A 72,089-nucleotide genomic window follows, 5' to 3' on the forward strand; every position below is an offset into this window, starting at 1 on the left:
AAAACTTCTAAAAATCATATAAATTAATCTATAACTCCAAATGAAATAATTTATATATGAAAAATGATCGGAAAAAATCCAATCTTTCCAGCTGCATTGGTTTCATGCATATTAGAACACTTTAACCTTGTTGTTTAGGTGAAACAAGTTAATGCACTAATATGACCTCTTATTTTGGGTTTGCATTTGAATCCTTGATTTAAATGAACTCAAACCAATCTGTTCTAAGTTGCATTAGCCAAACACACTCATTTTGCCATGTCATGATCATGCATCATATTGTGCATTGCATAGATTGTGTTCCCTCTCGTTTGCCGGTGATTGTCCCCTCTCAGTAGACGATGTTCGACGATGAGTTCGATAACACCGATGAAGAACTATACTATCTTCAGAAGTGCCAGGCAAGCAAAACCCCCTTGTTCATTCTGATACAATCCCACTTTCTCGCTCCTGCTCTATTTTACTGCATTAGGACAACAACGATACAACTGTTACTTGCTGCGCTAGTTGAACCCCTTTATCCTCTGCATGACCTGTCATTGCCACAGTAAATAGATGAAACCCACTAGTATGAGTAGATGTTGTTTGAGCCCTGATGTGCCTACTCATTCATGCTTGTTTGTCATTCCTGCTATTGCTTAGAGTTGTGTCAGGTCTGATTCATCAGGGATGAATTGGAGGTGTGTGAACATGTCCTACTGTTGAGAGCTAAGTGTGTGAACACGATTTGGTAAAGGTAGCGGTGAGAGGCCATGTAGGACTACATGGTGGGTTGTCTCATTGAAGCCGTCCTTAGGAACTGAGTTCTGTGTTTGTGATCCATGAACAGCTACTACCACACATTGGGATCCTTAATTGACTCTCTCGACTTATTAACCGACTCGATCTCTATCCATGAGTTGCAACTAGTTTCTGGTGTTTGTAGGTAGTGCTAGTAGTCTACCAAGTGGCACCCAGTATAGGTGGGCTTAGGACAGACTAGGCACAGTGGCCCGGTGTACCAAGTGGCACCCGGATGGTGGGCTTGGGAACCTTGCACACATCGTTTGGGGCCGTGAGCGACACCCCGGCCGGATCTCCTTGTGGATGGAACCCGAATAGGCGATAAACCTGGACTAGAGACTTGTGTGGTTAGTCAGGTCGTGGCCGACACCCTCGCCAGGCTTCCGCTTGAAGGTTGCCGAGATACATGACGTGTACATGGCGGTAAGTGGCGAGAGCGTGTGTGAAGAAGTACACCCCTGCAGGTTTAACATGATCTATTTGAATAGCCGTGTCCGCGGTAAAGGACTTCTGGGTTACTTGTACAGTTCATAGAAAAGTGAAAGTGGATACTCTAAAATACGCAAGATAAGCGTGAGTGCTATAGATGGCGTTCTCATAGGGATACGGGAGCAGATCCATAGTGGTGTATTGATATTGTGAATATGTGGACTCGTGTGTGCCACCTCAAAAGAGTTACTTGTAGTCGTAGTTCAGGATAGCCACCGAGTCAAAGCTGGCTTGCTGCAGTTAAACTCCACCACCCCCTTTGTTGATAATGATGCATATGTAGTTAGTTCTGATGTAAGTCTTGTTGGGTACATTTGTACTCACGTTTGCCTATTTTATGTTTTTGCAGAGAGACTTCAGTCTCACTAGTAGTTCCGTGTGGACTTCGACGTTTAGCTTGTTACCTCAGCTACGATCTTGTGCCCTCGGCAGGATCTTGTAGTTAGTCAGGCTTCTCAGCCTTTTTCATTTGTAGTTGTCTGTACTCAGACATGTTAAGCTTCCGCATGTGCTTTGACTTGTATGTTTTGAATGTTGAGTCGTCAGACCCATGTTTGTAATATCTCGCTCCTCGGAGCCTATTAAATAAAATACTTGAGTTGTAGAGTCATGTTGTGATGCCATGTTGTATTTGCACATATCGAGAATATTGTGTGTATGTTATTGAAATGATTGGTATGTGTGGGATCTTACTATCTAGTTGTTCATCCTTAGTAGCCTCTCTTACCGGGAAATGTCTCCTAGTGCTTCCGCTGAGCCATGGTAGCTTGCTACTGCTCCGGAACACTTAGGCTGGCCGGCATGTGTACTTCTTCGTTCCTGTGTCTGTCCCTTCGGAGAAATGTCACGCGATGAATACCGGAGTCCGGTTAGCCCGCTACAGCCCGGTTCACCGGAGTCCTGCTAGCCCAGTGCTATAGCCTGGATTCACTCACTGATGACCGACATGTTCGATGTTGGGTCATGGATGCCTGTCCCTGTAAGTTTGTGCCACTTTGGGTTTACGACTAGCCATGTCAGCCCGGGCTCCTTATCATATGGATGCTAGCGACACTATCATATACGTGTGCCAAAAGGCGCAAGCGGTTTCGGGCAAAGGTAAGGCGACACCCGTGGGGATACCATGCATGAGGCCGCAAAGTGATATGAGGTGTTACATGCTAGATCGATGTGGCATTGAGTCGAGGTCCTGACATCCATGCTGCTGGAGCTGCCTCGATGACGGTCGCGTGAACCGTACCAGAGCTGATTCACCCCCGTCGTTGTTCACGGTGCCGGAGCGGCTCCAACTTCGGATCCATCCAGAGTCCCGGCGCTGCTTCCCCGTAGCCGTCGACCGTCGCGACATCACTGTTTCCCTGCCGCTGGTCGCCACCGCAATCGCACCGGCCTCACCGACTCGGCAGCTGGACCTGCCTACTTCACCATGCCGCCAGATAGGTCGCACCCTCATCTCAAATCACTTTATTTAGGCGTCAGTTGTCTGAATTTTTATTCTGGGCCAATCGATTCCCAATGGGAAGCAGCACCCCTCGAGGCGGCGGAGCTCCTAGGCTGTCGGTTGGCTGGTGTCTAAAGTAAGGGTGCGGGGCCGCAAGTTTGTCGCGGAAGTAGTGCTTAGATGGCCATCTTAGAGTTGTGTGGGTTGAAGGTACTGTCGCTGCCGAATCTGGATGACGGGGAGTCTTTGTGGATTGGCCCGGGGGCGGCGCAACCACGGCAGTGCGGTGGGCGGGGAGCAGGGTTTTGGCCAGGGCCACGGACAGCGGAGGCAGGCTGCTCTGCTGTTGGTCGCTGGCTCTTCGGGGAAGATTCCGAATAGTGTCAGCCGGGAGGCACAAGACGGCCATCAAGCCATCCGGCGTAGATGGGACAGTACCAAAATAAAATAAAATCGTGTGACCCCAATTTAGTCTTCAGTCAACAGACGTGTGACCACTCTCGTACCTTGCTATTGATCTCTTGGTGTATTTCTTCAGATCAAAGAGATATGTCGTTCTTAACATTATGCGTTATCTGCATCTTTAGTCACACCGTCTTCCGACTCATCGTAGCTGCTCCAACAAGGGAAACATACACCAGAAGGGAGATATAGTCCCCACTCAACAGTTCCCTGCATCGAATGCGCATGCCCGACATGGACAACCACAACAATGGCAGGGCCATCGACAATTCAGCACATGATGCTCACTCCTATGGATGGCGGCCAGATAGGTTGTACCCTCATCTTACTTGTGTGCAACATTTATGGCTTTGTTATTCATCTAAGCATGGAAAATAGATTATCACATTTCACTGTATATTCATGCTGATCTCTTACGGGTCTTGTTCAGGAGTTAATGGTGTTCCATAGTTCAACCAAGATACTTGTTCTTTAGGTGACGTTGTTCCATAGTTATCATCCATCAGCCAATGCTATCTCACAGGCTGGTGATTATAGTATTATACCACTTCTAGTATTACCTATGTTGTTCTTTAATACCTTTGTGTGCCATCTAGTTAATCTCGAGTACAAATGATACATATTCTGTAGCTTTCATCTATGTCCTCCCTTTAGTTTTTGAAACCTGTTGCTGCTAGTTAACCCCAGTCCTACTATTTATGTCATCTCCTACAGGCACTCAATACATAAATCTAACTACTAGTTGTCTTCCATGCATGTTAGATATAATTGCACACACTGACATATCCACAAGAACCTCATGGAGCAATGTAAAGGCCAATAAACTTGATGTCAATGATACCCAATATGATGGAACATGTAAAGGCAGTTCTTCAGAAGACTTGCAGAAAGATGATGAATCCTCTTCACCCCACAAGGACCTTGCTCTAACTTGGCATGTGATATGGGTACAACATGCATATAATGTCCTGTAGTGTATCTACTCTGTTGCAATGCCATGTGCTTAGCATGCTGATCATGCATGTAAATATGGCATGCCTTCCTGTTTTTAGTACATATTCCATTCATGATAACATGTTTTCAAATTCAAGTACTGTCATTCTACTCTATCGCAATGCCATCTGCTTAATTTGGACATCATGCTTCTGAATATCTTATGCATTGTTATTCATCAGTATGTACTTCATCTGTCTACCATACCATGTTTTTTTACATTAAAGTGATGTTCTATTGCTCTGTTGCAATGCCATCTTAGTTTCCCAATCATACACGTGTATGTTGCCTTAGTTTTTTCTGTACGTATTCCGCTAGCATATAGTTTTACATTCAACTAGTGTTTTTTTACTATGTTGTCTTGTTGTATCCCTAGCTCTTACACCATACTCCCTCCGTCCGGATTACATGTTGCCGAAATGGATAAAAAAGGGTGTATCTAAAACTGAAATACGCCTAGACCCATCCATTTTTTCCGGATGGAGGGAATACATGTCAATATGTCATGCCTTTTTATTCTTCAGTACATATTCAATCTCTCTGTTGTAGCATGTTTTATAATTAAAGCATCATTCTTCTATACAAGGCATGCAAGAGGAAGACGACTATGTTAGAATCTGAAGGGTTACAAACAAGGCCTTTGCAAAAGGTCCAAACGCCAGGAGATAATAAACCAACTCCAATTTTTATAGATACTGCTCCAGCACAGAGAAACCCAACTCCTACTGACAATAAGCAGATTCCAGTGGCCAAAGAACTAGTCCACTCCAGTCCAGCAAAACTATATCAACTCCATTCTAAGAAGCGTGTGCGTATCCTTGCATCATGAAATTTTATAGCATGCTGATCATATTTTCTACATGTTTTTTACCCATCTCTCTTTTAGAAAATAAGCTTAACAGATAGAAGAATTTCTGCACTGGTATCGTCTATGAGGAAAGATTCTTGCTGGAATTCTCTATGCTCCAATGCAGATGTAAGTACCTGTAGTATATCACTATATTTTTAGATCAGCATGTATTTTGTTAATCGGCGTGAATCCAACCTTTATCTGATCTAAATTTAGTTGTAGAAAAATGTATGATTAAAGGCCACAATGTTGATTTTTGTAAGGAAAACTGCCTGGTAGTTTTGCATCCTGAGCTGCATTAGTGTACTATCTCATATCAGTGGGTTTGAATACTTTAGTTCTGCAGTGGGTTTTCAGTATTTTTTTACTGTGTTGTCGTGTCGTATCCCTAGCTCTTACATCATACTCCCTTCATCCGGATTACATGTCGCAAAAATGGATAAAACTGGATGTACCTAGAACTAAAATACGCCTAGACCCATCCATTTATTTCCGGATGGAGGGAATACATGTCAATATGTCATGCCTTTCTATTCTTCAGTACCTATTCCATCTCTGATGTAGCATGTTTTATAATTGAAGCACCATTCTTCTATATAAGGCATGCAAGGGGAAGACGGCTATGTTAGAATCTGAAGGGTTACAAACCAGATCTTTGCAAAAGATGCAAACGCCAGGAGATAATAAACCAACTCCATTTTTCATAGATACTGCTCCAGCACAGAGAAACCCAACTCCCATTGATAATAAGCAGATTCCAGTGGTCAAAGAACTAGTCCGCTCCAGTCCAGCAAAAGAATGTCAACTCCATTCTAAGAAGCATGTGCGTATCCTTGCATCATGAAATTTTATAGCATTCTGATCATATTTTCTACATGTTTCTTACTCATCTCTCTTTTAGAAAATAAGGTTAAACGATAGAAGACTTCCTCCATTGGGATTGTATTCGAGGAAAATATCTTGCAGGAATTCTCTGTGCTCCAATGCGGATGTAAGTACTTGTTGTATATCACTATATTTTTACATCAGCATGTATTTTGTTAATCGGCGTGAATCTAACCTTTATCTGATCTAAAATTAGTTGTAGCAAAATGTTAAAGGCGCCAATGTTGATTTTTGTAAGGAAAACTGCCTGGTAGTTTTGCATACTGAGCTGCATGAGTGTACTATCTCATATCATGCACATTACTGAATTGTAGTGCTGCTCTGGTTGCCCATTCATTCATTGTGTCAATATTGCTTTCATTTTACCTTACCTGGCTGATGATAGTTGTGCCATGTTGTGTTAATTTGGTGTAGGCTAGTTGCCCAAATGTTCGTTGTGTCAATGTTGCTTTCCTATTATCTGACTTGGCCAATGATAGCAATGCTAGAGTGTTAATTTGGTGCAAGCTGCTGAAGATAAGAAGACAAACTCTGAAAACAGCAAGGCAACCCCATTATTTTGTTCCAATAAATCTAGGCCAGGTAATATGGCAATAACTCATGATTAATCTGTTTGGTTCCCCTCCTAATTTATGTTATGATGCAGTGTTCGAGACACTTTCCACTATCAATAATACAAGCCTGCCAAAATCGTCATCTGAATCTGTTCAGTATCCTCTGTCTCGAATGCAACAACAAAAATGTATGCTTGTGAACCAATTAATGGCTGAAGCAATGATGGAAATGGTGGAGGAATTAGAGGTGCAGAGTCATGCGACACAACAACTGGTCAATGTTTTTAGAAATAGTGTAGCAAAGCAGCAAGAACTTGCCCACATGCTTATGGGCGTCATCCGTGCTGAGGTTGCAGATTGTGACATTGTAGATCGTTAGGTTCTGTTCATTTATTTGCACTGGCATCAATCTTTGATTGCCCAGTGGATGTAATTTCCTGTAATATATGCTAGATGTGCAACGTTTTTCCCTGTATATCGTATCTTTGCTTGATCGGTTTTGGTCTTGTGCATAATTGTTCATCGTAATGGGCTCAAATTATCTAATTTGGCCTAAAGACATGTACGAACTTTAGTGGGCCCATTAAGTTAATGGGACGTTACTAGGCCGAAAGTTAATGGTAGGCCCTCTTACTTCCCGGGTCGTTAACAGGCCAACATCAAAGCGGGCAACAGGTGGGCCCAATTGATTTCACGGGCCGTTAACAGGTCGTTACTAAGTTCGGGCTACATATGGCCCAACTATACTGTAGGCCTTTAGCAGGCCGAAAGAGACAGAGGGCTTGTACTGGACCATGAAGAGCATGGGCCGCTAAGAGGCCGAAAGTCAGGTCGTATTGTAAATGGCCCAACTGTGTTGTGGGCCTTTAGCAGGCCGAAAGAGAAACCGGGCTGGTATTGAACCATGAAGGGCATGGGCCGTTAAAATGCCAAAACTCAGGTCCGACTACAAATGGCCCAACTCATTTATGGTTCGTTAACAGGCCGAAAGGCACACAGGGCCGGGAATTGGCCCAACAATTAAATGGGTCACTAAAAGGCCAAAACTCAAGTCCGACTACAAATGGCCCAACTGATTTATGGGCCGTCAATAGGCTGAAAGAGGCACCGGGCCGGAAATTGGTCCAACACTTAAATGGGTCGCTAAAAGGCCGAAACTCAGGTCCGACTACAAATGGCCCATCTGATTTATGGGCCGTCAACAGGCTGAAAGACACACCGGGCCAGAAATTAGCCCAACATTTAAATGGGTCCCTAAAAGGCCGAAAGATGTACATCCTGAAAATTGGCTCATTTAATAGGCCGAAATCTCATCGGGCCAATATTGAGCTCAAATATATAGCGGGCTATTAACGGGCTCAAACTGACGATGGGCTGCAATGGTGTCAAATCTTTAACGGGCCGTTGATGGGCCGAATTGGCAAATCTCGTATTGCCCATGGGCTTAAATGGACCTGACACAAGTAGGCCTTATATGGGTCGACCTGCTAATTTTTACTGGGCCGGCCTTTTTCGTCGGAATAGGCCACTGGTGGGGTCGTGCCACGTGTTGACCTATCATAGGCGCCTCCTGTCCAATGAGTGGATGACATCTGTCCCAACGGTGAGGCAACACGTGTTTCCTCCGGCCAATGATGATTTTACATGTGAAAATTCCCCATTGGCCCGGGCTGTTAACGGGTTATCGGATCCAAAACCGGACCCGATAGTTTAACGGCGTTCCATTACGGTGGATGCCACGTGTCGGTCACCCTTGACGAAAGCACTTCTGTGACGCGCGATTTATCGTCATGGAAGTGGACACTTCCGTGATGATAATTTGGGTAATGTCATGGAACACTTCTGCGACAGCACAGGTATGACTATCTTGATTCTGTCATAAAATCGTCACGGATGTACATGCATGACAAAAAGCGCGACCTACTGTGACAAACACGTATCATCACGGAAGTGTATTTTTTTGTAGTGAATAGATCAATCAAAAAGGATAACTTTGAGGTGGTTTCGTACCCTACAATAATCTTTTCGTTTGTTCTCCGATATCAGTGATTTTGAAGTGACTCTTTGTTGCATATTGAGGGATAGTTATATGATCCAGTTATGTTATTATTGTTGAGAGAACTTGCACTAGTGAAAGTATGAACCCTACGCCTTGTTTCCTAGCATTGCAATACCGTTTACGCTCACTTTTATCATTAGTTATCTTACTGTTTTTATATTTTCAGATTACAAATACTCTTCGCCGAACTAGTGCACCTATACAATTTACCATTGTATTGGGTGTGTTGGGGACACAAGAGACTCTTTATTATTTGGTTGCAGGGTTGTTTGAGAGAGACAATCTTCATCCTACGCCTCCCACGGATTGATAAACTTTAGGTCATCCACTTGAGGGAAATTTGCTACTATCCTACAAACCTTTGCACTTGGAGACCCAACAACGTCTACAAAAAAAGATCGCGTAGTAGACATCAGTATTACGTATGCGGATTTTTAGAATGACCTTGTCATGTACCAAGACCTATTTACCTTCCGTGGGAAGGACATACCACAGGACGAGGAACATGAAGCCGGTGGTTTCGTATGTTTCTGCTATCATTTTGTAAACCTATGTCTCACATGCATAATCATTTCCACTAGTAAACCTAATAATGTATGGTGTCTCCGTCATTGAACCAAAATGTTTCGTCCATAATCCTTTTGTGAACCTATAATAATGTATGGTGTCTCGGTCACTAAACCCAATTTGTTCCACCTCTTTTCTTCTTTTGAGAAATTTGGAGGGTAATCATGTTGATGAAGTATATGTATGTTAGAATTGTACAATATTGTCCGCAAAAAAAATTGTGCAATATTGTGTACAAAAAGATATTATATGAAATGGCATAAATGCGATGAGCCAGACAATTAATGGCTCGCTCAATTGCGGCTATTCTGTATACTTCCAAATACATGAGGTATGAATATAGCACAATATCTAGAATTGACAAATACAAAACATACAAGATTTTTTCATTACCCACAATCTCTGTAGTGTTGTGCAAAGAAGGAGATTGTGAAATAGCATAAATACGACGACTGGAATAATAGCTTATATGAAACTGATTTGTCCGCAACGTACGTAATGAGTGAAATATGTGTACAACAGCGAAGGTGGTCCTAAATGTTATGCTTGGGACCCGGCGCCATCCTATTAGTGTGTGAATTCTTCTCAATCTTTTATCAGAGTGGTGGCAAGGCTCACTATGAAGACTATGGCGTAGCTCATTATTATCAGAACTATGGAAAAGCTTCATTGGGGCCAAGGAGGCCGATGCCCCCACCCTCCCGACCCACTTTTTTTAGTAACCTTCCCCCGCCCACTAAAGTCGTTTGTGCCTACTGGAGGAGGACCGATCCATCGCGTGCAACTCGGAAAATTGGTGAAGAAAGTTTATGCACAATGGGTAACGGTGGAACTCCGTGATCTTGACGCCTATTTCCACCAGGAAGAGGAGGAGGAGGAGTTCGAGGAACTTCAGTAGGCAGTCCATTGTGCAGGCGCAGCGTCTCTTGCTCGGGGCAGGGGGTGTTGATGTAGCACCTGGTGGTTGCTGCTGTGCCGGTGGCTCCTGCTCGCTGTGCGTGCCCGCCGGCTCGACAACGACGGATATTTGCTCCTGATCGCCGTGCGCGTCCGCCGGCTCGACGACGACAGAGATTTCCTCCTGCTCACCGTGCGTGCCGATTTCGTCCGCCGGCTCAGCCTTCTGCCCCGCAGCCTGGTCGCCATGCGCGCCGACTTGGAGTGGTTCCTCGGCGTTCTTCCCCTCGGCCTTGTCGACGACTTTTGGCACTCCGACAGCCAGGAGGGCCGCCGCGTTGCTGGTGTCAAGGCGTCGTTGACGCTTCCGCCGTCGAAGGGTGCAGCAGACGGTGCACACGTAGACAATCACCACTATCCCGGCGAGAAGCGTTGGTACGCCGATTTTGGCAGCATCCAGGATAGCGTTCTCGACCTTGTTCATCTTCTATGTTGCATTACAAAATGAGACGAAAGGAGACGACACCCTTGTTCATCTTCTCTATTGAAATGAGACGAAATTGAGGAGCAGGGATGAGGGTAAGCTGATTACAAACCGCGGTGCTCCTCTGCTACAGAAGGGCGGCTGCGCGGCGGGTGCGACGTCGGGTGGTTCTCTTCTGCAGAAGGGCGGCGGATGCGGCGGCGGGTGCGGCATCGGGTGCGTCTCTGCTGCTGTCCAAAGAAGGAGATTGTGAAATAGCGCTACACGACGAGTGGAATAATAGTTTATATGAAACTGATTTGACCGCAACATACCTAATGAGTGTGTTGACGCTTAAAAGTGGCACGATTATAAAGAGTAGCTTGAAGCTATGTCAAGATTAATTCAAACATATTATTGAAAGTCATCATGAGATGGCTCTCTTCGAGAAGATCAAGATGGATATGAAGATGGCCTAAAATAGAGCTCGGATGCAAAAGTTATGACAAGCTCAGAGATGCTCATGTTGACACCAGATTAAATAATGGCCTGAAACTCAATTAAGATGACCGCAAATGGAAACAGTTTCAACACAAAAGTTGTGCGTCTCATCAAAGCGGTTGATTTTGATATAAGAAACGTCTCAATCGGAGTTCTATGCAAAAGTTACAGCTGAAAACGCGCGGCTGCATCAGGATGGCCGGACACTCCGTGAATGACCATCCGGGTTTTGGATTTCTCCGAGGATGGCCGGACACTCCGGGGATGTCTGTCCGGGTTTTGGATTTTTCTGCCGCAGACTTTGGAAAACAGCCGAAAACTCCCTCAGGATGGCCTCTGATCAAAAAACGTTCAACATGAAAGTTGTTTGTCTCGTCGAAACCGTCAAGATTGCTTTTGGGCTCGTTTCCATCCGTGGTCGTTTACTACCTAAAATGTGGACTGCAAGGTTCAGTCAGTTTAAACCGAACAGTTTTGGAAAGTTCGGACAAAACCAATACGAATTTGACTAGGGTTTTGGACGTGAATCCAAGCCTTTCCTTGCACGGGGAGTCCAGCCGCCTCTTATATACGTAAGGGGTGACGGCCGATTGAACAACACACAATCGACCAATTCATCTACCACTTTTATCTTTTATATTTTCTCCTTAACCCTAGTTCTTCTTCTTCCTTGTTCTTCATTCGTTCTTCTTCATTGCAGGGCGGCGAACCTCGAGGCTCTAGGGGCGATCAGGTCGACCTAGGGCATCCCATAGCCGCCGAGCGACCAGACGGGGTCCTTCCCGGGCGTGTGGGGTTTCGGGTTCTCAAAAGCACCCGCCGGTTTACCTGCGTACCGCGCTTCCGGCCGGGTCTCCTTCGACATGATCTGCGATGCATCACCCTCGGTGTTGGAGGTACACGGTGACGTGTTCGTGTGCGAACACACTTTTTGGTGACTCCACCGGGGACGAAGCTTTGAACGGTCTCCGGCCTGTTCTTGCTACGAAGAGATCGTCATCTAGGGTTTGCAATCTACAAAGGTAATATGAATACACAATTCCCTACTGTAGATGCAAATAATTTATATGATGTTACTAGTTCATTCAATGAGTATACTCTATCGGCCAGCCCTAGTTTTTTCAATAATGCATCTAATTACGTGCAAGGGCCGATTCAAAGTAATTTGCATGCTTTAAGTTCTTATGATACTAGTAACCTACATCATATGTATCTCAACTCTCATGCATCGGCAACCCCACAAATTGTTATGCCGATGAACAACATGGTGAGTTCAGTTAATCAATTTGAAACACCTCATGTTAAAATTTCCAATAGCATACAAGAAAGTGTTTCACCTTTTTATTCATCAGCAACTAATTTGCAATATGTGAATCCAACCTTGCCGATGGATGGGAGAATTGGCCATGCTACTACTAGCTATTCGGCCAGTTACTCTCAACCATCATATGCTACACATCATGTTAGTAAATTTTCAGCACTGTATGCAACTGTAGATGTTCATAATTCGGCCCTGCATCTTCATGGTCATAGCCGAATAAGTGAAAAATTTACAGGAACACATGTGCCGTCATCAAATAATGTAGCATATAATGCATACTCTATGCAGTTCAAGAATTTCGGCAACGCTCATGAATCATTGCCGAAAGAATCTGAAAGTATTGCGGAGCAATCCCTTCCAGAAGCGATTGTGGCTGCATTGAAAAAGAGCTGGGCACAAAACAAGAAAATTAATGCTCTTTGCGTTGAACAATATGAAAAGGGGTTGTTTCCTGATTATGCTGCAATAAAGGCTAGAGTTTTGCAGGAAGATGAAACTTCATCAATTGGTAGTATTGATGGGAGAGCATATGGTTATACAGAAGTGCATACGCCTCCACCTAGTACCGCAGCATATTATACACCCCCTACACAATTGCAAAATTTCGGTAACACTAACACTTCATTGCCGAAAGATCCTAAAAGCATTGGGGGGCAAACTAATCTAGGGCGGGCTGAAATTGAGAGGGGAATTAAAGCTTTGTGCGATAGGATGCAAGTACTTCGCCAAGAGAGAATTGATAGGGAATTAGCTCAAAGAAAAGAAGCTTTGCCAATTGATATAACTGATGAAAAGAATGATGATTCGGAAACTAAAAGTGCTTCGGTTGAAAAGGCCGAATCAAGTAGTATATATTTTGAGTCCATCAAATCCAAAGAGGCAAGCATTATTGAGAAAAGGCATGGCAAGCATAGCAAAACAACCATGCTTGATTTTTCCGAAGTCAATGGAACCTACTTCCTGCCCTATGAGTTCCATGCCATAGAAATTGACAAGCCTCGAGGACAAGAGCAAGTAGCCGAACAAAGTTTGGCTGATAAGGATCTTCAAGGTAATGATGCACGGAATAAAGAAAAAGATGATGAAAAGGCGTTGGAGAGTCATCCAAAGTTGAAGCTACATATTGTTCAAGTCACACCACCATCATGCTCTCCTGACGTATTTGAAGAGGTATGCATAGCGAGTAATTTACCTATTTTCAGATTTGGTCGCAACTTCATTATTGATGCATCTATAATAAATATTCTCATAAGTAATTTTGAAAGACCAATGAAGAAGGGTAATTTACTTGTTAGCAATAAAATTGTTATTGAGCATATCGGTCAACCCATTGCGCCATTTTTAAAGACCGATAGAGACTTATTGTTGCAGCCAAGGCTTTCCCTATTGCTTTATCTAAAGTTCATATCTAATTGAGTAGCTTTCCTTATTTATTACTTGGCTTACATTTGGTCTCCATTGAGACATATATGTGCTAACTATTTTCATTTCAGAAATTTAAAGCCAAGGTTAAATTGTTTTGAGAAAACCGATGCTATTATGATATCTTTTAGAAAGACATCGGATATAGAGTGCAAAACACATTGCATAGCCGAATAAGGAGATTCCAAATCTGAACCATTCGTTTGCTTACCTCCAAAGCCGTTCTCACGGCAAGACCGGCTAAACAATAAGAAGTATACCTTCAATTCAAACATGTGTGATCAAATATTTGATTTGTTGCTAAAAAATAATTACATTAGAATTCTTGATCACCATGTTAAGCCATCAATTCAAGGACGAATGTATTACAGGTTGCATCATTCGTTCAAACATAATTTTGAGGATTGCAATATGTTTCATCAAATAGTTAAATCGTCCATTAATAAAGGACGATTGAAATTTGTTGAGACACCAAGAGATGACCAGTCTATTCCGATTGGTCTTGATGGCAAAAAGTTTTTGCATCGGCTGCTTCAAGCCGATTCATTTAAAGAGAAGGTAAAAACTGCAGGTGATGGGATCAAGCTTTCAAGTAAAGAAGTTGTTGAAGAGCATAATGAACATAATTTTGAGGGCGAAAATTCCATCGAAGCTACAATGGAGACGCCAAGGACTGGGGGCAGCAAGCAAATCCAATGATCGATGAAAGCAAACCAAAAGAAAACAAAGGCCGAAATAAGCGCAAGTGTAAGAGATCAAAAATCACCTTCGCTGAACTATTGGATAAATATCAAAAGAAGAGTGAAGAGAAGAATGTTTATCGGCCAAATCATGCAAAGAAACCAAGATCACCCCCAAGGCCCAAATATGAGGATCGGTATTGGCAAAGTGATAATTTTAATGCAAGATATTCATATCCTTATTTTGGGTCGCCAATGCCAATGCCGTGGATGCCTCCCTATGCTCATGTTGATTCATATCCATTATGGGACATGTATGATACAAGGGCACATTCTCCATCTTATTTTAGACCATCTCACCAATATTATGCAGCTTTGAGAAGATCAACATTTGAACAGTCGCATATTAAAGACCGTTTCAATCATAAGGAATCGGTCCAGAGCTCAAGGAAGAAGAAAGAGGTGGTAAAGCAAGTTTACCGTGTGAAAAGAGATGGTCGTAGGTGTGCTACTTCAGATTTGATCTCAAATAAGAAAGAGCCAACTAAAGTGTTGACATTGGCTACAAAAGGCAAAGAAGTGAAACAATCAATTGATAAAAATCAGAGTGCCAAATCTGAAGAAAAGAAGTTGAGGGTGCGCAAGACCCAAAAAGAGTTGCCATTGGTTGAAACAAAATCACAATCGAGGTGCCCACTCGGCTTATCATATTGGCAAAAGAAGGAATTACAAAATCTTAGTGCACAAGAGCTGAGAAAGAAGAACATGGCATGGGTTCCCAAGAAGATCAATCAAAACAAAAATGATGTGCATGTCTCTATTGCAACATTTACAATAAAAGTGAAGAGGGAAAAGAATGAAAGCAACAAACAATTAAGCCGAAGGTGCGCATCACAACATCAAAATCTTCGGTTAGCACATCATCCATTTTCTTCAACCATGTCGTTGATGCCTTTGCCATGAAATTCATCCCTAGATATGATCAATTACCCTCCATGGATTCATTTTGGTCCATGGATGCAACATAATTTTCTATATCATGAGAGGGTATTACCAAATCACTATACATTTGGTTAGTTTCATTTTTGTTGCTAATACAAAGGGGCCGAAATATTTTATTGCTATTTTATTTGTTTATTTCGGCTATACATGCTTTAGTGGATGAATTCTACATGGACCTCATGGTAATGGCCGATACTTAACTATCATCCTAAGAAACTATCTGATCATGGCCGGTGTGGAATTCTAACATCGTCCTTAGTTCAATTGGAGACCGAGACAAGGTACATATTAAGTGATATTAGCCTTGTCTCTCTAGTACTATGGAGATTATATTTTGATGGTTCAATTCGTAGCAATTGCCAAAGTGTCAATGTTGTTCATATATCTCCATATAGTGTTATTTGTGAAGCCTCATGCCACTTAAAATATTTTTGCACAATAATCAAAGCCGAATATAAAATTTTATTCGGTTTGGAGCTTTTGGTTGCTATAGGTTGAGGCTTACAGTGATTCGTTATAAGTAGTGCAACAAATATCCAAGTGTTATGTTTTGACGAATCACTTATAGTTTATCTTGGGATATGTCTAGATGCAAAATTTACCTTGGGTTGCTTTAATATCCTTCATATATCTAGACATGATAATTTGAAAGAGTTGGCACAGCAAGCATCCGGCTACTATGTTAATCATGATGTATTGCATTTCTCTCAATAGCCGATGCTTCGTCTTGTTAACATAGGTAAGGCCGAACCGAAGTCCACAGCTTCGGCCACTAATGAAATTTTTATGCAGGCAGAAGTAAGGATTGGAGAAAGTTTATTGTTGATTATCTACAAAATCTAGCAAAAGGGTGAACAATATGGTTCGAAGGATGACATTGAGATACATGTTTATGTAACTTTATCATCGGATTGTTAATGAAGTTGAGAAGGTTTCGCCCAAGTTTGCATCAAGCATTCAAAAATGATAATGGCCGATATATAATTATCGCTCTAAGCATATAAATGACCGATGGAGTGTTGACATCGTCCTTAGAACCAACACGGTACAAATTATTTTTCGGCATGCTAGTTTTGCCGAAAAACAGGGGGGCATGTGTTGACGCTCAAAAGTGGCACGATTATAAAGAGTAGCTTGAAGCTATGTCAAGATTAATTCAAACATATATTGAAAGTCACCATGAGATGGCTCTCTTCGAGAAGATTAAGATGGATATGAAGATGGCCTAAAATAGAGCTCGGATGCAAAAGTTATGACAAGCTTAGACATGCTCATGTTGACACCAGATTAAAGAATGGCCTGAAACTCAATTAATATGACCGCAAATGGAAACAGTTTCAACATGAAAGTTGTGCGTCTCGTCGAAGCGGTTGATTTTGATATAAGAAACGTCTCAATCGGAGTTCGTATGCAAAAGTTACAGCCGAAAACGCGCGGCTGCATCAGGATGGCCGGACACTCCGGGAATGACCATCCGGGTTTTGGATTTCTCCGAGGATGGCCGGACACTCCGAGGATGTTTTGTCCGGGTTTTGGATTTTTCTGCCGCAGACTTCGAAAAACAGCCGAAAACTCCCTCAAGATGGCCACTGGTCAAAAAACGTTCTAACATGAAAGTTGTTTGTCTCGTCGAAACCGTCAAGATTGCTTTTGGGCTCGTTTCCATCCGTGGTCGTTTACTACCTCAAACATGGCCCGCAAGGTTCAGCCAATTTAAACCGAACAGTTTTGGAAAGTTCGGACAAAACCAATCCGAATTTGACTAGGGTTTTGGACGTGAATCCAAGCCTTTCCTTGCACGGGAAGTCCAGACGCCTCTTATATACGTAAGGGGTGACGGCCGATTGAACAACACACAATCGATCAATTCATCTACCACTTTTATCTTTTATCTTTTCTCCTTAACCCTAGTTCTTCTTCTTCCTCGTTCTTCGTTCGTTCTTCTTCATTGCAAGGCGGCGAACCTCGAGGCCTTAGGGGCGATCAGGTCGACCTATGACAGCCCATAGCCGCCGCGCGCCCAGACGGGGTCCCTCCCGGGCGTGTGGGGTTTCGGGTCCTCAAAAGCACCCGCCGGATTGCCTGCGTACCGCGCTTCCGGCCGGATCTCCTTCGACGTGGGTTGCGGTGCATCACCCTCGGCGTTGGAGATACATGGTGACGTGTTCGTGTGCGAACAGAGTGAAATATGTGTACAACAGCGAAGGTGGTCCTAAAGGTTATGCTTGGGACCCGACGTCATCCCATTAGTGTGTGAATTCTTCTCAATCTTTTATCAGAGTGGTGGCGAGGCTCATTATGAAGACTATGACGTAGCTCATTATTATCATAACTATGGAAAAACTTCATTGGGGCCAAGGGGGCCGATGCCCCCCCCCCCTCCCCGCCCACTTTTTTTAGTAACCTTCCCCCGCCCACTAAAGTCGTTTTTGCCTACCAGAGGAGGACCGATCCACCCCGTGCAACTCAGACAATTGGCGAAGAAAGTATATGCACAATGTGTAACGGTTGGGTTTGCCCAAGAAAGAAGGCTCACGCAGACAAAAATTATGTGGAAACTTGTATGTGTTCATTATGGAACCATGAAATTTTGTTTTGAAAAAATATACTCCCTCCGTCCTATAATGTAAGAGCAGTTTTTACACTAACTAGTGTCAAAAATGCTACTATTATATTATGGAACGGAGGGAGTAATTTGTAAGGTGTACAAAAAAACAAAATTCTGGCAAAAAAAGCGGCCCATTTAAAAATACATATTTGTCTTTTCTTTGTACGCCACGCGTGGAAGTAAAATGTTGTGACATTTTGCACGTATGCAGTATACATCTGTTTGTGTTTCTACAAAAGGAAATTCAAATATTTTTGATTTCTAGAAAATGTTTTTTAAAGGGCCCCATGCAATATTAGTACATACATCAACTTTCAACTTTCATACTCTTGCTTTAATTTTTTTTTATGGTGTGATATTCCATAGACACACAAAATATATGTAGCTTGATCCAAATAGTGAAGTCAAATGAATATGATAATGTGACAGAATATATGTAGTCCTCCTTTGGTTTGGAGGAATTTTATAGGATAGTATTCCTATAGGAAAAATTCCTATAGAGCATTTTGGTTTGTAGGAATAGAATCCTATTTCTATAAAGGAATTAATCCTATCTTTCATGTTTCGAAGGAAAATAAAGCCTGCTTTGGTTCATAAGATAAGAATATCATAGGAATAGAAAATCGTGAGAACTGAGACGACATGTATCTCAGTTCCTATGGGGGAAAATATGTCGTCTGATTCATAAGAATGAATTTTTTTTTCCACTGAGTCTAGGCTGATGTTTTTTATACCTTTGAAATGTGGTGGACTGATTCCTATCCTACGTAGGAATAGGAATCCATTCCTACAAACCAAAGGGCTCCGTAACAAATGTTTTTCATGAAGCTAATGATCTGTGTGCACGCAGCATTTTATTGGCTAGTCAGCGAGGCCAACAATGCAGAGAAAATAGTTGCAAATTAAGACACAAATACTTGATAGTGTGCTTTCTTTCCAGGCATGTACGAGTCATAGCTATGTTTATGTAATATCAATGCAGATATATCGTATAGTACCATTTTCCCCCTTTCAGCACTATGTAATTTAGAGGACACAATATGACAAATCAACAATGATAGGAGGCCTGGTAGGGGATAAAATGGTGAATCTTGAGCCCTGAGTCATGCTTAAGCCCTGCATCTTGAGAGAGGGGCCTGCGTTCAAGGGATTGGGAGTGCGAGGATAACTGTTACGAAACCAGACAGAATCTAAGTGTACTTGTACATTTCATCTGCCGAATAACAAACTACTCCAAACTACTCCCTCCGTTCCTAAATATAGGTCTTTGAAGAGATTCCACTATGAACCACATACGGATGTATGTAGATTCACTCATTTTGCTACATATGTAGTTCATAGTAAAATCTCTACAAAGACTTATATTTAGAAACGGAGGAAGTATGTTTCTTTTCATAGGTCATGCATGATTCCATAATACTCCCAATAGGGGTGGCAGTCAGCGCATACCCCCTCTGTAGTGATCTAAACACCCTTATATTTCTTTACACAGGGATTACATGAGAAATTACACTCCAAAGTGTTTGTCCAAATTAGTGCATACATGAGGAACTACAATAAATAAATAATGTGCAAAGCAATTTGCGCAATAACGCATTTTTCTTCATAGTTACCTGTGTGTCAGCCTACAAATAAAGTGCATATGTCAGATGCATAAACTAAACAAATCGGGGATCTAATACAGTAGATATGAAAAAAAAAATTGGGAGGGAACATACATCCAGATTACTAAATAAAGTGCTACTGTGATTTCTTCATCCCCATCTACAACATATCTCGCATAATTCCTGATTACAACATGTACCTCTATTTGCACAAAACTTGTCATACATCCCCAAAATTTGGATGTTCCAAAATTCGTTTCTCTTGATGGGCTGCTCACGCAAAACTTGTCATACATCCCCAGCTAACAACACAAACAAACTCGACACATAGCTCGACGCAACATGAATCATGTGAACAGGCAAGAACTCAACATGAAAGGATTTGCTTCTGGAGGCTGCTAACTAAACTAAAAGGGGGTCTGGCACAGCGGGCATGTGGACTTGTTGGAGGTGGAGAACCACTTGTAGAGGCAGGCGCCGTGGAACTTGTGCTTGCACGTCTTGCACGCCAGCCGCGGCAGCCCGTGGTTGCTCGTGTGCAGGATGCTGTAGCAGATGGGGCACTCCTCCACCCCCTCAAACTCCTTGTCGAAGTTGCTCTTCCACGTCCGGATCGCCTCCGCCACCGCGCCATTCTGGTTGCGCACAAACGACGTCAGCGACAGCAGCCATTTCCTGCACTTGACCTCACTGATGCCCAGGCTTCTCGTGCATTCAACCTCCACATGCCGCAGCGGGTAACAGCTCGGAAGCCGTATCACAAGATCAATCCCTGTTTCTTCCTTCTTGTACGTAGCAATGATCTCATACGCCGACCGGTTCACGCTCACCGAGAATGTTTCATCAGCATAAACAGACTCCTTGACCTTTTTGCAATCAATATACTTAATTAGTTAGTTTAACCACCAGGCAGACCGATGATTATATAATAATACGGAGTATAAAGTAATTTATTCATGGTCAATACCAAGAAGAAGAAGGTAAAAAGGCCTAGTAAAATGAATGCCATACCTGACAAAACTCGTCTAGTAGAAGCGGAGGACTGCACCATGCTCTAGTCAAGGACTCAATGGATGATGACAGTGAACGATCTCTCAAGCCAGTAAACCACGTGCGCACATACGAAGGCAGCAGTCTAATCATCATCCCATACAATGATCCTGCCAGTGAGGCCATCTCCAAAACCCCAACAGGCCAAAGGGATTCCACATATGGCAGCAGTGAGCATGTTACGATGGCATCCTTGGAAGCCTCCGCGGCAGCTTTTGCTTCAGGCACCAGTTCAGCATCTTTCTTCTTCCCGCTAGCACTAGCACCACCGCCACTCCCACTCCTTAATGGGATATGCTGGAAAATGCAATCCAATATGCACGGACTAATCTTATCTTGTACATATGATAACAGCAATGCCCTGCTACTGGATGATAACGGCAATCGCTGCAGGTGCGATAACAGCAATGCCCAGGCAACAAACACATTAACCTATGAGTCAAAACACAAACAAACCTAATATTAGCACATGGATGCACGAAGCAAGAGATATATAGCTGAACTAATAATAATACAGCTGAAACGAAAATAATATTAATTATTATACCCTGTCTCGTGCAATCAGATCTGTTTTGGCAAGTTCAGAAGTAGGCATCTCAATCAAGGATGAGAGTTCATCCCTGAGGCATAGGACCTTCTCTGAATCTGGCGTCGACTCAGTACTTTGTTGATCCATGTCAGACTCCTGAGGGTTTCCTCCATTGACTAGTGAAACTTCACAGAGGGGTTCAGACATAAGTAGGGAGTAAGCTGCAAACTGTAGATGGGATACTGGCTCTGAGGAGAAAAGAATTGAATATAGCCCACTGACTGAATCCTTGCTTAGTCCCCACAGTTTCATGGACTCCAGTGCACATCCTCTAATCTGTGGTGAAGCATCGATGATGAATGATGCCACTAGTTCCCAAAAATGCAGATAAACCACACGGCCAGAAGCTATGATGGATGAAGCCTCTTCAGTACAAGATCCCGCAATTGCCTCTGAAACACCAGAAGCCAAGAACAAACGGAGGACATTCTCCATCATCTTGTTGTTACTCTCTGCATACTCCCCTGATCTAATAAGCTGCAGAGTTTGGGATTCATGGAGACTGTCAACATGGTTGAGGCAACACAATGTAACCAGAGCAGATTCAGCAAAAGTAAATGTTAGCTCCTCTGGAGTGCAAGCTATCAGTTTAAGATTCTCCAAAATATCCACAGCGGATGTCCGGTTTATTACAGCATCATTCACGCCATCTGTCATTTCTTCAACAAGTAAAACAGACGATTCAATCCACTTTTGTAGAATACGGAACACAAAGCACCAATCATCTTCACCAAGTTTTGTACAGCAATAACCAACCATAACCGCTGTTAGTTTCACTCCCAAAAGTTCAGCAGTTTTCGACAGGCTAGTTCCACTAGAAGACAATGATGGATCTGCGCTAGCATAGAAAGCCCGGTACCTCGAAAACAGAGTAAGCAGTAATGATGTTTCTGCATCGCTGATCTCACGTTCAAACTTAACTACCAGTTTCGCTGTTCCTCCAGTTATCTCCAACGGGAAGCAAGATAACACCACTTGCATCCAATCCTCAGTATCTGCCAAAGTAACAGATGATATATTTATTATCTGACTGTAAAAGCATATTATTTATATACACTAGTACAATTTGAAAGGATTATAGTGTGGCCTACCTTGTTGTGTTACTTCCCTTGTGCTCAATGACAGACAAGAGATGGCTTCATTAAGCCAACTCAATATGCTTTCTCCCACCAAATCAGTGCACGAAGAAGCTTCACCCGACTTCATTTTTTCTGTCAAGGGCTTGATGATTGTACTCATGACGAAGGGAAGAGTCCTTAAACATTTTCTATTCACTGTTGAACTGACAAAAAGACTACCCAGTAGCTTTTCAAAAAGTACAAGCGCATCGGATTCTCTCCAAATACATTCCTTTGTGTAAGTGGTAAATAACAAAGCCACAAGAGCACGGAGAAAACGATCTTGAATTTTGTCAATCTCACTGTCAGACAGATGCCAAACATTGAACAGTGCCCAGTTACTACTCTCGTGCATCAGGGCCCCTTCTAGCAACGTGTCAAGCAAAAAGGGCATGATGCTGACCTCAAGACATGACTCTGTTTTCATGTACTGAACCAGAGAAGGTAAGAATGTGCTAAATGCACTTCCCCCTTTCCACTTCCAGGTGCAGATCATCTCAGCAGCAACCCATGTTCTGGAGAAGGAAGAAACAGGTGAAGTAACATCAATCGATGATGATGTGCTACAATGCTGATTTCTTGGAATCCCTAGAATCACTTCACCAAAGCTAAGGTTTAGGACAAGCTTGTCAACAAAAGCAACGAACTGCTGATGTTTCAGTTCCTGCATCAAAAGAAATTGTCCATATTAGGCGCATTTAGTTATTTGCACTGTATTCAATCATAGCAACTCAAGATCTTTTAAACTAAATAACCGATTTAAGCTTGCCTAGAATTTTGTCAAGCAAAAGAATTATGAAAATAACTGTTTCAGGTTTAAATGTATATTCCGCTTCAGAATATTTAACTATGTATACTTCCTTTGGTCAAATTTAGGACTTCATTTTGTATTTTCTAAACACTTTGCAAATTAATCAAGAAAGGAAAAGATAATGAAGCCAAGCCTCATCCTGTCATTCTTCAAACTAACAGTATTCAAATCAAATCAGAGAGAGAGAGCTATGCTATTACAGTCATAGAAAGAACTGGATCACGTCTTGTTAGTGCGTGAATAATAGAAGCATGCACTGGTTTTGGTGGGGTGGGAACAAAACGAAACAGATTCTTACAATTTCTTCTGTAGCAAGCGGTTCACATTGGATCTTCACTGATGCATGGCCATTCTGTAAAGAAGGCTTGACCCAGAGCGGCCAATCTTCTCCCTCGGATAACAAAATATCATAAAAACTTTGCAGCTTTATGTGGTCAAGACAGATGAGTCTCAACATGTCCACCACCCACTCAGAACATAAGGCTGCTGTCCTATCAATACCTAAGTCTCTTGTATCAAATACAGCATGCCTGACAGACTGTGCTAGAATATTAGCCAGCCTATTCAAAGTGTCTGAATGAAGGTCATTCCAAAAGGATGGAATTAAGCTTTGGCGGAAAGCATGTATATGTTCTGCAAGGTTAGCCTTCGAATGCACTGTAGCACCCAAATGAACACCTGAACTGTTGCACATCGAAGTCTCAGCATCAATTTCTTCCTTGTGACCTTCCAAATCATTCTCTTCTCCAAGAGTTAAAGCCATGCTGCATTCCCATTCGATGATAAACAAAGCCGCCAGAATATGAGAGAAAACTGAATCTTCCTCATGTATCCTTAGCGCAAACAAGCTACGCTCAAAAACTTGAAAAGCGAACTGAGCCATCTCAAAGTTTGCCGACAAGGACTGTTCTCCTAGAAGCTTCAAATGCTCATGTTCCGCTGGCAACAACAGAAAATGTGCAGGCCTTGTCCATTCAAAAGTTGATGTGATGAGTACCGACGCCAAAGACTTCAAAATGGATTCACTAATTTTGCAAACAGCCTCAGCAGAAAGAAAACAAACTTGATCATCTTGACTGGAGCCACCAAGTGCAGCACTACAATTTCACATATTATAAAACTGAAGTCAAGCTCACATCAACCACATATTTTGTGGAACATCACCATGGCAACTAGAGTAAACCAAATTATCAACAGTTTCTGCTGCTGAGTAATCAAAATGAAATTATAAAGTTAGAAGCACATACCATAGAAAATGTACATGAGAATCTGTAGCGGGTAGATCACAGAAGACAGAAACTGCAACAGCATCCAATAGATCGTGTCGCCAATGTTCTGGCAGGGAACCACTTCTCTGCAAATTTCTCAGCTTTCCCCCAGCAATTCTTTCTCTGACTTTCTGAAGTATAAGTGTCAGCAGTTCAAATTGGCCATTAGTGTGTGAGATTTTATCATCAACTGATCGCTTTTGTTTAGCTATAATATATTTGATGATCAAACACCACTGATCAAAGAAGCACTCTTCTTGAATTAAAGAAAGCAACAAATCAATCTTTGAGCTGCAGGTGATATCCTTCCCATCCAAGCACCAAGGGACAAAATCGGAATTGAATACATTCAGATAAGGCTCAACATATGATTTATCATCGTTTTTCTCAGAATATTTCAAGAACAGGTGGGCAGGCCCGAATATTTCAACCAAATTTATTAGGAGTTTAACAAGACTTGGGGAGTCCTGCATCAAAGCAAAAAAAACTTGAATTAAGTAAATTTGCCAAGTACTTTGCATATCAGCACAATAACACTTTTTTGCTGCAGTATATATCAATATTAGCATGATATAAGTTGAGGAAACAAACAGATATGACAAAGCTGGTAACAAACTTCTACCTACGAAAAATAATTAACTTCAAAGCTGTGGAGGACAATCAAAAGCATTGGTGGCCACTCAAGACCGTGACTGCCTACTTGTTCCACATGTAACGTTATAGCTAAACAAGGTCAAGAATGCACATTGCTGTGGGCCACAATGTTGCACTAATCCTTGTGCAGTGTGAAACTTCTATGGACAGTTTCATGTGTCCATGCGCCCGTACCTGTGTGTGTCATAGACCTCAACCCATGCCAAACTATTACAACTGAACAAGATCAATAATTCACATTGCTGCAACTAAGTACCCATATATCCAGATTTATGATCTACAGAAAACATTTGCATGCAAGACACCATTTCTACAAAAATGTAACACAATGGAAGAGGCCATTTACTCAATCAAGAGCAAGTAATTGCCATGAAGATTATATGTTTTGTAAAATAAAATATTCTGTATCACAAGAGTCAAGAGAGATGGATGAACTTAGCTTACCATGGACTTGATAGTTGGCAGAGAATGTATAACCAGTGGTCTTGCTAAGTTTTCCAGCGGCCATGTCCTACCGTTCTGAACAACGAGTAGATCCAAAGAACAAAAGAAAGAAGCAAGTTGGTCTACATGATCCTGAAATTTTGATAGCTTCTCCCCTTGGTGAACAATGTCCAAATAGTCCCTCAACAGAGACTCACAAGCAACTTCCAACAAATGACTTTCTGCAACTGAAATCTCATCCAGTATTTCAACGATACATTTCCCCAAGTCCTGATAATAGTAAATTGGAAGGCGCACGTTCTGCACCAACAATGACTTATGAGATAGCTGGTGATCATCAGTAGTTGCTTCTTCAGACAACAGACCTGGAATTGTGTCCAGGTTTTTGGATAACGATAATTGAAGGTAATCATGCCAGACAATTTTGACTAGAACATTCGTTATAAGCCTGTTGTGAATATTATCTGTAGAATCTCCTACAGAATTTCTGAAATGAAAAAGGGGAAGGTAATTATGCAGAAACAGGAGAACTTGCAAACAAATGAAATCAAACTTAATAAACCAGTGAAAGTTTTAAAAGGATACCTTGGTACTTTCTTAAGAAGCCACAAAAAGCTCTGTTTGAAGGCAATGAAGAAAACCAAACTGTCAGCAGCTGATAACTGCCTCTGGTTTCTACCAGCCCAAAGATTTTGTAAGAACTCAATAGCAAATTTCTCTGTAGCAACTTCCGATGGTATAACATCCAAAAACTGAACAATTAGAGGGTATGAGGCCTGTTTAGACCCATAGCAACCATTTTGTAGGAAGTGCCAAAACCGATTGAGGACAACCTTGTGAATATTGCAATATGACCAAGCCTCTGGAAACTTTCTAGAAAAAACAAGAATAGTGTCCCACATAGCAGAGTGACACAATGGGTCCTTTTCATTGAAGGCGCCAAGTATTGTGGAAGACAGTATCTTCATGGCTTCTTCGTTGAAAACATGAGGAACATACTTGATATAACTTGTAAGCAGAGTATATGTAGCTGACCGTATAGCAGCACTTTTTGACTTCAGAAAATCGATAAAATATTTATGCATAGAAAGTGCAGCTTCAGCAGAAGACAATGTGGCAGATCGAACTTTTAAATGACTCTTGCTTTCGGTATTTGCACTTTCACCGCCATTACTTTGTAATTTTACTCCCAGTAAGATGTCGACAAGAGTTGCCATTGCTAACAGTGACGATGATATTACCTAAAACAAGGAGATAGAAAAGTGGGTGGCGGGTATTAGAAGCACAGTAGGCATTTGAAGATAGAACACCATAAGTGAAAGACCATAATTATATCCAGCAGCTAAACATGATGAAAGCTCCTTTTCATAAGAAAATAGAGGCTCAGTCAGGCTCTCAAGGCATAGCTTTTCCATGCCTCCGTGCAAGCAGGAAAAGAAAGTGTGGTAGTATTTGGGTAACCCCCTTTCCCCTGCTGCACGCCACTCGTGGTGGTCATGGAGGTGGAGAATGCGCAAGCAGTAGTGCAGCATTTCTAAGCACATACAGATCCAGAGTAATAACAGGAAGCAGCGGTATGAAGGGCGCATCTGATGCTAAAATAACAGGAGCATCAGCAAAGCAACAAATTGATGACCCAATCAACTACCCCAAAACCAACTGCAACAGATCTAAGCACCATTTCGCACAGCACAAAGAACACACAGAGATCTATCTACAACTCTGATGTTTTCCCATTATGAATCAAAGACAGTTGCACACCCCATAGAGTTCTAAAGTATGAGCCTCAAAAGTCCAAACTCCAAAACGCTGAAACAGAATACTTAAATCTTCAGTATAAACGATAGCCTTACTGCCCAAAGAAAGCTGCGAGATTAATCAATCTGGTTTACAAAATTGCAGAAATGATCAATTTCCATTGCAGCTGGAAAAAAATTTAAACAGGTTGCGTGCAGAACAAAAACAGCTTAAAACATGAAGATAACTGATCACAGGATTGCACGTTGGGTTAAGGCCATAAAGCATACCCGCTGATGCATATCTTCTAATTCATCCGCCGGTGTAACCTTGTCAGATAAAGCTTGTGTTGTTAATTTCAGATTCTCATTTAGGTACACAAACGTCTCCTTCACACACAGCATTAAAGCATCCAACCTTCTGTCCGATTGTGGGAATGCTGCCTACAAATAGAGTAGAAAAATGTTAGAAAGTCATATATGAGCATGGGTACAGGTGCACACAATACCCTGTTGAGGCATCCACATGTCTTCAAAGGTTATGCTATTCATGCACACGGTGCACTAAATATGTGAGCCTACAAAATTCCATGCAAAAATATGACAATTGTGGCCTGCACAAAACAAATCATGAGCTAACTGAAGAGTACTTCAGTTTAAAGGTGACTAACTCTTATTTTTTATGTGCAGGCCACAGCGGGTCTTAATTTCAAGAATGAGAAAGCATCACTTATTTATGCTTCGACAGGTCAGTGTAGCAAACCAACATAACGGGTTGCTCCAGTGCAAATAGAACTAAACAAATAACCAAGCCTGTTTGGTCCAAAAGCAACATCGACTAGCTAATTAAGTTTAACAGTAACAGTAATCTATGTCAATCAGGTTAAACATCCAGCATGTTTGCTATGATTAGATATTTGAGCTTTGGCATTACTGGAAAAAATCTGAGTTTCCGCAAACATTTTAAGGACATGCCATACAGGCACCGTGTTAAGTGATATGTTACAACCAATAAGAAAATTATATGAGCTGGCTAAGCCAACATGCCCAGGCTAAGTTTGAATATGAGCTTAAACTAATGCTATTGCATCAGAGGCGAATATTTGGTAGTTGATTGACACGAAATTCATTCATGAATTTTGTTTTTAGTTCTTCCAAGCCACTGGGTTTAAAGTTTACTGCAGAAAAGCATTGCAGCTGAAAAATGAATGCAAAATCCAGATGGAACAATGACTTAGAGCCAATATCATCAACCAGATAAAGGAAAGATCATCCATCATATGCAGCACCTCGAATGAACGACGACCAGCCTGTGCAACCTCAGCAGCAGGGTCAAACTGAGAAAACCACCAAGGACCCATCAGAGACTTGAGATGCGGAGCTAGGCCCTTCCTGAAACAATAAGTTCAAACATCCATAAACATTGGAGACTGAAAGGATTTGCTCTGTTTCCAGATATTTTGTCAGTTTTGAGCAAACACACACGCATATTTAAGTAAGTGATCATACTCTTTATATATGCTGGCCCAAATACTACCCTTGAGTCTCAAGCACAAGTAACAAGGTAGCGGAGATGGATAAATCTTAGCATGGACTTGTATGTGTCGAGTATGCAGAAACAAATCTTTAGTCAAAAAACAGTGTCAAGTTTATGGAAACAGAACATGAGGCCTTTAATAACTGGACCAACTAAAAGCCACGTCACGGTAAAGAAAGATAAAAGCAGTAGAGCACAGAGCACTTGCATATCATCAAGAATTCCAAAGAAAGGAAATGGTCATACTTGACTGCGGTGACTAGGCTAGACATGGTATCGTTGGTAGCACGACGAACTTCTCTGTTATAGTCAAGCAGCAGCCTCTTGTACTCGAAGGCCTATAAAATAAAATGGAGAAGGTAGATTGATTAATGATTACTGTAGGCGCAGCACATTTTCTGGAAGAGGCATAAGCATGACATGAAATAGATGTAGTATCATAACTACATGAAAGGAGCAAAATACTCGGAAGTTGAAAAAAACATCCTGTAACCAAACAAACACTCACTTGACAGGAAACTGTGGCATTTCATCCCTGTATCCATTAGTGAGCGTACCAGTAAGAACAGAAAACGAATCACAAAGGAAGATACTGATGCTAATCTACAGCTATATAAGTTTTACTACATGAATGAACTGTGTGGAAGAATTAGCATTATTACGTGTTGCTGAAACAAGACTAGCTTGGCAATTGGCATATTCTTCTCATAGATAGAAAAAATATCATTGCAGATGTTGGAGCTAAGGAAGATATAATGAATCAGTCCTAGAATGAATTAATGCTGGAATGAGGAGCATGTATGATAAGAAAATATGCTGTGTGACACAAGCAAGGGGAAGAGAGCAAGTACCCATTGAGGAACAATTTGCACGACTTGGTCGGCAGGTTGCTGTGTAAACAGCACGGAGAGCGTAGATAGTGCCTTGAGCTGCATTGAATGAATTGAATAGAAGAAATTGAGAAACAATTTGCACAACTTCGTCGGCAGGTTGCTTGCAATTACAATGAATGATTTAGGGGGGCAGAAGCAGGAAGGAGGGAGGGAGACCTTGGTGGTGGGATCTTTGCGGCCGAGCCTCCGGAGGTGCTGCAGCACCTGGGCGTCCACATCCTGTTGGCATGATGATGCGAAACAAACAAGAAAAATTAAGGCCCTAATTAAGTGGAGCTCGAGAGCGAGCGAATCAATCGAAACCCTAGCCTAGCCTAGCTAGAGCAGTGAACTCGGTAGGGTTTACAAGAGGAGAGGAGAGGAGAGGAGAGGAGAGGGGAGGGGAGGGGACGTACGGGGGGCAGGCGGGCTGGGGCGTCGGGGTCGTCGGAGGGAAGCGGGTGCAGGGCGGCGGGCTCGACGCGGGAGGCGCCGTGGTAGCCCCCGAATCCGACGGCGGGGACGGCGGCGCCCTGCGCGTCGGGCAGCAGCGACGCCGCCAGGCCGCTGCTGGACGCCCGGCCCTTGCTCTTCCCCATCCTTCTCCTTCTTCTGTGTGTCGCCGGTCGCCGCCGAACGCCCGCCGCCGCAGTATCGGAGGAGTAGCGCCGACGCGAGAGAGGGGAAGGACCAGCGGAGGAGGAGGAGGGCTTGTCTGGTAAAAGAAAAAAAAAAAACTTTGGGTGGAGTCGGCCAAGTCTTGTTGCCGACTTGTACAACTTCTTCTTTTTTTTATTTTCTTTTTCTTTTACATCGACTTGTAATGTTCTGGTGCTCGCATTATTCCTGTCGACGACAAGACGCTTACGATAATGTTGTAAACCTCATGATGATATGCTGGCTTAGTGTGCGTGTGTGCGTTCATAGGGGTGAGTATGTGCGCGTATGTATCAGCGCTTGCGTCCGTGTTAAAAAAACACTTGGTATCCTCGTTCTTCATTCGTGGGATTAAGTCTTTTCTCTTCGGTAGGATATAGCGGTTGGTTGTTTTAGTATTTTGATTTTGTGTGCACATCAATTTATGTTATTCTCGTGTTTTTCTTTTGTAAATCGTGCTAAGATGATGCTAGAGATGGTTTTTTGCATGAGGGAAGAGCGTAGTTGTTTGGTGTGCGTTATGGTGTCCTTATATATTTCGGCCGGTGTCAGTTGGTGCTCTTTGAGCCCCTTTGGAGCAAAGCTGACCAACTGGGTCCTGCCTGGCAGGCCGGCCCGGCACGTCACGGGACAGGCCTTGCACAAGCTAATCATGTCGTGCATGAACGCAACACGCTTTGGGTCGTGCTTGGACTGCTAGGCTGAGCACGCGAGCCGGCCTAGCACTATTTTTTTATATGCATGGCCTATAATTATCAGCCCAGTAGGTTAAATTGACCCAATAAACAGCCCAACGGGCCAAATAGCATGTGGACCTTCGTGCATGGCGTGTCGACGAGCCGGCCTGATTAGTTAGGGGTTGTGTCTGGCCTGAGGGAGTAGCACGCAGGCCGTCATGGCACGGCCTATACATTAAACATTCCCCTGCGGGTCGTATCGTGTCATGTAAGCTTACGGCAGGCCGGCCCGATTAGTTAGGGGTCGTGTCTGGCCTGAGGGAGTAGCACGCAGGCCGTCATGGCACGGCCTATACATGCGGGTCGTATCGTGCCATGTAAGCTTACGGCAGGCCTGCCCGATTAGTTAGGGGTCGTGTCTGGCCTGAGGGAGTAGCACGCTGCCCGTCATGGCACGACCTATGCATGCGGGTCGTATCGTACCATGTAAGCTTACAGCAGGCCAGCCCGTTTGGCCAGCTTCAGAGCTCCTATTCCATGCCCAAAACGGTGGTGAAATTATTGTTACAACATTCATATAGATCAGCCCACAAACCTATTGCTAGCTTAGTATGTTTTCCACTCACTCCGCTTCTATCTTATAAAAAGCCGATTATCTTTCTATTTCAAAAAGTCATTACATAAAAATGTTATTGGTTTTTTAACTATTTATGGATTTCAAAAAATACTCATAAATTAGAAATAAAGTTCAGAAATTTTTACAAAGGTCTAAACCTTAAAAATGTTCGTAAATTTTAAAATTATTCATGTATTTAAAAAATCCAAAGATTTTATTAAATGTTCGTAATTTTTAATAAATGTCATTAATTAAAATGTGCAAAATTAGTACGTGAATAATAAAAATACTAATGCGTATGTGCAATGCACGTTGATATTAGGTAACAAATTAATTACATGTTAATATTATGTAATAGGATATCAATTATGTGTTAATTACGTGGATAGTCTATATTTGGTATGTTATTAATTGCACGTTAAACATGTTGAGTGCTGGGCATTGGATCGTTGGATTGACGTTGTTTGATGGCTGAGATTTATTAGATCTATCCCTCTGGGTCTTTTTATATTGGTATAGATATAGATATATAGATAATAAAACATGAACCTCAACCAATGACACACATCCTTGCATGAGGGCCAATGATCCCACACGCCCGACACACTTGAAGGCTCCAAATTAGGGGATTTAGTATCTTAATAGATAAATTTAGATTGTTTACAATTAGGGTACAGATATAAATAGGAGGTTCGTCCATCTAGACACTAGTAGTAGAAAATTTCATAAACTAGCTAGTTCGTGGGCTACAAAATTTGTGTCTCTCATGCAAAATTCAAAAATGTATACAAGGAAATTTGCATGACATATCATACCAATCATAAAAAATAGTTGTTGAACCCTCCTTCATCATGTTTGTGCAGTGTCGTGACCTCCACTAATAAGACATAACGCCGTTCGGTTCTGCTACTACATGCAGCAATAAACTCCCTCCTACTATCACAAATAATGGATGGTTCCTCTTAACATCTTATCATCAAACAAATGTGTCCATATTAAGGACAGTATAACCGAGCCTAAAGCGAGTCCTCTCAGTATTTTGGATTTCCAACCGTCCGTTTTCATGATCTAGACGTTTTTGGGTGTCTGATCTCCCGTGTTCAGCCATCTCTCCTGAAACTGGCCCATCTGTCCTTTGGGTTGCTGCTCCAAAGGCCGAAACAAAGCCTTCTGGTTAACTGGGCCTGTTCTCTCAGCCCAATCACTAGTCCACGGTCACGCACAAACCTGGCCTCCTTTCCCCGTGATCCCACCTCCAGCATCGCACTCCTCCGTCCTCCTCTCCCTGGTCTGCCACCGCCGTTGCCGCCATTCCGCCTCCCTCCTCTTTGTCTGACACCTACGACGACCTAGGTCGGGTCCGACTGAAGCACCACGATAGGGTTGTGCGGGCAGTGAATCATGCCCTATCGTTTCAATTCCTTTCACCGGCGGTTTCAGAAGTAAATCACAAAATGCTGCAAGTCATTGATGATAATCGATGTGCGAGTCACCGGTAACTGAAGGTCATTTACACTTGCGATTCATGCTCCCCCTTTACGACGTGCTTATATATAATCTCCATCGCCTAGCTTCTCCTTACTTCCGCAAAACTCCCTTGGGCGGCCATGGTTTGACACGGATGTCACTAATTCGTCTTCCCCTTCAGGCAGTGTTCTCTCCTTCCTACCCACCAGTTCTGCAACGATTTATAGATTTTTTTTGTACTGATGCACTTCTTTATCATGCAGGTTCTGTAGCTTCGGGTGGACCGTGGTTTCACTGGGTTGGCTACTGCTACATTAGAAGGTGATGAACAACTTTCATCTTTAATATTTTGTTGCCCAAGAGTACAATGCTTGAATACCAACATCTTGGAGTTGCTCAAGGTGCTATAGTGTGAGATTACTTGCTTGGTCCAATATTCTTTCACAAAGTAGCCATGGATATTTAGCTTATGTATTTTAAAAAGTGTATGATTGTTGTGTATTTCTGATTGATATGAGCAGGTGTGTTATGTACTAATATAGCTTGAACTGTTATGTGGGCTATATGGACTCCTCGCAACAACATAACACATGACAGAGAGAGCTTGCATCCGGGCCAGTTCCTGAAGCGGATCCGAGAAGCCCTAATGCTGTTGGAGCTTCCCGAAGAACATACTAGGATCATACCTGGTTATGGGTGGAGACCACCCGATCTAGAGTGGCTCAAGATAAACACAGACGCTAGCGTCTCATTGATTGATAACAGAAGCGGAGCGGGGGGCCTTGCTCGAACCTCATCCGCCTTTGTTGCTGCCTGGAGCAAGCCGCACCATCATGTCACCGATCCGCTCATCGCAGAAGCCCTTGCTTTGCGAGATGGAGTCATTTTTGGCAAGCTTCGAGGTTCTTCGCGAGTGGTGCTTGAAGTAGTTTGTCTAGAGCTAATGCAGCTTTGGAACTCGCGACAATTTTCGCGCTCTGTCATAGCGCCTATTCTTCTCGAAATTGAAGGGCTAGCCTCAACTTTCCTTAGCTTTGATATTCATCATGTACTGAGACAAGCCAACAATTCAGCGCACCTCTGTGCAAAGCATGTTAGCACATTGGGAGTGACTGATTGCTGGATGGACTCTCCCCCCGGTTTCCTAGTGACGAGCCTAATGGCTGATCGCGCTGGAGCCAATTATGTCTGAATAAAGCTCTATGTTTCCCGCAAAAAAAAGATAGCTTGAACTGAATGCATGTGCTTTAGGAGGATGAATTCAAGCTAGGTACTACTTGGTTTGCTGATACAACATTGTATCAAGCCAGTCAAACATCTACCTTTTATTGCACCTTTTTTGCGAACCAATTTGATCACTTTTTTGAGAGAGCAGAACTAACAGAGCTGAATTGGCGGGTAGTAGGAAGGAAAAGTGTCCTTGAGTCTCGTGTATGCTAGATTCTGACTCTATTGCTTTTGGAGTTGTATATGTTGTACCAAATGCTGGGCTTCTGACTAGGGGCCAAGGAACCTGAGCGGCACAGAATGGTCAGGACATTTTAACGGTGAACTAACTGTTTTAGGTGATATAGGGATGAAATGATGACTTTTGCTAATGCTTTAAGTTCAGATGAATACTATTTTCTCCATAGTTTTTATTGCTTGTACATATCTTCTATTAACTTCCTCATCATTTCATATTAAGATTTCTCTAGATGCTTTGTACAGTGAAAGTGTTGTATTTTGAGAACAACTGCCTTGTTGTCTGTCTATTCCAATCTAATGTTCGTCAACTTATTTTTTTAAAGCATGTTTGCCAACTCTTAGTTGTTTATATTTTTATTCTTCATGATACTTTTGTTCAGGTATTGTTTTCCTTTACTGTACCCTCTTTTGGTAACGCACGAGTTAGATGTACTCATATGTTCTATGCAAAAGATCCTTCATAGGAAAAAAAACAAGCTGATGTGTTTTGTTATATTGGGAAGCTACTAAACCCAAGCTACATGTTTTGTAGTCTTCAATACTTAATACCCTCCTATATTACTCAACATATTACTAATTTATTTCTGCAACAGAGATTCTTGCAGTACTTTCCTTTGTATGCAATGGGGAATCAGTCTCTTTGTTTATTTACCAACAGTTATTTGTGTGCTCTTAGCTGTTCATGCCTTTGTTTAACGTTTTATTTTTATTATTTAAGTACCCAATCTTCTTATCCACTGTATATTGCAGTGGATGGCAATGCAGATGAACCGTTCATGCTAATCAGCAGTGAGCTCCATCTCTAACATGCACAGGCTGTTTGCTTTGGCATGATCTTGGCACTGTTACGACTCTCTTGGTTTTTTTCCTATTCTTTTCAGTTCCATCCGTAGTTCAAATGATTTGAGCCAAAGCCAAACCCGTCGTGTAAAAGTTGTGAGAACGGATTTTGTTCAAGCGGGTCTGCAATGTTAGCTTTGAATGAGCAAGAGTGACAAGTCAAAGTGAAGATTTTCCAAGCCTCCTTTTTCATTTTCCTTGTAATTTTCTAGTTGCACACCTTTACCATATAATAATCTTTATTGTTATAAATTAGTTTGCAATTTATCGCATTAATCCTATGTGAAATACCACTTAGTTCTTGCCATCCTTATATGCAAATATTTCCATCGATGGAAGGGCGACTAAGAAATAACTTTTCTTCTTCAGTTTTATACATGGTTTCCTGTCATAACAAAATAACAAGCAAAAACTATCATTTAGATGATGTAGTATCACATTTGTATGATCTATATTTTGTAAAAGTGAAAAATATATGGATAACTTTTCCTAAAATCATTTTCTATTTTTCATGCATTGATATATTTATGAAAACTTCTATTATATTACCGTACAAATAGACGAGCACAACAACGCGTGCCCATGATCTAGTTCAGCTTAACATAGCCCCAAGTAGGACGAGTCCCACCTTCTCCCTTCACTTTTGTTTTTGGTGCAAAATTACACAGTAAACCTCAAATAGACATAATTGCTTTGTGTTGATGGTCGTGTGGGATTGTCATGTCCAAGCTTCCTCGCGTCCACCACAAGTACCAACATCCCATAGGCCATAGCTATTGTCAGGTCACTAAAAAAAGACAAAACCTTTTTTAAGCAAGCTAAACGTTTAGAAAAATGGATCTATGAAAAAAGCACAAAAAAACACACATGAGCCTCACATGCTTGTGAAGAAATTCCACCAAAATTTACAGGTTACGACAAGTGTCACAAATGCAGTGTGCCACTGGTAGCCACTAGATAAAGTGGGAGTGACCTTTGAAAGGGATACCCCTTATCGACCTTCCGAGAACGAATGTCTGTTGTATGAGATGCTCATGTTCGAACCGTGTTCGAGTTGTCATTGCACATTCCTCCGTGTTTGCCATGCCGTCGACCTGTGGGAACCCGGTATCCGGGATCACCCCACCATCGTTTGCATGTTCTGCATATCCACACTTTCTTTTGCACCGACATCTCGACGAGTTTTCGGATCATCGGAATATTATCGTGACACCATTTCCACTGTCGTATCCGTGGCACCCCTTTAGTTCCGCCACGGTGACCAAATGCTTCATAACATGCTTGTGTCAGCATTTTCATAAAACTTGCATATGCCATCCGCATCATGATAACAACATTTAAAATATTAAAAGTTGTTGTTTGCATTAAATTGCTGAAAGACATGTGGGGATTTACCGGAACTGTTGATTGTTGTTTCCAGCCTCATTTAAATTGCCTAGATAGGTAGTTTTGTCGTGCTTCACCTCTTGCCATGTTAATTAACATTTAATATTGTTGTCTACATGAACGGGAGTGAACTAAATAATTAAATGTGGTGTTTCGTCAATATGCAACTCGTTGCATATTGAGCTCCACTTAAATTGTAGTGTTGTTTGTTTTCACTTTGCCATGCCATGCATATTTAAACCGGACATGCATCGTACTTGTTTGTGCATCATGCCATGTTTATGTTTGTGCATTTACCATGTTGTTTGCTTCTTTCCGGTGTTGCTTCTTAGTTCCGGTAATGTTACGAATGTGAGGATTCGTTTGACTACGCCCGCTTGTCTTCTTCATGGATTTGATCTTCTTCCTAGCGGGATTTGAGGCAACAAGACCGTCACCTTGGATCTCACTACTATCTTTGCTATACTAGTTGTCTCAATGTTATCGCTATGTCGTGCTACCTACCACTTGTTTATCAAGCCTCCTAAATTGCCATAAAACAACCTCTAACTTTTTCCACCTTCCTAGCAAACCGTTGTTTGGCTATATTACCGCTTTGCTCAGCCCCTCTTATAGCGTTGCTAGTTGCAGGTGCAGTTGCGGGTTGTTCCATGTTGGAACATGGATATCATGGGATATCACATTATCTCTTATTTAATTAATGCACATATATACTTGGTAAAGGGTGGAAGGCTTGGCCTTTTGCCTGGTGTTTTATTCCACTCTTGTCGTCCTAGTTTCCGTCATACCGGTGTTATGTTCCTTGATTTTGCGTTCCTAACATGGACGGGGTTTATGGCCCCCCTTAACAATTTGCTTTAAATAAAATTCTTCCAGCAAGGCTCAATATTGGTTTTATCATTTGCCTAATAACAACTAAAACTTGCATAAGGACCGACTAGCACCCGAGGACTCTTAATTAACAACCCGGGCCAGTGCTCCTCATGAGTGTTGGTCCAAAAACAGAGCACCTTGCGGCGCCCCCTTGGCAACTTGGGTCTCAGCGACCGTAAGCTTCGCTCATCTGTCGTGGCCTGAGACGAGATACGCGCGACTACTATCAGGGTGTCGGCACATCGGGAGGTCTTGCTGGTTTTGTTTTACCATTGTCGAAATGTCTTATGCACCGAGATCCCGAGTTTGATCGGGTTGTTGTCCCACGATGGAGGATTGTCTCCGCGGATTGTGAGCTTACCGTGGGCTAAGTTGGGACACACTTGCAGGGTTTAATCTTTCAAAAGCCGTGCCCGCGGTTATGTGGCAGATGAGAGTTTTTAATATCCGGTTGTAGAGAACTTGACACCAGATCCGAATTAAAATACACCAACCGCGTGTGTAACCGTGACTGTCTCTTTTCGAGTGAGTCGAGAAGAGAACACGGTGGGGTTATGTTTGAACGTAAGTAGTTCAGGATCACATCTTGATCATTACTAGTTTGTGAATGTTTGCGTAGTTTCTCATCTTATTCGTGTACTCGTAAGTTAGCCACCATACAATGCTTAGTGCTGCTAAAGCTCATCCATTCCATACCCATTAAGCTTTGCTAGTCTTGATACATATGATAATGGGATTGCTGAGCCCTCGTGGCTCACAGATTACTACAACAACAGTTGCATGTACAGGTAATGCGATGATCTAACGCGAGTGCGATGCTTACTTGTTTGGAGTTCTTCTTCTGCTTCTTTGATCAAGGGATATAGGTTCTGGGTCAGGAGCCTGGGCTAGCAGGGTGGATGTCGTTCCTCTTTTTTGTTTGATTTCATCCATGGTCGGATCCTGCTCTTCTGTATGATGATTGCTATGTATTGATGTATTGTTTGTATTGATGTTGTAGCTTGTAGCGAGTGTAAGCCTTTATCTTGTACTCACATCTATTCAGTACATGGTATGTTGTAACGATATCCACCTTGCTATGCGCTCGAAATGCGATTGTGCCCCAATCATGAATTCATCACGTGATTGGGGTAGAATCGCATCTTGGGCGCTACAACAACCCATCGACCAATGTTAATATATTACTTTAGCTACGATTCATGCTTGTGACGTGTGGGTACTATAGCTACACACTAATCAACAAGACTCCTTTGAATGCTTTATGGAGAATAATTGATGTCGTAGATAGAGACAATGCACTTTAAGATGATTGTTCTGTTGCAATTTTTTGTGTGTTAATCCATCTACTTGCTTTTGCGCATCGTCGATGGCGTCCTCACTATGCAAGGGAGCATCTTCACAAGCGACAAGATGGCGATGTTGCAAGAGGGCACACCCCTCCGGCTAGCGGTGCTTCGTGAGGCAGTCCGACAATGTGGTCGTCATTTGAGGTATATTGCATCGGTTGGGCGCATTGAAAGAGGAAGAAGGAAGAACAAAATCACTAGTTTGTAATTTATTTTTTAAAGCTTTTTAAGTTTAAAAATCACATTTTAAGAAAGAACAAGAATCAATAGTTCTTAAAATGTGATTCTTAAAGTGGTTGGACCTAATCAAACCTTAAAATGTGGTTTGATGCAAAAATCATCTTGGATGGTCGCGTATCACCATCACATTCCTTCATCACCACCATGTTAAAATCAAATTGTCACGACCTGTTATTTAGGGCATGCTTCCAATCACCGTCGCTACCAAACCGGATGACCAACATATTACTCCCTGTATCCTTGAACTACCATCATGATGCAATCCCCGTGCTCTTTGCAAGGCCCTTTCGAAAGCATGAAGATGAGCGATCCAGGGGAGAAAACTTTTCCCACTTTGATCACCTTGGCGATGATCGGGATGGGACCAACGGAGACAAACCTGTCCGCTTCCTTCTCCGTAAGAACCAACCCTCCTAGCCACACTAAGAACGCCCTCCCCGTCGAATATTTCCCATCAACAAGTGACTTGGACATCTTCCTGCTCGAGTTCTCGTTGGTCGCCATCTTCGTCGGTGTTTTCATCCTTGAGGCTTTGTTTGGTAGCACAAGGGAGATAACCCAGGGCCACATACCCCTAAGGGGAATTTTCACGAGCACATGGGGAACCCGCACCAACGACGGGGGAGATTTTTGCTCCCATTTAGCAACAAAGGGGAGGAAATCCCTACGACCAAAAGAAAGATCACGCTCTTGCAGCTAAAGGTGTGTATGTTGTAGCAGTTAAAATATAGATCCGCGCAAGGAAGCTGGTTAAAAAACTAAGTTGCATCTGCAATAAGAAATCGGTGTTGCAGCTTGGTGTGGCATCCATATCTACGTAGGGAAGCTGTTGAAGAAGCAATTGTCGCCAGATTCGTGCAGGGAAGCTGCTGGAGGAGGAGCTGCCGCCCGATTCATTCCAGCAAAGAAAGATGATGAGCTGCTCGCGGCACAGATCCGCAATTTGGAAGAAACAGGAGGAGGATCCGCCACCGAATCCGTGCAAGGAAGATAAGGAAAAGGTCACTGAAGCCGCGAGAGGAAGTGAGACACGAGCTAGATGGAGGCAAAGAAGGTCGCGCGAGAAAGAAGTCAAAGTCGGTATGGGTGGAGGCGCGCGATCGCGAGAGAGACAATGATTTTCTCTCCCCCCCCCCCACCCCCACGTCCTGAGACGTGGATTCTTTCCCATGGAAAACACGTGGATTGGGGCGAGAAAACCCTAGATGAAGGGCGTCCAAATGCGCATATGGATCAAACTGGCGCTAACTTGGCCCGTGGACGGGCCACCCGGGGTTTCGGCTCGGATCTCGGGAGGTTCCCTGGCTACCAAACGAGTCCTGAGGATGTCGTTTCTCCACCTCTGTTCCGCGACACCATGAGCAACTAGCAAGAAGAGAAAGCGCAGTCTCCTCGTTCCGATCGTCGGAGTTCACCACCACCCCTGGTTGAAACCCTAACCCTAGCCATCCGCTTGCCGATCACCTAAGCAAATCGCCACTCGGAAGTTTGTAAGGTTTTCCGTGGTGGACCCGCTTAGTTCATAATTTGGAGTTCTTTTTGAATTGTGCTTAATATAAGCTGCTAAATAAAAGAAAAGGCGAAAAGAAGTGGACCAGAAATCCCCATCGTCTTCCTTCCTTCCTTGTTTTACTCGCCGCCGGTAGGGGTACGCCTCTTTACTCCCCGCCGACGCTCGCCGTACTCTCCTCAGTCCGACCCACCGGCCCATCCCACCGCGGCTCGACCTGCCGCTGCCGGTGCCCTACCTCTCCTCCTCCGCCACCTCCTCTGCCCTTCACGCGCCGCCATCGCCGTTTCCCCTCCCTGCCTGTCTCAGCCCGGTCCGCAATTCCGGCCTCTGATTTCTGAGGTATGAGCATCCATCCATCCATGATTAGTTAAATTCCATTGACGCCATCGAGAAATTCTTGGTGCACACCGGATCCGCCCCTGTCCTGTCCCCAGTAAAGGAAGCAACTTTTTTTCTTGTTTTTTTTTTGGTGGTGGTTAGGGGGCTTGACTTCTTATGAAATTTTGTCAGAGAAAATCTGTTTTAATTGGGCTTCTCCTTGTTTTTGCAGTTCAGAATGGGGAACATACTCACCTTCATGCTTGGAACAACTGCAGTGGGCCATCCAAGGCAACTCCACCCAGGAGGAGGCAGCAGCAGCAGCAGGGTAGCAGGCCGTCAGTTTGAACCGCTGAGCATTCTGGCTTTCAGGGCTATATCTGAGCACATAGGACGTAGTGAAGCGTTCTGTCGAAAGCAGATATCGAGCGGCCGGTTTCAATTGCTGACCATTCTGGTTTGCGGAGCAACCCGTGCAGAGGGAATTACAGCAAACGATCCATTCAAACTGTGTGGCATTCTCATCTGTGGAGTTTTGTCTGACTACATCAGTCATGGCGCAGAGGAACCAGCGGTTGATCTGCTTGGAGACCTTCCAGAGGTACTATGCTAAAATCTCGTGCTCCAGCCCGTCTGTTGGTTGCAGATTACTAATTTCTACCTGTGCGCAACTACAATATATTTTTTGTTCTGCAGGACGTGTTATGCACAGTTTTGTCAAAGTTGTCTGTGGAAGAGGCTGTAAGAACCAGTGCCGTCTCAAGGAAATGGAGATACTTGTGGACAGTTTGTCCTAAACTGAGTTTCGATGGAAATAAAATGTGTGGCAAGAAATATCATGAGAAAAGAGTGTATAATCTAGTGTTCAGTCACATTGTTAATAGGGTCCTGAGACAGTGCCGTGGCAAGTTGGTTGAAGAGCTTGAAATCAAAATTGAGTTGAACTGGATGTTGGTTGAACATCTTGATAATTGGGTACGTTTTGCTGTATCATCACGGACAAAGGCACTAGTTCTTGATTTAGCATCAGAAGGGCGTCAACCCCCAGGTTGTGTTGATCAGTACAAATTCCCGCTTGACCTTTTAGACAAGGATAGTATACACCGTCTACAGAAACTTCATCTTAGCTTTGTAGATTTCCAGCCACCGATGCATTTTAGTGGTTTCCCTAACCTAAGGAAGCTTGATCTGAGCATAGTGAATGTCAGTGGGAAGGATATTCAACATATGTTGTCAAACTGCTGTAACCTAGAGTGGCTGAGTATTGTTAGATGCCATTTCAATGGTGAACTAAAGGTTAACGGCCCACTGCCTCACCTGCTATACTTGAAAATTGCTTCCTGCAGATTAACAAATATAGCATTCCATGCCGTGAACCTTGTGACTTTCGAATACAGAGGAGTGGCGGTGCCTATTGACCTCGGTAAATCATCGGAACTGAAATTTGCAAACATATATTATTTTGGAGACACTCTTGAGCACACTATTACCGTGCTTGCTAAAGTTCTTACAAGTGTGCAACATCTGACCCTCAATGCAGGCTGTAAATCACCAGAGGTTTGCTCTTCGACCAACTTTTATATCGTGGATCATCCTATTATATTATATTATCGTGGCATGACCTTTTGGTTATCTATCTTTCAGGTTCCCTGTTTGATGTCTTACCCATGCAACTTTTCTCGGATGACAAGTTTACAATTGAGCTTGGACTATGTCAACGAATTCGACAGCTTGTCACTGGTCTCCTTTTTGAGGTCTGCTCCTTTAATTGAGAAGTTAGAGCTGCACGTAAGTACCCATATGGTTTTTTGGCTGATAGTCTATACATTTCTTATTAGTATTACTACATTATAGCTTCTGTCAAGGCAATACACATCTCATTTTTTAACCATAGAAATGTCATGCTTACAACTGAAAAGCATATTTGTCCGAGTATAAAACGTGATGAGCCAAGTTTCAGTTTAAATCTTTCATAAACTAAAATGACAATTTAATAAACTCTGTCAGCAACTTGGTCACGTACTCAGATTATTCATTGACATTTGATTATAGATAAAATGAACAACAGATTAGTCACAATCCTTCTCACTTTATTTTTGGTTGTAAATTGTAGTTTTGTAACGCTGCTTATGTGCGCCTGGTACAAGAGCCTGAACCTATGAGGAAGCTTTCGGAGCGTCTGTTCAGCAACATGAAGAGCCTGCATATTACAGGTTTTGAAGCATGCAAGGGCGAAGTTGAGTTCCTTCTGCACATGGTTGAAAATGCCCCTGCATTGGAGTTGTTATGTATAGATCACTCATATCAATATCCAATAGAAGGCTTTCGCAAGGACAAAGAATTGGATGTTGACTTGCTTCATACAACTACTAGAAGGCATCTTAAAGGAAAAATTTCACCCAACTGCACCTTGATTTTACTTTAAGGGGTTATTAGTTGGTGTAGGGATGTATAGCCAGGGATGGAAATCCGATGTGGTATCCTGAAACATGTTTGCACGGTCTACCCGCTATTTACTTGTGCTTTGTGACTAGTTTTGCACATTATATATTGAAGAGGATGGACCCTCATGAAGATACAATGCAAGAGTTGTGCCGCTGACATGAAGAGAGATGGAACTGTTTGTAGTTCGTTTCATGTTCTTGTTTCATTTCTTAGTTTGGTTTGGCTGGCATTAACAATTAACAATGATGGTGCCATTTCTGTCTCTTTGAGACAATAATGTTGGTGAATGGAGGATTCGGCCACTCTTGTAAGCATCAACACTGTAACTGGGTACATAACATGGATAAGCACTGCAGCTATTTTTGATTTACTTTTGTTGGCAATGATTTCTGAATGTTATGCAAAACACACTGTTGCTGCATCTGTCACTCTACTTTGCAGTTGCAGGTGTCTGTCTCAAAATTTGGTGTAAATCCAACTAAGTACATGCTAACAACACATAGTTGCCGCCCACACTTGACCTCATCTGTCTCCTAGTTTCTGCTATCTATCCGAACACATGAACATGAATGAATGCAGCTATGAATATACTCAGTAAATGAAGAGCGCGAGTGTATCTACTCTATGATAAACGACAAGATCGGACCTCGGCGAAAGAGCGACGGACGTGCTCTGGAACCGGAACACATAAGGATGTTGTTGATGATGAGAGCCTCCTCGTGAGGGAGGTGCGGCGGCACATCGACAACCACTGTCGACGTCTTGACGCTATCCCAGCCCCGGATCATCGCTCGTGCCTCATCAGCACTCGAAACAAGCACCGCCTGGACGCTCTCCTCGGAATCAACCTTGCCATCGGCAGCATCATCACTCGGCGTAGTCAGAGCTACAATGGCAGCAGCACGCGCAGCGGCGGCGGCATCGCGCATCTCGAGCATCCTCATCATGGCCAGGACGTGAACAGTGATGACGTACACCGTGCGGTCAAGGGCCAGACGAAGGGCGATCAGCGCAGGGGTCGGAGCAACCACTCGACGTCGAGCCGGGAACCTCGCGAGAGCGTGGCGGATCAGTAAGTGCACGCCGTCATCAGCGGCTGCGGCTGCGGCTGGGGTCGGAGCACGCGGGCGGAGCCTGGCGGGTGCACGCGGGGGCGGGGGTGGGATGCCCGCGTGGGCCTCCTCGGTGCCCGAAGGGAGAAGACGGAGGCTGAGAGGCCGGAGAAGACCGACAAAATCTAGAAGGGCGGCATCCTTCTCGCGGGGAATCGCGGACATGAGCCGGCGCAAGGCGAGGTAGAACAGCACGCCGAGGACGGTGGACTTGGCGCGGGCGCTCGGGGTCGGCGGAAGAAGCCGTCGACACTGGTGCTCTGGAAGGCGAAGGAGGAGCCGCAGCGCGAACGGCTCCGTCGGCGGCGGAGCGACGCGGCGTGCCCAGTGGACCAGAGCGCCAAAAATAATCCTGTCCAACTGCTCGCGGGCGTCGACTGGACCCACGGGAGGCGCTGGGGCGTGGAGTGCAGCGGGAGGCGCCGCCGCGTCGACTGGAGCGGGCTGCGCGCCCGAGCGGATCCGGGCGAGCGCGAGGCGGAGCAGAGCCATGGGGAGGAGGGGCGGAGCGATCGCGAACGGAGGCGTCGGGCCGCGAGGGAGGCGGAGGATCCCGGCGGAGAGGACGGCGGCGAGGATGCTGCTGGCCTCCGCGGGCTGCGTGGCTGGCGGCGGGAGGAGTACTCGAGCTGCCTCGCGCGCCAGGAAGCAGAGGAAGTCGAGGGGGGCGTCCGGTGGGAGGCCGCGGCGACGGCGGTGGAGAAGCCAGAGGAGGCGGCGGAGCAGGCGAGCGACGAGCTCCATGGCTGCCGGCGGCGAGCTGTTGGTACTCGGCGGTTACGGTGGGCGGGAGGGTTCTGATTTTGGGGGCACGGGCGGGGATTTCGTGTTTTTTTTTCCTTCAGGGAACGTGGTAATTATATTTAGATGGGAAAAGATTACTCGTGCTCTGTTTTCTGGCCTTCAATCAAATCAAATTGGGATACAAATTTCCCTTCAATTCTTGTTGGAGACAATTTAATTTGTATAAAAAAAAATGCCCGGCAAACAAAACTGTTTCCTGTTGGCTTCATATGTTGAAGGTTTCATTTCTACATATCGTTTGGGTATGTTTTGACAAAAGAAAATTCGATCATTGAAACAACACCAATCATCCTAGAACAAACTCTAAGTTGTGACAAACAAGTAGATGATCAGATGCAACACAATTCAAAGGTGAAAGCTACAAATGAGGATTGCATCATTTCTTTGCATGAATATTATCTACTTCCCTTCTACTTATCTTTTGCAGATCAAAGAGAGTAGAGGACGACTCTTCATCAAGGAAGGGAGGACGATGAGCACATGGGTACATCATACATGACATTTCATAAACCTGCTTACTTTTGAAACCATTTTCACACCTAGCTAAGGGGGGTTGTCCCTGCTATAAGACCCCATCCCCCCATCCTCTTAAAAATCTTTTGTCAAACCATTCAACTACAAGCTTATGCAGTAAGACTGCTAGAGAGATTCAAGAGATCTTGCTACCTTTGCTCTTGTGAGTTCATTCGGATTCGCGAGAAGGAGCCTCTGGTTCCCCTAGTTCGTGCTCTATGGTTCTGGCCGTTTTGTGTAGATTAGTTCTGGTTTGTGGTTCTGCGATTGTTCGGACAGCGGGTTGGAGTTCTTGTAGCTTCGATCAGCCATCCCCAATATATGGGGTGCATCCAACCTTGGCAGGTATAAAGCTAGTTATCCAGGCTGCTTGCAGCTAGTTATCCCTCCCGATTCGATCCTACGATGTGAAGATCGGGCCACCCTCAGGCGTGAACTCGTTATTCGGGTTCTCACCTATCATATGGCATCAGAGCCTTCATTGACATGGTAGGATATGTTATCCAAGTTAATCTTGCTATCATCCCTTTAGATCGAGTGTTTTTGATGCTATATTTTCTGTCCTAGAAGTTCAAAGCCCCACAAAAAATAAATCCAAGCATTGTTGGTGCTGAGATCTTGTTGTTGCATACCTTGCATGTTCTTCATCTTTTAGATCAACACCAAGTTCATCTTTGTAATTGCTTTCAGATTTGGTTGTTGTGCTTTGGGAAAAGAGAAAAAAAAAGAGTGGCAAAAAAGTCAAGAGGAAAAAAAAAGAAAGTGTTGTGTAAGATCCAAAAGTTTCAGCTTGGTAGAAAAATTTCAGAAGCTTGTGTGTTGTGTGTTCTTCAATCTTGGTGCACAGGTGCAGCAGATCTATCCCCACATTTTCTTGGTTTGCATCTACTTGATTTCAGCACAAGCCCCCTTTTGTTTACCCCACCGAGCTCCACCAAAAACCGAAGCTAGTTCTTTGATCCCTGTCTTTCAATCGCTTTAACACATCCGGGAGAAGCACAATCTGATGTGAACTCATAAGAACTTTGGTGAGTAAGAGGTGAGGTTGTGTGATTCCACATAATTATCCTATTCCACTTTGGCCTTACTAACATGGCAGGATCTAGATCGAGTGTTCATGGAGAAAACCATGGGGAAGAAGATGCCCCGGTCACACGTGCTGATTTTTAGGAATTGGTTTGAAACCTTGGAAGGATGTTTCACGAGTGACCTCCAGCAGGTGGCAATAGGGTTTGACACCGAGAACACCCTATTGACCCACGTTGTGGATGAGAATTTCGTGCATGCTGCTGTTGATGGTGGCTTGGAGGATGATAACAACAACTATGGTGGACATGTGGCTGCTGCTCATAGAGGGTAGCGAGGAGGACAACTTCGAGGGCGAGGCCATGGTCCTCGTGGGCACTACTATGACCTTCATGAGCGTGTTGCTCGTGGTCATGGAGATGATTTTGATGATTATGATAGTGTCCCATACCGTCGTGCTGCTGAAGATGGGCATCATGCCGAACATCGTGACCGAGTTGGTCGAGATGACATAGCAAGAATCAAGTTGCACGTCCCCAAGTTCACAGGAAGGGAAGACCCCAACGCATATTTTGATTGGGAAGAGCAGTGTGATCAGATTTTTCGTATCCATAACCTTGCTGATCCGAAGAGAGTAAACCTTGCTTGTGTTGTGTTTTCTGGTTATGCACTCACTTGGTGGAATCAACTACAAGAAGATCAGCTGCTGCTAGGCCGTGACCACATGGACACTTGGGAAGAGATGAAACAAGCCATGAGGCAAAGGTTTGTTCCTTCACAATATCAAAGAGATCTCCGGAACAAATTGCAGCGCCTCAGCCAAGGTATGCGCACGATGGATGAGTACTATAAATAGATGGAATTACTTCTCGTTCGTGCTCGTATTCATGAGGATGAGGAGTCAAAGATGGCGAGATTTTTGCATGGTCTCAACAATGAAATTTCTGATTTTGTGGAGATGTTTCCCTATAACACTACAAGATCTTCTGGAGCAAGCAAAGCGCACAGAGAGGAAGGTGCAGCGGAGTGGTCATGGACGGATATCCCATAACCACACCACTAAACCATGGCAAAAGTCGCAGTCGAGTGCCTCTCATGGTGGTTCTCGGTTTCAGCATACTTCACATCCTACTACCACCCGACGAACATCAGCTTCATCGTCATCATCACCGGCTCCTAGAATGTTGACAAGCGCGCTCCTTCTGCTACCGGAAGTACCTCTAACCCCACGACTGTACCATCATCTCTAAGCCAAGACATTGAGTGTTGGAAGTGCAAAGGGCATGGTCCCATTTCTTCTGAATGTTGAAACAAGAGAGTTCTATTTATCAATGAACAAGGTGAATGGGAATCTGAGAGTGATAAGAAAAGCAAGTTAGGTGGCTCCACCAAATGTGAGGAAGAGAGTCCACTTTCCAAAATTCCATATAATGAGAGTGATAATAAAAATGAAGTGAGTGAGTCCACAAAATGTGAGGATCAGATTGATCATCATGAGATTAAGGAAATGAAAGATCTATACCTAGATATACCACACATTCAGCGAGAGAGGATAAATGTCTTGTGTGAGTCCACAAAATGTGAGATTGAGATCATTCCACACCACATTAGAGAGATGAGTGAACCACAACATAATATACCACATCATCCAATAGAGAGGATTAGTGAGTTGTGTGAGTCCATCAAACGTGAGATTGAGGTGTTTCCCCATAATATGAAAGAGATGAGTGATCCACCGAATGAAAAGAGAGAGGAACATTCAATAACTAACCTTTCACAAAATTCTCTTTCTTTGCAATATGTGCAGGTGCAAAAGGCATACATATCAGCTCTCTTGCAACGATGGGAGACTGAGATCCAAGATCAAATATGGAGGACATGGAGTACCACTATACAAGGTGCGTGTGTGAAGATTGTTTTTCTGAAAGGCATTCAAGTACTCAATGAGGTAAAACAAAAAGGATCTTCCATTTTGATGAAGCCAGAGGTATGCACTTATGAGTTTTTGAAGCAATGGCGCGATAAGATTAGAGAAAAAAATGTTTGGTACATCATCCATCCAACAATATGTTTTTGTTAATCTTGAAGAGGCTATTAAAGATCCAATAAAACTGAATGTTGCACATGATTATTCATCATTTTCTTTTCCTAGTTATTTTGTATTGTCCTTGTGCTATAATATTCTAGACCAAATGAAGTCGAGGACAACTTTTCTCCTAGAGAGGGAGGCTGACATGGACATGGTCATGGTTGGTTATAAATTTGTACTCCATGGAAGTGTTTGCTGGAAGGAACTCCTAAGTCGAACAAAACATCATGTTTTCTGTTGGGGAACGTTGCAGAAAATTAAAATTTTTCCTACGGTTTCACCAAGATCCATCTATGAGTTCTTCTAAGCAACGAGTCAAGGGAGAGAGTTTGCATCTACATACCACTTGTAGATCGCGTGCGGAAGCTTGCAAGGTGATGATGTAGTCGTACTCGACGTGATTCGAATCACCGATGACCAAGTGCTGAACGGACAGCACCTCCGCGTTCAACACACGTACGGGACGGGAGACGTCTCCTCCTTCTTGATCCAGCAAGGGGGAAGGAGAGGTTGAGGAAGACAGCTCCACCGGCAGCACGACGGCGTGGTGATGGTGGAGAGGCAGTACTCCGACAGGGCTTCGCCAAGCACACAACGGAGGAGGAGAGGTGTTGGGGAGGGGAGGGCTGCGCCTTGGAGGGTGGTGCGGCTGCCCTCCCCTCACCCCTCTATTTATAGGGGGAAGGGAGAAGGGGGCCGGCCCCCTAGAACCCATCTAGGGGGGGTGCGGCGGCCTAGGGGAGAGGGGAGAGGGTGGCTTGCCCCCCAAGCCAAGGGGGGCGCCCCCTCTAGGGTTCCCCCTCAACCCTAGGTGCATGGGCCCAAGGGAGGGGGGTGCGGCCAGCCCACCAGGGGCTGGCTCCCTGCCCCACGCAGCCCATGTGGCCCCCCGGGAGGGGTGGCCCCTCCCGGTGGACCCCCGGAACCCTTCCGGTGGCCCCGGTACAATACCGGTATGACCCCGAAACTTCCCGGTGTCCGTTTGACAACTTCCCATATATAAATCTTTACCTCCGGACCCTTCCGGATCTCCTCGTGACGTCCAGGATCCCATCCGGGACTCCGAACAACATTCGGTAGTCACATACTAGTCTTCCTAATAACCCTAGCGTCACCGAACCTTAAGTGTGTAGACCCTACGGGTTCGGGAGACATGCAGACATGACCGAGACGCTCTCAGTCAATAACCAACAGCGGGATCTGGATACCCATGATGGTTCCAACATGCTCCTCGATGTTGTCATCGAATGAACCACTATGTCGAGGATTCGATCAAACCCTGTATACAATTCCCTTTGTCAATCGGTACGTTACTTGCCCGAGACCCGATCGTCGGTATCCCAATACCTTGTTCAGTCTCGTTACCGGCAAGTCACTTTACTCATACCGTAATGCATGATCCCGTGTCCAACACCTTGGTCACATTTGAGCTCATTATGATGATGCATTACCGAGTGGGCCCAGAGATACCTCTCCGTCATACGGAGTGACAAATCCCAGTCTCGATCCGTGTCAACCCAACAGATACTTTCGGAGATACCTGTAATGCACCTTTATAGTCACCCAGTTACATTGTGACGTTTGATACACCCAAGGCACTCTTACGGTATCCGGGAGTTACACGATCTCATGGTCGAAGGAAGAGATACTTGACACTGGCAAAAGCTCTAGCAAAACGAACTACACGATCTTTTATGCTATGCTTAGGATTGGGTCTTGTCCATCACATCATTCTCCTAATGATGTGATCCCGTTATCAACGACATCCAATGTCCATCGTCAGAAAACCATGACTATCTGTTGATCACAACGAGCTGGTCAACTAGAGGCTCACCAGGGACATATTGTGGTCTAAGTATTCACACGTGTATTACGATTTTCGGATAACACAGTTATAGCATGAATAAAAGACATTTATCATGAACATTGAAATATAATAATACTTTTATTATTGCCTCTAGGGCATATTTCCAACAGTCTCCCACTTGCACTAGAGTCACCAATCTAGTTACATTGTGATGAATCGAACACCCATAGAGTTCTGGTGTTGATCATGTTTTGCACGCGAGAGAGGTTTAGTCAGCGGATCTGCGACATTCAGATCCGTGTGCACTTTGCAAATCTCTATGTCTCCATCTTGAACATTTTCACGGATGGAGTTGAAACGACGCTTGATGTGCCTGGTCTTCTTGTGAAACCTGGGCTCCTTGGCGAGGGCAATAGCTCCAGTGTTGTCATAGAAGAGTTTGATCGGCCCCGACGCATTGGGTATGACTCCTAGGTAGGTGATGAACTCCTTCACCCAAATCGCTTCATGCGCTGCCTCCGAGGCTGCCATGTACTCTGCTTCACACGTAGATCCCGCCACGACGCTCTGCTTGCAGCTGCACCAGCTTACTGCTCCACCATTCAACATATACACGTATCCGGTTTGTGACTTAGAGTCATCCAGATCTGAGTCGAAGCTAGCGTCGACGTAACCCTTTACGACAAGCTCTTCGTCTCTTCCATAAACGAGAAACATGTCCTTCGTCCTTTTCAGGTACTTCAGGATATTCTTGACCGCTGTCCAGTGTTCCTTGCCGGGATTACTTTGGTATCTTGCTACCAAACTTACGGCAAGGTTTACATCGGGTCTGGTACACAGCATGGCATACATAATAGATCCTATGGCTGAAGCATAGGGGATGACACTCATCTCTTCTTTATCTTTTGCCGTGGTCGGTGACTGAGCCGAGCTCAATCTCACACCTTGTAACATAGGCAAGAACCCCTTCTTGGACTGATCCATTTTGAACCTCTTCAAAATCTTATCAAGGTATCTGCTTTGTGAAAGACCTATGAGGCGTCTCGATCTATCTCTATAGATCTTGATGCCTAATATATAAGCAGCTTCTCCAAGGTCCTTCATTGAAAAACACTTATTCAAGTAGGCCTTAATGCTGTCCAGAAATTCTATATTATTTCCCATCAAGAGTATGTCATCTACATATAATATGAGAAATGCTACAGAGCTCCCACTCACTTTCTTGTAAACGCAGGCTTCTCCATAAGTCTGCATAAACCCAAACGCTTTGATCATCTCATCAAAGCGAATGTTCCAACTCCGAGATGCTTGCACCAGTCCATAAATGGATCGCTGGAGCTTGCATACTTTGTTAGCGTTCCGAGGATCGACAAAACCTTCTGGCTGCATCATATACAGTTCTTCCTTAAGATGCCCGTTAAGGAATGCTGTTTTGACGTCCATCTGCCATATCTCATAATCATAGTATGCGGCAATTGCTAACATGATTCGGACGGACTTCAGCTTCGCTACGGGAGAGAAAGTCTCGTCGTAGTCAATCCCTTGAACTTGTCGATAACCCTTAGCGACAAGTCGAGCCTTATAGATGGTAACATTTCCATCCGCGTCCGTCTTCTTCTTAAAAATCCATTTGTTTTCTATCGCTCGCCGATCATCGGGCAAGTCTGTCAAAGTCCATACTTTGTTTTCATACATGGATTCTATCTCGGATTTCATGGCTTCAAGCCATTTGTTGGAATCCGGGCCTGCCATCGCTTCTTCATAGTTCGAAGGTTCATTGTTGTCTAACAACATGATTTCCAGGACAGGGTTGCCGTACCACTCTGGTGTGGAACGTGTCCTTGTGGACCTACGAAGTTCAGCAGTAACTTGATCCGAAGTACCTTGATCATCATCATTGTTCTCCTCTTCAGTTGGTGTGGGCATCACAGGAACGGTTTCCTGCGCTGCACCACTTTTCCGCTCAAGAGGTAGTACTTCATCGAGTTCTACTTTCCTCCCACTTACTTCTTTCGAGAGAAACTCTTTTTCCAGAAAGCATCCGTTCTTGGCAACAAAGATTTTGCCCTCGGATCTTAAGTAGAAGGTATACCCGACAGTTTCCTTAGGGTATCCTATGAAGACGCATTTTTCCGACTTGGGTTCGAGCTTTTCAGGTTGAAGTTTCTTGACATAAGCATCGCATCCCCAAACTTTTAGAAACGACAGCTTAGGTTTTTTTCCAAACCATAATTCATACGGTGTCGTCTCAACGGATTTAGACGGTGCCCTATTTAAAGTGAATGTAGCTGTCTCTAGAGCGTATCCCCAAAATGATAGCGGTAAATCGGTAAGAGACATCATAGACCGCACCATATCCAATAGGGTGCGATTACGACGTTCGGACACACCGTTTCGCTGAGGTGTTCCAGGCGGCGTGAGCTGTGAAACGATTCCACATTTCCTTAAGTGTGTACCAAATTCGTGACTTAAGTATTCTCCTCCACGATCTGATCGTAAGAATTTTATCTTTCGGTCACGTTGATTCTCCACCTCATTCTGAAATTCCTTGAACTTTTCAAAGGTCTCAGACTTGTGTTTCATTAAGTAGACATACCCATATCTACTCAAGTCATCAGTGAGAGTGAGAACATAACGATATCCTCCGCGAGCCTCAACGCTCATTGGACCGCACACATCGGTATGTATGATTTCCAACAAGTTGGTTGCTCGCTCCATTGTTCCGGAGAATGGAGTCTTGGTCATTTTGCCCAAGAGGCATGGTTCGCACGTGTCAAACGATTCATAATCAAGAGACTCTAAAAGTCCATCGGCATGGAGCTTCTTCATGCGCTTGACACCAATGTGACCAAGGCGGCAGTGCCACAAGTATGTGGGACTATCGTTATCAACTTTAAATCTTTTGGCATCTACATTATGAACATGTGTAATATTACGCTCGAGATTCATTAAGAATAAACCATTGACCATCGGAGCATGACCATAAAACATATCTCTCATATAAATCGAACAACCATTATTCTCAGACTTAAATGAGTAGCCATCTCGTATTAAACGAGATCCAGATACAATGTTCATGCTCAAACTTGGCACTAAATAACAATTATTAAGGTTCAAAACTAATCCCGTAGGTAAATGTAGAGGCAGCGTGCCGACGGCGATCACATCGACTCTGGAACCATTCCCGACGCGCATTGTCACCTCGTCCTTCGCCAGTCTCTGTTTATTCCGCAGCTCCTGCTGTGAGTTACAAATATGAGCAACGGCACCGGTATCAAATACCCAGGAGTTACTACGAGTACTGGTAAGGTACACATCAATCACATGTATATCAAATATACCTTTGGTGTTGCCGGCCTTCTTATCCGCTAAGTATTTGGGGCAGTTCCGCTTCCAGTGACCCTTCCCCTTGCAATAAAAGCACTCAGTCTCAGGCTTGGGTCCATTCTTTGACTTCTTCCCGGTAACTGGCTTACCAGGCGCGGCAACATCTTTGCCGTCCTTCTTGAAGTTCTTCTTACCCTTGCCCTTCTTGAACTTAGTGGTCTTATTGACCATCAACACTTGATGTTCTTTCTTGATTTCAGCCTCTGCTGACTTCAGCATCAAGAACACTTCAGGAATGGTCTTTTCCATCCCCTGCATGTTGTAGTTCATTACAAAGCTCTTGTAGCTTGGTGGGAGCGACTGGAGGATTCTGTCAATGACCGCCTCATCTGGGAGGTTAATGTTCAGCTGGGTCATACGGTTGTGCAACCCAGACATCTTCAGGATGTGCTCACTGACAGAACTGTTTTCCTCCATCTTACAACTGTAGAACTTGTCGGAGACATCATATCTCTCGACCCGGGCATGAGCTTGAAAAACTAGTTTCAGCTCTTCGAACATCTCATATGCTCCGTGGTGCTCAAAACGCTTTTGGAGCCCCAGTTCTAAGCTGTAAAGCATGCCGCACTGAACGAGGGAGTAATCATCAGCACGAGACTGCCAAGCATTCATAATGTCTTGGTTCTCTGGGATGGGAGCGTCACCTAGCGGTCCTTCTAGGACATATTGTTTCCTGGCAGCTATGAGGATGATCCTCAGGTTCCGGACCCAGTCCGTATAGTTGCTGCCATCATCTTTCAGCTTGATTTTCTCTAGGAACGCGTTGAAGTTCATGTTGACATTAGCGTTGGCCATTGATCTACAAGACATATTTGCAAAGGTTTTAGACTAAGTTCATGATAATAAAGTTCTAATCAAATTATGAACTCCCACTCAGATTAGACATCCCTTTAGTCATCTAAGTGTTTACACGATCCGAGTCGACTAGGCCGTGTCCGATCATCACGTGAGACGGACTAGTCATCGTCGGTGAACATTCTCATGTTGATCGTATCTTCCATACGACTCGTGTTCGACCTTTCGGTCTCCGTGTTCCGAGGCCATGTCTGCACATGCTAGGCTCGTCAAGTTAACCCTAAGTGTTTTCGCTGTGTAAAACTGTCTTACACCCGTTGTATGTGAACGTAAGAATCCATCACACCCGATCATCACGTGGTGCTTAGAAGCGACGAACTGTAGCAACGGTGCACAGTTAGGGGAGAACACTTCTTGAAATTTTATAAGGGATCATCTTATTTACTACCGTCGTCCTAAGTAAACAAGATGCAAAACATAATAAACATCACATGCAATTATATAGTTGTAACATGATATGGCCAATATCATATAGCTCCATTGATCTTCATCTTCGGGGCTCCATGATCATCTTGTCACCGGCTTGACACCATGATCTCCATCATCATGATCTCCATCATCGTGTCTTCATGAAGTTGTCACGCCAACGACTACTTCTACTTCTATGACTAACGTTTAGCAAAAAGGTAAAGTAGTTTACATGGCGTTATTCAATGACACGCAGGTCATACAAAAAATAAAGACAACTCCTATGGCTCCTGCCGGTTGTCATACTCATCGACATGCAAGTCGTGAATCCTATTACAAAGAACATGATCTCATACATCACAATTCATCATTCATCACAACTTCTGGCCATATCACATCACATGATCAATCGCTGCAAAAACAAGTTAGACGTCCTCTAATTGTTGTTGCATCTTTTACGTGGCTGCAATTGGGTTCTAGCAAGAACGTTTTCTTACCTACGAATCACCACAACGTGATTTTGTCAACTTCTATTTACCCTTCATAAGGGCCCTATTCATCGATTCCGCTCCAACTAAAGTGGGAGAGACAGACACCCGCCAGCCACCTTATGCAACTATTGCATGTCAGTCGGTGGAACCGGTCTCACGTAAGCGTACGTGTAAGGTTGGTCCGGGCCGCTTCATCCCACAATACCGTTGAGCAAGAAAAGACTAGTAGAGGCAAGTAAGATGACAAAATCCACGCCCACAACAAAATTGTGTTCTACTCGTGCAAAGAGAACTACGCATAGACCTAGCTCATGATGCCACTGTTGGGGAACGTTGCAGAAAATTAAAATTTTTCCTACGGTTTCACCAAGATCCATCTATGAGTTCTTCTAAGCAACGAGTCAAGGGAGAGAGTTTGCATCTACATACCACTTGTAGATCGCGTGCGGAAGCTTGCAAGGTGATGATGTAGTCGTACTCGACGTGATTCGAATCACCGATGACCAAGTGCTGAACGGACAGCACCTCCGCGTTCAACACACGTACGGGACGGGAGACGTCTCCTCCTTCTTGATCCAGCAAGGGGGAAGGAGAGGTTGAGGAAGACAGCTCCACCGGCAGCACAACGGCGTGGTGATGGTGGAGAGGCAGTACTCCGACAGGGCTTCACCAAGCACACAACGGAGGAGGAGAGGTGTTGGGGAGGGGAGGGCTGCGCCTTGGAGGGTGGTGCGGCTGCCCTCCCCTCACCCCTCTATTTATAGGGGGAAGGGAGAAGGGGGCCGGCCCCCTAGAACCCATCTAGGGGGGGTGCGGCGGCCTAGGGGAGAGGGGAGAGGGTGGCTTGCCCCCCAAGCCAAGGGGGGCGCCCCCTCTAGGGTTCCCCCTCAACCCTAGGCGCATGGGCCAAAGGGAGGGGGGTGCGGCCAGCCCACCAGGGGCTGGCTCCCTGCCCCACGCAGCCCATGTGGCCCCCCGGAACCCTTCCGGTGGCCCCGGTACAATACCGGTATGACCCCGAAACTTCCCGGTGTCCGTTTGACAACTTCCCATATATAAATCTTTACCTCCGGACCCTTCCGGATCTCCTCGTGACGTCCAGGATCCCATCCGGGACTCCGAACAACATTCGGTAGTCACATACTAGTCTTCCTAATAACCCTAGCGTCACCGAACCTTAAGTGTGTAGACCCTACGGGTTTGGGAGACATGCAGACATGACCGAGACGCTCTCAGTCAATAACCAACAGCGGGATCTGGATACCCATGATGGTTCCCACATGCTCCTCGATGTTGTCATCGAATGAACCACTATGTCGAGGATTCGATCAAACCCTGTATACAATTCCCTTTGTCAATCGGTACGTTACTTGCCCGAGACCCGATCGTCGGTATCCCAATACCTTGTTCAGTCTCGTTACCGGCAAGTCACTTTACTCGTACCGTAATGCATGATCCCGTGTCCAACACCTTGGTCACATTTGAGCTCATTATGATGATGCATTACCGAGTGGGCCCAGAGATACCTCTCCGTCATACGGAGTGACAAATCCCAGTCTCGATCCGTGTCAACCCAACAGATACTTTCGGAGATACCTGTAATGCACCTTTATAGTCACCCAGTTACGTTGTGACGTTTGATACACCCAAGGCACTCTTACAGTATCCGAGAGTTACACGATCTCATGGTCGAAGGAAGAGATACTTGACACTGGCAAAAGCTCTAGCAAAACGAACTACACGATCTTTTATGCTATGCTTAGGATTGGGTCTTGTCCATCACATCATTCTCCTAATGATGTGATCCCGTTATCAACGACATCCAATGTCCATAGTCAGGAAACCATGACTATCTGTTGATCACAACGAGCTGGTCAACTAGAGGCTCACCAGGGACATATTGTGGTCTAAGTATTCACACGTGTATTACGATTTCCGGATAACACAGGTATAGCATGAATAAAAGACATTTATCATGAACATTGAAATATAATAATACTTTTATTATTGCCTCTAGGGCATATTTCCAACATTTTCATCATCCATAAGATAGAAAAGTTGAAAATTAAAATTCTCTATATCATGAAACCTTTGCATTATGATTTGGTATTGCCCTGCTTTCTTTTGTGTGATGACCAGGTAGAGTCAAGGACGACTCCTTTTAAAGAGAGGGGGGATGATGAGGACATATCGATCATTGAAATGACACCAATCATCCTTGAACAAACTCTAAGTTGTGACAAACAAGTAGATGATCAGATGCAACACAATTCAAAGGTGAAAGCTACAAATGAGGATTGCATCATTTCTTTACATGGATATTATCTACATCCCTTCTACTTACCTTTTGCAGATCAAAGAGAGTGGAGGACGACTCTTCTTCAATGGAGGGAGGATGATGAGCACATGGGTACATCATACATGCCATTTCAGAAAAGTGCACAATTTAGTTGGAAAGAATTACTAAGCCGAATCAAGCAAACACATGGCCAAGTGAACGCTAACTTAAATTCATACCACAATCTTGAACACATGGCTGCACTTTCATCCCCGTTGTTGTTGATTGAACTTAGGTATCACATGGAAGAAATCCAACAACCTATGAGCTTTTGAAGCAACCGGTTTGGAGGAACAAGTTTGAATAAAACAAGTTTCAAGTGAAGCTGATGTTGTTAGTTTTTACCTCTGATGTTTCATGGTGGCACACCCATATGGTGGATATACGGGGCCATAGGGTTACATCACCAGAAGCTAAATCAAATTATCTTTCCAATGCAAAAAACCTCACATCATTTGGAGTTGTGAGTCAAAAGTACTAGTCATTCTCGTGGGAGGTTTCCAGGCTGTCAGGGCTTCGCGAATTTCCGAGGAGCTCTCCAACAACTCCCAAAGTTGACTGCTTATTCCCCCAAGGAAGCCATGCAAACCTTCTTATTTTTGAAATCATTTTCACACCTAGCTAAGGGGGGTTGTCCCTGCTATAAAACCCCATCTCCCTCATTCTCTTACAAACCTTTTGTCAAACCATTCAGCTACAAGCTTATGCAGCAAGACTGCTAGAGAGATCCGAGAGATCTTGCTACCTTTGCTCTTGTGAGTTTATTCGGATTCGCAAGAAGGAGCCTCTGGTTCTCCCTAGTTCGTGCTCTACGGTTCCGGCCGTTTTGTGTGGATTAGTCCCGATTTGTGGTTTTGCGACTGTTCGGACAGCGGGTTGGAGTTCTTATAGCTTTGGTTAGCCATCCCCAACATACGGGTTGCATCCAATCTTGGTAGGTATAAAGCTAGTTATCCCGGCTTCTTGTAGCTAGTTATCCCTCGCGATTCGATCCTACGACGTGAAGATCGGGCCACCTCGGGCGTGAACTCGTTCATTGGGTTCTCACCTATCAGAAGGCATGGGAGGGAATGTATTATGACAAGTCTCGTGATGCCACAATTGTGCTAGAGGTTGTAACATATGAGGATTTATGGATTTGGCATTGCTTTTTTGGTATGCCGTGTACTCTCAATGATATCAATGTGTTGCAACGGTGTCATTTGTTTGCTAGGCTAGCTAGTGGTGATGCTCCTGCTTGCAACTGCACTATCAATGGACAAGAATACATAAAGGGGTACTATCTTGCAGATGGTATATACCCTCCTTGGTGCACATTTGTCAAGAGCATCAAAGAACCCATAACTAGGAAACAATGTGAATTTGCAAGGGTGCAAGAGGTGTCCCAAAAAGATATTGAAAGAGCATTCGGGGTTTTGCAATCAAGGTTTGCCATTTGCTCGTGGTCCTCTGATCATTTTTGGGACAAGCGCACCTTGAAAAACATCATGACATGCTGTGTTATTCTTCACAATATGATTCTCGCAGATGAGAGAGGCATGAACTTGGAGTTCTTTTACGATAGTGTGGGTAGCCGTGTGAAACCAGCCACAGACCCTAACCGCATTAGAGCTTTTCTTCAGACCTACAAGGAGATTGAAAATGCAAACACCCACTTTCAACTTCAGGAGAATCTCATTGAGCACCATTGGCAAAGGGCTAGACAGTAACAAAACTCATTTTCTATTCATTTTCATTTAATTCATGTGTGATTGTATTCGGGACAAGTTTTATATTGAATTATTTAGTTTGCTTTGGTCATTTGAATAATTATTTGTAATATGGATGACTGTTGTATTGTGGTGTGGTATTGATATTTTTTCTGAATAATTATTTATAATATGGATGATTGTTGTATTGTGGTGTGGTATTAATATTTGCGGACCGTCGGGAGCGGTGCAAGAGCAGACCCCGCAAAGCCGACCCATAAAAGAGCATATTCCGCGAATATCCTTCTATACAGTTCCCTTTTGCGGGGTCTGACTCTGCGGCCGCCCGCGTCGACCCACAAAGCCGTTTTTTCGTGAACTACAAACGTGTTTTGCGGGTCGACGTTATACGAGGTCTGCTGGAGATGCTCTCAACCACGTGGTTAATGAAGGAACTGTTATATTGTTATCAAGGCTACCTCGTAGCAGAAACACCCCGATGTTTAAAGTTGTCGCCCTGTCAATTTTACAGTTGAAGCTCATGTTTTACCAACGACACTAGTCAATGGTAAAAGAGGGTGTATGTCGAGTTGTGCGTGATTTTCTGGAGGTAGTTGCGGCACCAGATTCCTTCAATGCGACAGTGATTGTGATGATTCTGAAAGTCAACTCACCGGAGTTACTTTTGCAGTTCCAACCTATAAGCTTATGTAATGTTCTCTACAAGATCGCGACGAAGGTTCTGGCAAATAGGCTTAAGGCTATTCTTCCTATTCTCATATCGGAAGAGCAAAGTGCCTTTGTCCCGGGACGGCTTATCATGAATAACGTTATTGTGGCGTATAAATGTGTGCATGCAATTCAGACAAGGAAGCGCAGTGAAGTTGGATATGATGAAGGAATACAACCGTGTCGAGTGGATTTTTCTTGAGCATATGTTTACACAATTCGGCTTTGCCCCTGGGAGGATAGCGATGATCATGAGATGTGTGACTTCTGCAAACTTTATGGTGAAATTTAATGGAGGATTATCTAGAGGTTTTGTTCCGTCAAGGGGTCTCTGGCAGGGTGATCCATTGTCACGCCCAATATGCGACCCTATCCTAAAGGAACTCGAAGGTCCCACCAAGGATAGAAGAGCATATTGGAGACGCTTTTGCAAGGTGGATATCATTACATCGTACCATTACATAATAGTTGGGGATACATACAAGAGGCATACAATGCCACACGAATACAACATCATCATACATAAGAGCAACATCCGACTATAGATGAAACACAAACAGAAGCTCAAACGACATCCACCCTGCTATCCCAGGCTGTCGACCTGGAACCTAACCCCTGATCGAAGAAGAAGTAGAAGAAGAACTCCAAAACAAGCAAACATCGCTCTCGCATCATGACCATCGCATTACCTGTACCTGCAACTATTGCTGTAGTAATCTGTGAGCCACGAGGACTCAGCAATCCCATTATCATGGGTATCAAGACTAGCAAAGCTTAATGAGTATGGAATTGATAAGTGGGTGAGGTTGCAACATCGACTAAGCATGATATGGTGGCTAACTTACGAATACAAGAATAAGATGAGAAGCTACGCAAATGGTCACAAACTAGTAATGATCAAGAAGTGATCCTGAACTACTTACGTCCATACATAACCCAAACCGTGTTCACTTCCCGGACTCCGCCGAGAAGAGACCATCATGGCTACACACGCGGTTGATGCATTTTAATTAAGTCAAGTGTTAAGTTCTCTACAACCAGATATTAACAAATTCCCATCTGCCACATAACCGCGGGCACGGCTCTCGAAAGTTTATACCCTGCAGGGGTGTCCCAACTTAGCCCATCACAAGCTCTCACGATCAACGAAGGATATTCCTTCTCCCGGAAAGACCCGATCAGACTCGAAATCCCGGTTACAAGACATTTCGACAATGGTAAAACAAGACCAACAAGACCGCCTGACTGTGCCGACAAATCCCGATAGGAGCTGCGCATATCTCGTTCTCAGGGCACACCAGATGAGATATCCTACGAGTAAAACCAACCCTCAAGTTTCCTCGAGGTGGCCCCGTAGTCTACTCGGTTCGGTCCAACACTTAGAGAAGCACTGGCCCAGGGGGGGGGGGGGTTAAATAAATATGACCCTCGGGTTTATAACTCCCAAGGGAAAGTTAGTAGGTTGTTAGGCAAATGTAAAACCAAGGTTGGGCCTTGCTGGAGGAGTTTTATTCAAAGCGAACTGTCAAGGGGTTCCCATAAACCCGACCGCGTAAGGAACGCAAAATCAAGGAATATAACACCGGTATGACTGAAACTAAGGCGGAAGAGTGGAACAAAACACCAGGCATAAGGCTGAGCCTTCCACCCTTTACCAAGTATATAGATGCATTAATTAAATAAAAGATATTGTGATATCTCAACATAATCATGTTCCAACATGGAGCAATCTTCAACTTCACCTGTAACTAACAATGCTATAAGAGGGGCTAAGCAAAAGTGGTAACATAGCCAAACAACAGTTTGCTAGGAAGGATGAAAAAGGTTAGAGGCTGACATGGCAATTTGGAAGGCTTGATAAACAAGTGGTAGGAAGCGCGACATAGCGATAACATTGAAACAACTAGCATAGCAATGATAGTAGTGAGATCCAGGGTAACGATCATCTTGCCTGAAATCCCGCTAGGAAGAAGAATGAGTCCATAAAGAAGACGAACGGACGAAGACGAACCAAGCGTAGATGAACGAATCCTCACGATCGCAACGAAACAGGAACTATCGAGAAGAAGCACAACCGGAAAGAAGCAAACAACATGGTAAACACACAACACATAAACATGACATGATGCTCAACCAAGTATGATGCATGACAAGGCTATATGATTCTACTCATGGTAAGAGATGATGCATACAAGAACAACACATCAAAGCAAGTTCAAATGAGGCCGAAACAACATATAACCAATCCGGTAAGTCCTCATATGCAAATTTCGAAATTGGTCCAGATCTGAATAAACCTTATGTTCAAGTAGTTAAACAGCAAGTTAATATGCACCACGATGATCTACACAAAATTCTAGTCAAGTTACATATGAAGTTCATTTAGTTCGGAGCTACGGCCTAGAAGATATGAGCAAAACAAGTTAAACATGTCATTGGTGCAAAATGCATTCAAACATCAAGCAAACACTCTCAAAACAAGTATTCAACATGACACGATGAAACTACATGCAATATCAAGCAAGTTTCATATAGAGCATGCTCAAAACGGAGCAACGGTGCAACACATACACTTCAAACAAGTTATAACAACAATCTGCCCAAAACAGCAATTAGGCACTTTGCAACCATCAAAACAACATACTACAGGAATCATATGAGCATAAATTTGTCATGCACTTCATGCACAGATAACATACTTCAAATATCATTAAGGTTCAGGTTCATAGGCATCAAGATTAAACTAATATGATCAATGCAAAAAAGCAACTTTATAACATAGGAGCATATACATGAGCAGAGTTAATATGATGGCATGTTGGAGGCATAAAACAAAGATGCTACAACAACTATACATGGCAACCAATGGCATGGCATCAAAGTACACACAACAAAGAGCAAATAACATCAAGACATCATATACATATGGCTCATGGACTAGTGGGAACCAACATGACAAGATTGAATATTGAAACAGTTCAGCAAGTGTAAAACAGTAACATTATGATAGCATGTTTGCAAGCATGGAACAGAGGCATATAAAATCCAAAATTAACAACCATGGCTTGTGAACAAGGTACTCATAGCATACTTAAAAACATGTAGTTGGAGAATCTCCAGAATAGGCATAGATCAATCAATAACAAGCTCACAACAAGGCATCACGAAGATCATAGAAAACTGGAACAACATGTAGGCATGTTCATGGCAACTAAAACATATGCTAAAGTACATATATGAGGCATCAAAAGGCATGGAATGATAGAGCATAACATGTAAATCAAAACATATTAACTAAGCATCTCCATATTATGCATGGATTAATTGGTAGCATCATGCAAACATGGCATCATGATATGACAGAAACAGACTTGACAGAAAGTTAACAACAAGTAGCCCACTTCACAATCTTGTTGCACTCACCACAGGGCATATCAAAATATATGAGTTGCACCACAGTAAAGATGGCATAATTATGCTCCTAAAACATGTAGACATGATGCTCAAAAGAAAATCACACAAAAATATATAAAAATGACAAATAGGCAAGTTACAGCAGTTTCCAGCAGTTAAAAACAACATGCACTTTTGCAACAGGGATTAAAATATCTATATGCACCCTAACATGAATTCAAAACACACCAACATGTAGAGCAAGAAGAGCAAAATATATGCATATCAAGATCATCATCATAGGATCAACAGGGACAAAGTTACACCACTCACAAGATGCATACATGATGTTAACAAGTAGCAGTTTACAGTAGTTTATATCACTTAGCAGTTTTGCAACGAAGATTAAGGCATCAATATGAACAGGAACATGCATGCAAATTAATCCATCATGAAGAGGACTCTGATATAAACATTTTGACATATTATGCATACAAATCGGAGCTATGAGCATGGAGATATGGCAGGTCAAAGATGCACACATGGTGTTAGAAAACTCGGGGACTTGGGCAAAATTTATACCCTCGGGGAAACGTGGACGGAGAAGACCCGGGACGGGGAGATCCGAGATGGGGGCGCCGTTTGGATGACAGGGCGGGTGGATCTCGTCCCACCCGTCGGATCCGACGAGGCGGCGACCTCCGGCAAGGGTCGCGCGGCGACGCGGAGGCGCGACGCGGTGCAGGACAGTGAGGCCGGGCGGCACGCCGGTGCAGGAGGTGGGGCGGCTCGACGGAGGCTCGGCGGTGGGGCAGCAGCAGAGGGGAGGCGCACGGCGGCGGAGGAGCGGCGGCTCGGCGGCGGGGCTGATCCGGCCGGGCGGCACGGGGGAGTGGGCTGGCGGCGGCGGGCGACCAGGCCGGGAGGGCCGCGGCTGGGCCTCGGCGGGCTGCGCGGCGACGCGGAGGCAGAGAGGTGACGTGGCAGCAGCGGGTTGGCCGGAGGGCGGCGGCTTGACATTTCCGGCGCAGGGGAAGATTTGTTCGGCGGCGCGAGGAGGAAGGGGGCTAGGGTTAGGGTGGTTTCACCCGCGAATTTTGGGAGAGAGGGCCTATATATAGATAGAGGGAGCTAGGAGAGTCCAAATGAGGTGCGGTTTTCGCCCACACGATCGTGATCCAACGGAGAAGAGCATGGAGGGGGGTTGGAGGGGCTAGGGGGGCTGTGTGGAGGGGTACTGGGCTGCAAAGAGAAGGGGTCCGGCGGTTAACACGGTTAACCGTTGGGGCATCAAACGACCTCCAAATGGAATGAAATTTGACAGGCGGTCTACCGGTGATATACCAAGGCCACTCGTCAACTCTCGGCCCATTCCAAGAACGTTGTTCCACGGCTCACAAAACGAGATTTGAGGGGTGCAACGGGCGCGTGCGAGTGTCGGATGACGAAACGGACAACGAAGAAAGAGACCGGATGCAAGTTTTGAAAAACATGTAGATGAAATGCATATGATAACATGGCAAGATGTAACACGCAAGCAAATGACATGGCAACGACGGTGAATAACTGGAAAACACTTGGCGCATCGATCTTGGGGCGTTACAACTCTCGTCCACTAACAAGAGATCCCGTCCCGAGATCTTAGGAACGAGACGGAAGAGAAAGAGGAAGAGGTGAAGTAAGAACGTAAGAGAGGAGATGAACAAAGTCCAAGAGCACTCGGGTAGAAAGAGGAACGGCAAATATGACGAGAATCAAAGCTGAAGGAATAAGATGGACTTAGAATCCACTCCGGTTAGGACAAGATAGAAAATGAATAAGAATGAAAGATTTTGGGCAGCACTCCGACTGAAAATGGAAGGAATAGAACAAGAACCTCACAAGATGGAATGACACTTGACGAGATGAACAACACAATGCCTCCGGAAGAATTGAAATAAAATAATGAAAACAACGGATGAGAGAACAACAACTTCCAGCACGAATGAATTCGATAGCATCCTTAGAGGAAGGGTAGAACGGAGTTGTTGAGATATTCAACAACAAACGAATAAGCTTGTTGTGGACTTATCAAAAACATCTCAAAACTTGAGGTGAAATTATACCACAACCAAATGTCTGAATAGCTTAGAAGAACGGAGAAATGCAAAACTCCACTTCAGAAGAAAACATAGAATTATTTGCACTTCGAGACACGAGAAGAAAAGATACTTGAACTCCTCCAACAAGAATCTTGCTGAACTCTTGAAGAAAGAATTAAATCCTTAACGAACCACCGTGAAGAACTCCGGTAACAAAAGGATGATTAGATAGAATGAAGGATGAAAGAATAAGATTAAGCCTTGCGGTGATTTAGATGGAGGTTCCGACGAAATGGCCGAGGAAATTTGAACTCCGGAAAAGAAAAGATGAAAACACTTTGAACCGCGAAATTATTCATCATGAACAAACTCCGAAGGAAGGGATTAACCACTTCGAGGAAATAAGAATAAGATTTATTGTATGCTTTTCCTTCGTCAAATTAAATTGATGGCAAGCAATGGATTTTTGCATACTACTTATTCTTGTCGGAAAAGGATTGAGGGGTAAATGGCGCAACCTTGAGGGAGAGGTCTTCAATGAACCACCAGTAGGATTTAAAAGAATGAATGAATTAATATGATAATAAGGAAGAGGTATCTTGAATGAACCACCGTAAGAATTCGAAAATGACTGATGAAAGATAATGAATCACCGGGTAGAATTAGAGGAACAAATATGCTTGAGGAGATTTAGATGCGAAATAACAAAGATATCACGAGCTGATTAGAGAGTACTTGACAGATGCGTCGGGGTGATTGGAGAACAACGGCTGGAACGTGAGGACGAAGAATTCTTCTAGATAGATGGCCTCTGGTGAAAAGAAATGGAAAAAAACTCCTACTCCGGATTGGGTAAGAAAAGAATATCTGACAAACGGAACACTTCAAGAGGATAACATGAAACTAGAACCACGAATCTTCGAGAGAACGGGCAAGATTTAGAGGAAAAACTCTTCTTCGATCTTCAAATGACGATGAGAAACACCACCAAAATTGTTTAGATACTCCGGGAGAATGGGAAGCGAAGAGGTTGAGCCAACAATGAAATGATTTGAAATCGATCTTGGAAAGGCATCTGACTGATGAAATTCATTCTTACGTCAAACTCCGAAAAGAATTAGGAATGGCTCCAGAATAATTAGAAGAGTCAGTTAAGATCCTGGGAAAAGACCTGTGGGTTAGGGCCCACTAAAAGAAAACACCGTTGGAAAAGATTGTTGAAGAGATAGATGGTGCACCGGAACAATTGAAATATTTGAATGAGGTGATAACCTCGAATTAATTCGAACACAGCCGAATCTCCTGAGATGTCTTCCGAACTCCGGAATAATTAAATAGCAAGAGGTGAACGAGCAAGGAAAACACTTTATCCAAGGAAAAGAATATGATCAACCCCAAAAAACTTGAATTGAATCCACCGGAAAGGAAACAAGACGAATCAATGATGAACTTGACGAGAATTCACCGGTTGAAATGATTTAGGAAAGACTGAAGAGGCTCCACACGAAAGAAATTGATGCTCGAAAGAGACTTAGGCTCCGGGAAGAAGAGGGTGGGAGGGCAGGAAAACCAAGGCAACTTGGAAGGGAGAACCGACGGATAGCTTGAAGAGAAAACACTGGTTGAAAGAATGCAAAGGCTTCGCACGAGTAGGATGGATACTTGATTACGGGCTCTGGCTCCGAGAAGAAAAAGGGTGGGCGGGTGGGAAAAAGAAAACAACTGAGGATTGAACTTGGCAAAGATGAAGAGGCTTGAGTCATCTTGACGAGAAATACACCGGATGAAAAGAGCTGACGCACAACAATCGGAAATCTAACCGCGTGAACCTAAAGAAAAATTTGAAGGGGAAGAGGAGTAAGTCAAAACACCTGCGTCAAGATTCCTCTCCAGAGCGACGAATGGGCAGAGGAGTAAAAAGAATTCCTACTCTTTGATATAACTAGACTCTGAAAACAGTTTTCTTCTAGACTCGACAACGGCTAAACTATGAACAATCAAGGGGGCTACTATGGTCGGTCGAGGCTCTGATACCAACTTGTCACGCCTGATAACCCACAAGTGTAGGGGATCAATTGTAGCCTCTTTCGATAAGTAAGAGTGTCGAACCCAACGAGGAGCTGAAGGTAGAACAAATATTCCCTCAAGTTCTATCGACCACCGATACAAATCTATGCACGCTTAACGTTCGCTTTACCTAAAACAAGTATGAAACTAGAAGTACTTTGTAGGTGTTGTTGGATAGGCTTGTAAGATAATAAGGATCACATAAATAAAAACTAGGGGTTGTTTAGATAAAGAAGCAATAAAGTAAATATAACGAGTGTGGAAAAGTGGTGGTCGGAGTTGTGAAATTGTCCCTAAGCAATTGACTACTTTACTAGACTGATAGCAATTTTTATGTGGGAGAGGCATAGGCTAACATACTTTCTCTTCTTGGATCATATGCACTTATGATTGGAACTCTAGCAAGCATCCACAACTACTAAAGATCATTAAGGTAAAACCCAACCATAGCATTAAAGCATCAAGTCCCCTTTATCCCATATGCCACAACCCCCTTACTCGGGTTTATGCTTCTGTCACTCAAGCAACCCACTATAAGCAAATCATGAATGTATTGTGTCGTGGAATTAACATGTCAGATGTCCTAGTGAGAGGACTTAGTCGTGGAGCCATCGAAACGAGATTAGCAAAAAGGCGTTAAACCGGACAAAGGACACGGGGAGTTTATACTGGTTCGGCCCCTTGCGGTGAAGGTAAAAGCCTATGATCCAGTTGTGGTGGAATTGATGGGGTCTCGATGAGCAGGGAGCGAATCCGCTTTACCTATCTCTCGAGTTGTTGTTTCTTGTCCCTGAACCGCCGACGGGTCGTCCCTTTATATACACAGGTTGACGCCCGGCAGTTTACAGAACACCAAGGCCAGCTCATACATGTGTCCGTCTCGGTTTCTACCTTTCCCTAACTTACAACACAAGTTACACATCTCATGGCGGTTTATGTCTATGGGTCCTAATCCGCCCTTGGGCTCTAGGCCTCAAAGCTTCAATAGTAAAGCGCCATACTCCTTGTCTTCATGGGCTTCAATACGGATGAGCATAACCCGGCCCCTCCTGGGCGGTTTATACTCAGTAGTTATATCCCCAACATTAGGCCCCAGATTGATTTGAACCTGTTCATGTCAATCTTCAATCCTTGGAAACACTCCTTGATCTTCAAAGAATCTTGTAAACCGCCATGACATCATTTCCGTATGTACTTGGTAAACTGCCATGACATCATCTCTTAAGATTGTAGTGAATCGTCATGACATCATCTCCATATAAAAAACCTATAAATACTTTTCTTATCAATATCCCTTCAAAAATCAAGGAGACAGCTGTGTCAGATCTTCCATTTTTTGGGCTCCTCGATTCCCGCGCCTGTCACTTATCCCTTTTGCTTTATAAATAGGGCCAAGGGCCATTCCTTCTTTTCCCCTTCGCGCCCTTTCGTCTCATCGTCTTCCTCGCGTCGCCTCAGAGCTCGAGCACAGCCACCGCTGTCGACCTTCGCTTCTGCACCGCCAACGGCCGCTGCATCAACCTGATCTAACCAGAGAAACGCGGCGCTCCTTCGCTGCTCCTTCAGCCTCTGTAAGCTTTCTTCCTCTTCTTCTTAGATCCACCATTAGGGTTTCGTTAGTTCTTCGGTGTTCTTCGGTATTCATCCATATCCATTGCTATTCACACGGATCTTTAAATAAGAATACGATCTTTGTTACTGTACGGTCATAAGTAGATCTCCTTTTCCTTCATCATAACATCTCTGTCATTAATAAACAGATCCCATCTGGCCTTTAGCTATTTCGATGACACTGCTTAGGGTTTGAATTTTCCCTTCTTTTAAAGACTGTGGTAGATCCAAAACTATAGCCACGAGTTGCAAAACCTGTTTCTGCATTACTTGGAGATATTTCAGATCTGTAACTTCCACTCTAGTGTAGGCGGTTTAACTTTTTACAAGATGATAACCTGCCAGGTACCATTAGCCCTCTCTTAAACCGCCAACTCATCCTCAATATAAAACTCCGATTTATCATGTGCCTATGCTTCAATTTGTTATTTTTGTCTTCTAAACTGGATTACCTGCATCAATCAAAACCTTAAACCGACCTTGGTTCTCTTTTCTAGCTTCCTGTTCAAATGGCCAAAACATTTTATGCTTGCAATTGGGTCCCTTCCCGGGTTACTAAAGAGCAACTGACTGGGTATGTTATGACTGGCGCTTTAGCAAGCAAGGAAACCATTCACTGGAGAATCCCCGGTTTAGACAATCCTCCTAAACCTCAGAATGGAGAAGTAATTGTTTTTACTGATCATCTGAATCGAGGGTTCAGCCCACCCGGATCAAAGTTCTTTCGTGATGTTCTTGCTAGCTTTCAGATCCACCCTCAAGATATTGGACCGAACTCTGTATCCAATATATGTAATTTTCAAGTATTTTGTGAAGTCTATCTGCAAGAGGAACCCATTGTGGAATTATTTTGGGACTTCTTTTACTTAAACTGCCATACTGAATTTATAGACGGGACCAATACTGAACTCAGGGGCGTTTCAATCCAGAAGAGAAAGGATGTTGATTTCCCTCACGCCAAACACCATAGCCACCCCAAGGACGGGAACCAAACTTGGTTTTACTGCCGCAATATAGCTCCAGACAATGAAAATCCTCTACTGGTTATCGTGCATACCGGCTTACCAAAACTCATCCGTTCCCTCAGAGGCTGACTGCCAAGGAACGATCCAACTATGCACCACAACTCTCAAAACTCAGAGCCTTCATGGCAAACGGTTTAACAGGTGTTGACTTCGTCCGTTGCTGGATATCTTGGAGCGTTCTGCCTTTAAGCCGGCGCCCCAGTTTAATGTGCGAGTACACGGGGGACTTGAAAGATCCTCAACGTCGTATTGATATTCAGCTAACAGAGGATGAAGTTACTGAAGTTGTTAAGAAAATACTTGATGAACCGGTGGTTGTATGCAGCAGAGTAGGGCTTAGCCCCTTCTATGCATCCAACAAATCACCAGTTGTAAGAATTGCCTCATTTTTACCTTAATCCGTCCTTTCTTAAATATTCCTTTATAATCTATTATTCATCTGTGCAGGGTGATGATCCATTCTGGAAGAAGAAATCACAAGAAACCGGCCAGAGCACCCCGCAGCAAGACTAAGACTATAAAGAAGCCAGCGAAGAAGAAAACCGCCGAACCCTCTGATTTGCCCAATGACAAAGAGCTTGATGACCTGGACTCAGAGGTAGAATTAGATTCTCTTGGTTCTTTTTTCATACACCTCATTGACAATGATTTTTATCAGGATGATGCGGAATCTAGCCATGCTGGTGATGTAGAGGTAATTGTTCTATCCTCTGATTCAGATCATGTGCCAGTACCAGAACTTCGTCGAGCATTACGGAAATTAAAACATTCACACCCTCTTGCTTATTTGGATCCACACTTTTCTTTGAACAAACAACAGCAAGAAGCCCACCGCACAACCCGGCACAGTGGTCAAGTGGTTACCTCTTCCGGTTTACCCTATTCCCCGGTTCGCAAGCGTCGTCAAGAGGTATCTTGTCCTTCTAATACACTTTATCCCAAGGCGTGTTACTTCCAATATCCTCTTAATCCGCCTGATTCGAATTATCAGGGAACCTCCAATTCATCCTCCGGCAATTCATCAACCACTCAGATGCCTCCACTCAAGCCCGTTCCTGGGTAAGCATAGTAGACTTATTTTGTATGCCTTGCTCCGGTTTATTGTACTAACCTCTGTATTTTGTTCTTTTTAGTGCCAAAGCCAGACTTAGCAAAAAAGC

At 43.9% G+C, this 72,089-nt stretch overlaps 2 protein-coding genes across 2 annotated transcripts; one reads left to right on the plus strand and one right to left on the minus strand.

The window, feature by feature from the left end:
- Window positions 1–19,702: 19,702 nt before the first annotated feature.
- Window positions 19,703–30,399, minus strand: LOC123087509 (E3 ubiquitin-protein ligase listerin). Its single transcript, XM_044509535.1, has 14 exons — window positions 30,077–30,399; window positions 29,838–29,900; window positions 29,640–29,717; window positions 29,035–29,126; window positions 28,541–28,643; window positions 27,543–27,695; window positions 26,101–26,756; window positions 25,516–26,002; window positions 24,397–24,884; window positions 23,448–24,246; window positions 22,312–23,002; window positions 21,179–22,215; window positions 20,593–21,063; window positions 19,703–20,447 (listed from the first exon to the last, which is right to left on the minus strand). The coding sequence occupies exons 1-14, from the start codon at window positions 30,257–30,259 to the stop codon at window positions 19,989–19,991; spliced, it is 5,760 nt and encodes a 1,919-aa protein (XP_044365470.1). The 5' UTR covers window positions 30,260–30,399; the 3' UTR covers window positions 19,703–19,988.
- A 10,385-nt stretch (window positions 30,400–40,784) lies between these two features.
- On the plus strand, window positions 40,785–43,875 carry LOC123087510 (F-box/FBD/LRR-repeat protein At1g13570). The gene is made up of 5 exons (XM_044509536.1): window positions 40,785–41,081; window positions 41,293–41,661; window positions 41,757–42,617; window positions 42,705–42,848; window positions 43,174–43,875. The coding sequence occupies exons 2-5, from the start codon at window positions 41,299–41,301 to the stop codon at window positions 43,483–43,485; spliced, it is 1,680 nt and encodes a 559-aa protein (XP_044365471.1). The 5' UTR covers window positions 40,785–41,081; window positions 41,293–41,298; the 3' UTR covers window positions 43,486–43,875.
- The last annotated feature ends 28,214 nt before the right edge of the window (window positions 43,876–72,089 follow it).

Source organism: Triticum aestivum, chromosome 4A (genome assembly GCF_018294505.1).
Source record: "Triticum aestivum cultivar Chinese Spring chromosome 4A, IWGSC CS RefSeq v2.1, whole genome shotgun sequence".
NCBI classification, from domain to species: Eukaryota; Viridiplantae; Streptophyta; class Magnoliopsida; order Poales; family Poaceae; genus Triticum; species Triticum aestivum.

Coding starts and splice junctions, on each gene's coding strand:
- LOC123087509 (XM_044509535.1), bottom strand. CDS start 30,259: ATGGGGAAGAGCAAGGGCCGGGCGTCCAGCAGCGGCCTGGCGGCGTCG. Junction 29,718..29,837: donor GCAAAGATCCCACCACCAAG/GTCTCCCTCCCT, acceptor CATTCAATGCAG/CTCAAGGCACTATCTACGCT. Junction 26,757..27,542: donor TAGAAGATATGCATCAGCGG/GTATGCTTTATG, acceptor TCCTTGTTTTAG/GTAATATCATCGTCACTGTT.
- LOC123087510 (XM_044509536.1), top strand. CDS start 41,299: ATGGGGAACATACTCACCTTCATGCTTGGAACAACTGCAGTGGGCCAT. Junction 42,618..42,704: donor CAGGCTGTAAATCACCAGAG/GTTTGCTCTTCG, acceptor TCTATCTTTCAG/GTTCCCTGTTTGATGTCTTA. Junction 42,849..43,173: donor TTGAGAAGTTAGAGCTGCAC/GTAAGTACCCAT, acceptor TGTAAATTGTAG/TTTTGTAACGCTGCTTATGT.